Source organism: Lactuca virosa, chromosome 1 (assembly GCF_052849685.1).
Source record: "Lactuca virosa cultivar CGN04683 chromosome 1, Lactuca_virosa_CGN04683_v6, whole genome shotgun sequence".
NCBI lineage: Eukaryota > Viridiplantae > Streptophyta > Magnoliopsida > Asterales > Asteraceae > Lactuca > Lactuca virosa.
The window spans coordinates 103,630,864-103,702,952 of NC_136426.1; the positions used below are offsets into that span (position 1 = coordinate 103,630,864).

A 72,089-nucleotide genomic window follows, 5' to 3' on the forward strand; every position below is an offset into this window, starting at 1 on the left:
GTTTTATAACATCGAGTTACCAATGCGTTTTCGTGCAATCAATGTATAACCAACTCATAGTAACAACTGATATCTCTAGGTTTGAAGAATATAAGATATTATCGTCTCATGATCACTCGTGATAAAATCCATGAAGTGATTCAAATGAGCGCGGGTTGAATCCAATACTCAGAACTTATGAGCACTCATGAGTGTTGTAGCACCACTTTGTCCACCAACTTGGACCTCTACAAACCAACCCATGACAGTCTTGATTCATATCTACTTCCAACATATGGCCGACTGTGGATGGTTTGAATAACTTAATCATTCAGGAAGAGCGACTTAGTTATTCTGGAAGTCAAAACATGCAAAGTGAAACACAAGAATAAATGAATCAAATATGGTATCAAACCCTATGAATATAAATAAACACTTTTATTTATCACCATACTGATTACTCATTATTCATTGTTTCGGTTTTATCAACTTTATACTTGAATTAAAAACACTAGTTGTCCCATGCTCCAAGCATGTACACTATGTTTTTCTTAAACAATAGTTTTGCCATACACCAAGTATGCACTCTATGTTTGTCTATGATCCTTACTTTGTGAAATAAACCAATTGAACATAATTTCAATGATTCTAATTTCACACTCCCAAATCCTTATCGAAAAATGTGAGAATTTCAAATTCCTATCATTTATCGAAATCTGTTTAGATTTTAAACTTATATGCACTGACCCTCCTGTAATGAATATGTACAAAGTCACAAAGACTTGTCAACAGTCATTATAAGGTATTCCAATGGAGATCAACTCCATGGAAACTAAGTCTCATATTCAAAGTACATTGCTTTGGACATGCTTCTTGCATTAAGTTTTCTAATCTTACACAGATAACTTCCACCTATGGAGACAACTCCATATTCTCATTTTGACTATCACTTCTGAATAAGAGATGCCTCTTTTCAGAATATGTCAATATGGTCCTTCCAAAATTAGCACTATACTTCCAACTGTCCCTGAGCAACCAATCTTTGGTAAACCTCAGATTGTCCTCGACAATTGCTTAATCATTTTAGTCATATCCAATTCTAGACCTTTTCCCTTTTTAATGCCTCTGGGCATTTGGAAAAATTTAGAAATGACAAATATTATAGCACATGCAATCGATCCTGTACCCAAAGCAAATGGTACACGATTCATGATGTCTCACATAAAGACATGATTCTAGACCAGTCTTTTGCTACAATATTTTTATTTGCCATGTTTTCAAAATTTGACTATGAAGAGGGATGCCGTAATCATAATCGAATTTTGAGAACGCAATATATAGAATTTCCTTAAGTTGAACCAATCCAACATGAAATTCATATATATATTCTTGACTAAAGATGATTAAGGTCTCAATCTAAGCCTTTAGAACTGAAATGAAGTATATCCTCTCCCTTAATTATAGCAAAACAACTTTTTCAATCCCCGCAGCCTCACGAATTGAAACTTTTGTTTTCTATAATTAACATTGCTAACTTGCAACACTAACAATATTTATCATGCTCCTACTAACATGATGATTATTAGCATAACACTTATGCTCCCACTAGCTTTGACATGTACTCAGAAATCAGCTGGACTACTAGAAATCAATACTTTATTGACTTTCTTACCAAAGTTCAGATTTCTGATACGAGATGCTTTGATAAAACTTTATCAAAATCATACACCTTTCCTTAGATAGCATGCATGTGTGTCTAAACAATTTCAGAACTATGAAAAGGGATGCCGTAATCATAGTCTCAATTGTTTAGACCTTTTGCCATCTGCTTCAAATCTACTTGGTGGAAGTGTTTCCTCACCATCATTTTCATGAATCGGAGAGAAACCTTATGACCCTTAGATTTTATGGTGTATGTGTTCTTATCCATGTGAATCATCAAAACCATAGTCATAAGACAAGGATAATGACAAATCCAAACTCATATGGACTGAACTTATGCAATCTTAACTTCTTGCCACCTGGCAGTACAGGGCCTGCCATTGCTTCCAAGTTGTTATGCAACCAATTGAGAACTTTCAGAACTCCTATGCAAAGCCAACTTTAACTGTAATGGGCACAGAATATGTCAACACGATAGGTTACAAACCTCAAGTCGTGTGCTAGTGAAGAACCTCAGGTTTTATTCTTGATTAGTTCTTGAAATTCTTTTTAGGATCTTTAAGACTCCCACTATCCTCTTGACATATAAGACTATCTTGCCAAATATTCAAGAGATAGTGCGGATTCTTTATCAAGAAAAACACTTCACACAATTGGCCTTAGTTGGTCTTTGTTTTATCCAAAACATCACAACTTACCAATTTCAAATGTACAAGAGTAGGACACTTTTACTCTTACATTTGACAAGTGTTTTAAACCTTTCTTTAAGATATGTCACTCAAGTTACAATCTTGGAGTATGACTCTAAGAATTGTTTTGGAACGAAGTATGACTCATCTTCCTGATCTAACCATTTCAACAATTCATGACTCCTCTTCTTAGTCATAAGAATGCACTAAGATGACCTTTAGAGGACTAATTGTGATATGATTTCTAAATCATTAAGATGATCACAAACATGATACTAAAGTACCCTCCCATCTTTTCAGATTTGAGAAACTTTTATCTTTCTGCCTAATTTGATTCTTCCCATTCGTTCTGCCATACATTGAGACTTTTCCAATGTTTCAGAATTATACTTAAACTTGTAAGTATAACCATATTTACTAAACTTTAGTAAATCAAATAGTCTTAACGAGCTTTGTGGTGGACATGACCAGTGCACAAGAATGTGTACTCGATCCCTTTAGTCCTTCACTTGACTCACACATCCATGTGAACAAGTAATTAGTCTTGTTTTTCCAATGCTTGAAAGTTCTCATTCATCATACTATTCAACTTGCATGATTCCAAGTTTCGGTCCAATTGAAACTTGGGTGATGAGGAACTTTCCTGATTTGGTAAATTTAGACACTACCACAACTGAAAGAATCAAATCCATTTTCCAATATTGCTGTCAGTGGAATCATATAAGCAACAATTTTCCACAAATGTCATTGTAAGGATACTTCAAATAAACAAAATAAAACAATTTTCTTTTATTTTAAAACTTTGCGGAAAAACTTATCCTTACAATCCACATGGAAAATTGTTGTTATCTATTCCTTAGCAATATATCATAACTTCTTAAGCAACTGCTCAAAATTCTGATGCGATCGAAATCCACCTTCGCGATCAGAATCAGCATATACTTCCTTTAAGATTTCTCTCTATTCTTTGATTCTTAAAACATCAACATGTGACCCAGTCACATCATGTAATGAGGATCTCAGAATAGAACTTAACAGAGTTAGATAATGGGCTCTACCTGATGTAGAGTCAAAGTTATTGACTTTAAGATCCTTAGGTAAATTTGGCAGCTTTGCAATCAACGCCCCTTCCTTTGGCAAAATAAACATATGGACCCTTTGGTAATGGGACTATCTCAGACTTAGCCTTTCTCTTTACCATTTGGTCAACCGGGTTGACTATGGCCAATCCCTTTCCATTGGGAAGAGAATGATTTTTCTAGATTTCCAGTGTCACCATTGTCACTGTCCATAAAGTTTTTGGGAAGTTGATCTTCTAATCAAATTTGCTTTACTATCGTTCCAAATCATTGCTGATTCAGCAGCACCAAGCAAATAGATATGATCATTAAGGTTCATGTCATAATCTGTTTCATAGTAATCCCAAAGGAACTCACTATGTGACTTAGAAAGTGATTGAACATCCAACTTTCTCAAGACTTTGACACCCAACTCTCCCGGCTTGTCAATATGTGACTTCATCTCTAAGATGTGATCACACATAGACCTTGTTTGCCATTAGGGCTTGAGTGACCTTGAACTTGTGGGTTAGGGAGAATAATTAGAGGAGGTGGAGGAAGAGAAGTATGACTTCCATGAGCCAAACTCGGGAAGTCATATTCATTAGGAAAGCTTGGTTTGGGAAGATCATTGTTGTCTAAACCAGACATCAACAATGGGAGAAATTCACGTAAAGTTGATTTAAGTCCTTAATATAACACCCAATATGATATATTATGGCTAGGACCCAACAAACTATTTTATAACTTGGAAGAGGGATGCCGTAATCCAAGCTATAAAATATTTGAAGGTATGTGAATGACGATTCACTAATTTCCACCAAGATAAACGAAATGTATTATTAGGTTTTAATTGGTTTTGAAACTCCTAGATTCTTTTGAGATTCATTGAACTTTTCAATGGCATGTTTCAATCTCGAGTGTGCCCTTCAGGTTTTGTAACTGGGATGCCGATGATCACAAAACAAGGTGTGAAGTAACCATGCAAATATACTTAGTACCCTTAATATTTACCCCTCAATCGATGTGCCGGTTAACCACACGAGCTCCACCGATACTATGATAAATATTAAGTTACCCTTTGCCTACTTTGTTAAATCCAGGTTAGTGTCCCGGTTAACCATACACGCTCCACTAACGGTTTAAACAAAGTGCAAAGTGTAATTTCATGGATTAGCACCTTATTCACATTTTCCTAAGTAACTAAGATTGGGAATTAATAAAAGGTTTAGTTACTTAGTATTTATCATTAATACTTTTAATGAAGGGAGAATTATAGTCTTTGTCCTACCTGTTCGGCTAACGACCCTCCACCAGTCAAGGAAGCGGTGGGTGAGAGTGGACACCCATTAAGCTGCCATTTTATAGGCAACAACCTTATACACCCCTTATAGACCGGCTTCGTGAATGAGGCCTACTAATGGTAAGACGACTTGCTCTTATACATATAATATATTAAACTTTTAATATTATAATAGTATAAGGGTGTATTTTAGACATTTAAAATACTTGGTGGTTTAATCTATTAATTAAACTAGACTTTTAATTTAATTAAACTCAAACCATATATTTATGGATTAATAATACTCTTTTAATTAAACGCTTTAATTAACTATTAATAAAGTCCATAAGAGTTAATTTGAACTATTCAACAAAACATCATAATTTCAATTATTAAACTCAAAATTAAAACCATTTAATTAATTGTTTAAGTTATGAAACCAAGAGTTTTAGAATTCAATTCTTTTTTTCATAAAAAACTTTTCTCAAATTCCAAAACTTGAGGGCAAGTTTTGTAATTCTTGAAAACCTTTGGATTCCATAACTTATGGAATTAATGGTGTTTTATGATGAAACTTTCCATGTTCCATAACTTAAGAACAAGTTATGGAATTCTTTAAAACATTAACACCAAATTTTGTCACTCCATAAAAACTTCGAATCAAATTTTTTTTTTTTTAAAAACTTTCATATCCATAACTTATTGAAGTTTCAAAAACCCTTAAGATCACAACTTAAAAAAAAACTTTTGAGCTCCAAAATTTTATGACAAAATATGTAACTCCTTAAAACATTTAGATCAAACTTTTAAAACCAATAAAATAATCATATCATTTTATCTTTTACTAAATTTGACCTAATTCAACTCATATAACAAATGATTCAAATTTTACAAATAATTCGTTTTTCACAAAACAAGTAATTATCTTAAAATTTGACAAACGTCATGTTTTTTTTCCTTTTTTTTCAACTTGAAAATAAAACATTTGCATCAATATAACAGAAAACAACTCATGGCTCTGATACCACTGTTGGGTTTTGAGCATTCTAACACTCCTATGGTGTACATGCAACCCTATAAACCTTGGATCTATGTTTTCTCTATTATACATGCAAATATTAACTATTCCAAGGTTTCATCCTAACTAGCATATTATGAAGCACCTATACTACAAAGTTCTAGTTAGATGACATACCTTTTAATGTAGCTTGATGTCTTCAAGCTTTAAGAGCTTAGCCCCAATAGTGTGGAAGCCTCAAATGGAATCACAAATCACCAAAACACCTTGGAAGAACTTGAGAGAATATGTATGCACACTAAAATCGGCCCACTCTTATTTTCACACACTTGTGCCAATTTTGTGAGCCAAGGACCCCTTTATATATTATGGAGGATTAGGGTTACATCCATGTAAACCCTAATACCCATGACCTTTCATTTACATAGGATCCATGGGTTAAAAGCTCCATGGACCATCCATGAAAGCTTAGCTCAACCTAAATGAACTTCGCCCATTCCATATATATAAGAGTCCATATTTAACTAGTTCTTTTTTATCACTTAATTAATTCTAAATTAATTCTTGATCAATACTAATTAAATAATATGATTCCATATTAATATATTAGAACTTATAATATATTAATATAAATCATAAATATACTATTCTCAAAAGACTATCCATATAAATTATGCCGGTGAAGTGCAACCCAAATGGACCATGCCGGGTCGGGTCAAGTACATACCAAATATAGTTATGGACTTAGACATTAATTCAACAATATCCACCCAGCAAAACTTAGTTCGGACGACACTCGGTTTATAACCATTCTAAAAACTTACTTCTGCCATTTAACAGGACTGCAGCATAGGGATGTAGGTCGAAACATTGAGAACCATATAACAAAACGAAAATTTTATATGTATATATAAATAATTAGAATACATCCAGAGACAACCATCGTTGCTCACGAGCTCGTTTTCTTATCTTGTAACGGAATCATGCCTCCGAAGAAACATAACCAACCCACGGGCAAAACACCAATCCTTCAGATAGATTCAGCTACGTTTCAAACTGCAGTCGCAGCAGTTGTAGCAGCTGTCATGGCTCACCTTAATGCTAACAACGCAAATGTTAGTGGAAATGTTATCGGTAATCCCGATCGAGGTGATAACCAATTTCAACAACGAGTGCCTACTTGTAAAGACACTCCGGACCTCAAATCTAATATCTTGAAACGAAAGTTTGAAAACGAGAAATATAGTTGTTCAAATCAAGGACCTACCGAAGGGCAACAAACTGGGGCAGTCAATATCCCCATCGGTCCTGCTATCCCAACACCTACCACACCGTACCTAGGAAACCTCCCACACTGCAGCAAGTGCAACTACCATCATTATGGAGTCTTCTGAGTGTCGCATTGCATTAGATGCAACATGAAGGGGCACACCGCCCGCTCCCGGAGGATTCCGACTGAGTACCTTACTTCAACCACCAATGTTGGAATCGGTCCAATATGCCACCTATGTGGTGAAATAGGATATTTCAAGAGGGACTGTCCAACAGAGAAGAATAACGGGGGAGCAGGAGGAGTTTGACCCCAGAGTATGGGGAGGCATCAAAGAACCCTGCTATATTTTTGGTACGCTTCCAAACCCCAATAATTAATCATAATTATACTTACTCTCTCGTTCGAACCAAATCACAACACTCATATAAAACTAGGAACCCTAACAGGTAAAGCTATGATGGCTTAGTGTATACATTAGGGTCATTTATAATTAAGATTTGTAGACTTAGAGTGAGTGATTTCGCCTTATTTCCTGTTCCTTGTTTGGTTGTGGATTTAGGGCAGGGTCACTCAGTCAACTGTCTTTCCGATCTTAATTATACATGACTTGTATACACCAAGCGATTATAGAGAGACCTAGTAGGGATCATTTCATGAAAGTTCATTATTTCAAATTATTAGAACCCTCGTATTGTTAGTGCTTGTTAATTTTGGAGCAAAAAGTTCGCGGTAATAATATCAAGGACAAAACGAAAGCACTGAAAACATATGTGCATAAAATAGCACATCGTCCTGATAATCTTTTCTTCCAAATCGAATTAATATTTATTACGTCGAGAAGTTCCGACATCATCATCCTACATGGTTTGGTTTGGTCCTCACCATACCAACTTCTTATGCTGTGTAAAAGAACTTTTCCCTTAATCAACCGTCAAATGAATTTTTTTTTAATCTATAACGGCAAACCTAATACGAACCCTTGTATCAGCTATCGCTTCGAAACTTTAGAAGTACCCATGCAAGGGGTACCATGCCCTCCTAGCCTACTCAGTAGATAGGAAACTTGAAGCGAAAAGCACCAGAGAAGTCTCATAAGTCGGTAACCACCCTAAGTATCCCCAATAGATCTCATAGGGAGATCACTTGTGCCACAAGGCAAGATCAAGAATAGAGATTAAGAACTCATGGGTTAATCCATCGCTGCTAAGTGTATACGCGAGAGTGGTATATAATTTAGACTCAACAAGATTTAGGATGTGTGATTCCGCCCTATTTCCTGTTCCTTGTCTGGTTGTGGACTTGGGGAAGAGCCACCCATCTGAACGTCTTGTCAATCTTAATTATATACAACTTGTATACACGAGGTGATGATGGACGAGCCAAGTATGAGTCTTATCACGAACTTCATAGCAAAAGCTCGCAGGCTTACTACAACAACCGGAGATACCTGAGTGGAAGTGGTAGCGGATTGCAATGGGCTTCATAATCAAGTTACCCAAGGAAACAGGTGGACTTGATACCATTTTGGGTGATCGTCGACAGATTACCCAAGTCCGCGCACTTCCTGCAAATTAAAGAGACATGCAAGATAGAGAAGCTAACTAGGACGTGTGTCCGAGAGGTTAGTTAGACTGCACGGTGTCCCAATGTCTGTTATCTCCGTTCGAGATAGTAGAATAACCTCACGATTTAGGCAGTCACTTCAGAAATCTCTTAGGACTAGGCTAGACATGGAATAACCTACTGTCCACAAACCGACAGACAGAGTGAGAGAACCATTCAAACATTAGAAGTCATGCTGAGAGCATATATGATCGACTTTGGTAAAGCATGGGATACCCATTTGCCAATTAGTCGAGTTCCTTTACCATACTAGCATTTAAAGTTGCTCCATTCGAAATTCTTACTAGATTTGATCCAGTAGCTATAGACCCCGACTACCTCAAAAATTCAATAAAATACACCCTACCTTCCACGTCTTTATCTTGAAAAGTGTTTGTACAATGAGACTTTTGTTTTCCCACTCAATTAGATCGAGGTAAACGAGAGCCTCAACTTTGTGGAAGAATCCGTAAAAATCCTAGACAGTGAAGTCGATAGCACTAATCAAATCCCTATCCCAATAGTGAGGGTCCGCTTAAGTGCATAGTGAGGACCCAAATTCACTTGGGAGCGTGAGGATCATTAGAAACATAAGTATCCACCTCTTTTCCTGTAGTCCATGTGTATACCTAAGACTTAATTTCGGGACAAAATTCCCTTTAACGGGGGGATGATGTGACAACCCGAAAATTTTATTCTTGTAAAAGTCAATAAAAGTCAAACATATCGTGTAAAGGTGAAACTCATTTTCTTATTTTATATGGCTAGATTAATGGGTTTTAAGTGTATAAACCTTGTACCAAAGGTGTTGGATGTTTAAGAAGTGAAACATGTTGAAACCGATAACCCTCGCATCTTTTCCTTCTTTTCTCTTTACCTCGGACCGCACACACTTCGGGCGCAAACGGTTCACGACCGTGAACTCCCTTTGCAGCCGTGAACCCTCGCATGACCGTAAACCCTTCTCGGCCGTGAACCCGAGGATCTTATCTCCTCGAGATGTGTTTACTGCCGAAGACTCTTAAGTATATATACAAATGTGACTGATTTTTTCCCTCATTTCACACACCCCAACCGCAAACACTCTCATTATCTCTCAAGTATCAAGGGCCGAAAACCCTCTTCTCTCCTCAAGATCATAAGAAACACCTTCCTTCTTGTAGTTCATATGGATCTCTCTTGATTTCAACCTTGATTCATCATCATTTTTCAAGAACACCAAGTGTTCTTGGGGCGTGAACACCCAGATAGGCTGTGAACTCAAGAACACCAAGTGTTCTTGGGCCGTGAACACCCAGATGGGTCGTGAACCCATCAAGCTGGCCGTGAACCCCTTTTTACTGATTTAATTGTTGGCTTAGACACCTAATCCAACAGTATCCCACTTGGATAAGTCTAAAACTAAACTACAAGTATAACTTTGAAATCAAACAGCAAAGTGTGCTTTCCAAAGCAACTGTCGAACTCTGATCCGACCAGATATTGGTCCTTAGATAAGTGATCAAATATTCCTCCGTTCTTCAAGATATCATACGGACATGAGACATGGATCATAATTAATCTCATTATCCAAACTTTGTTTCCCTATTTCAGATTTGTGATGACATCATAAGACTTCTAACCGAACACATCAATTTAGTCATGGTTGGGCCCAACACTATAAGTCAACACCAAACCAAGGGACCCAAAGATATCGCTTTTCCCGTCAGGAAAAAGGAACGAATAAAGTTTGACTCATATGTTTGTATCCTTTACTCACCAAATTCTACATGACACTACGTTTTTTAACATCAAGTTACTAATACGTTTTTGCAATACCAATGTACAACCGACTTGTAAATTACAACTCATATATCTCCATTTTAATAATATAAGATATTATCGTCTCAGAATTACTCGTGATATAATCCATGAAGTAATTCTTTGAGCGTGGGTTTATCCAATACTCAAATATCCATTTTCTAAGTATTCATGAACGTTGTAGCAATACAATTGTTATGTCTAAGCTCCTTAGACAATCTACAATCCAATTCATGATAGTCTTCATTCACTAATTACTTCCTGAAGTATGAGCGACTGTGGAGCTTCAAATAATCAAATTATTCAGGAAGTAAAACATGCAAAACGAAACACAAGAATAAATAATTGAAAAATGCAGTAAAAAAACTCATAAATAATCTCTATTATTCAATCACCAAAATCAATTACATTTATTATGTTACAAGTTTCAAACTAATTATCTAACTACTAAAACCAATGTCATCTCCTAAACCAATGCTCCTAGCATGTTGTGTAACATCCCCAAAAGGAGGTATAACTTCTCAGACCTTAACCTTTTATATATATGTTAAGATTGGTCCTTATATTGAAAAAGGTGGCATTCGAGTACGCGGGACGTACGCATGAGTACGCGATTTTCCAGGTCGGTCGAATAGCGAATAGCAGGTACTTAGCGAGTACCCGGGGAGTACTCGAATTGAGTAAATTATAAAGAAATAAATTTTGAGAAAATTATATATAACAAATATCATAAGTTTATTAAATATTATAGCAAAATAGATGAATATCAATAACAATTATAGTTTTTTATTAAAAAAATATAAAAATTCCAATTTTGAATTATTTGACCGAGTTTTTCGAGTTTGAACGTTTTTTTCCGAGTTTTCTGAGTTGGCCGAGTTGGAAAAGGACAGGTGAGGTGGTTGAGAGGCGTGTGTATCCAGGTCGGTCGAATAGCGAATAGCAGGTACTTAGCGAGTACCCGGAGAGTACTCGAATTGAGTAAATTATAAAGAAATAAATTTTGAGAAAATTATATATAACAAATATCATAAGTTTATTAAATATTATAGCAAAATAGATGAATATCAATAACAATTATAGTTTTTTTATTAAAAAAATATAAAAATTCCAATTTTGAATTATTTGACCAAGTTTTTCGAGTTTGACCGATTTTTTCGGAGTTTTCTGAGTTGGCCGAGTTGGAACGAGTTTCTCCGAGTTTGACCAATTTTCTCCGAGTTGGACCCAAATTTGACCGATTCCGGATTTTTTTTCCCCGATTATTAGATAACCGCATCGGCATATACCTGATTCCGAGTTTTTGCCTGATTCTTAGATAAACTAATAATACAAATATATAATACAAAATTTGAAAACAGATAGGGTGTAATTTAAAACTATTTTAGTGCGTGAATGTGTTTATAATAAAAAAAAGGCTGAAAACATATAATTTAAAACTATTTATATAAAATATGGTATAATCGGAGATATTTTTAGAAATTAAGGTGCTAATAAAAGATATTAAAAACGAAAGTTTAAATTGGGTGTCAATTCATTATTATATATATATTAAAGTTGTGAAGAATAGTAACAATAAATATGCATCTTATTTGTCTCTTTTGGTCCCTGTACTTGCATTTGTTAGGGTTGGCAGAATTGATCTATAAGTTTAGATATTTTCATTTTCTACCCTGATCTGTTCCTATGGGTTGAATTTTACCCGACCACAGTTACTGTTTATGGGTTACCACATCAGTTACGATGTCGGTAGTGGACCTTGCGACGTGTCCTCCACCCACGATGGACCGACTCAAACTTCCAATACCATTGCTCCAGCTACCCATCTCCTTCCTTTTACCGTTTCATCCCTATCTTCTACTCTCCACCGCCTTTTCACCTAATATCGATGTCTCCGCCGCTAACTTCCCACATATGGTCATTTTTTTTCGCTTTCCCCTCTTTCATGCTTTCTAGATATTTCTCCTTTCTCATCCTTAATATTGATCTCGACCTCTCTGTATCGTCACCCCTATCATCGGTCGGACCTGCTTAAGTGAGGAAATGGTGGCTTTTTCCCTTTTGTTTCTTCTACATCCTCTACTTTCGATTCTTCACAACTTCTGACGCTATTTGGAATTTGTGTTTTCCCTATTCAATTGAAGTTTCAAACGGGTATGAGGTTGTTTATAGGCGACGTAGCAACATCCTGATAAGCCCTAATTTTTAGCAATCGGTTTACCAAGGTCCTGGTGGAAGTGGAGTGTCGCATGTTGAGGATTCAAGTGAGCTTAAGAACGGATTTGCTCCACTGAATCAGGTTTGTTCGATGTTTACCACCGCTATTTTATGCTTCTCACCGGAAACAGAAGGCGGTGATTATCTCAATTCCTTTCAATTGCTCCCCGATTATATGCTTTGTTGCCGAATATATGGCCTCCACAAACCCTACGCACACTCCATCGTTATGGATTCAACTTCACCCAGTCAAGTATACTTATAGTTGTTGATTTCATATTTCACAGATTTTTTGTTTGTTTCGTTTCGTTGCAGATTTAATGAAGATTTCAACACTTCAAACTTCTGTTTGTAAGTTTTTTTTTTTTGAATATTCTTTTGCGCTTTTTATTTATTATTGTTCTATAGTTGTAAATTTTGTTCTCTAATAGTAAATTACCTTTCAGTAAACCCAGACAACAAAGCTTACTTCAAATCAAGATTTAGAGTGGTATCAGCCACTTGGTCAGGTGTGTGGAATCTGTCGTACAGGAGACTAGAGGAAGGGAAACAATAGCCGGTACTCTGTAGGAGATTATGTGGGTTCGATTTCATTTCCAGGAAGAGGAATGAACAAAAACCCATTCATTAGAATCAAGAAGCACAAGGATTTGGAGGTAATTCCAATTCCAGTATAATTACAATCGTTGTACTTGGTTGAATTTTCGTGTATGTTAGGCTTTTCATAAACTTAGTTTTTTTTGTTAGATTTGTTGGCAACTTTCAGTGCCAGCCTTCTTGCAATCAACACCTTTGATTTATTTGACCATTTGATTTTGTTTACTCTAACATTAACATCTTTTGGCAGCCTCACTATCAGCCTTCTTCCAGTCTTCTGTTACAGGTTTGAAGTGTAGTTCTGGTCAAACAAATGCCTTGGAAAGAAGGGGCAGTTTTGGTAATTTGTTTTATCATGGTGTTTCAGGTTTCTTTGTGCTCTTGATTCAACAGACAATATCTACACATTTTTGCGTGGAATGAATCTTACAAGTGGAGAATTCAGTATCATATGAATTTTTAGCGTTGGAGAAATTGATAGTTGCATGGGCTGTCGGTCTTAGTCTTAAGTTGAACAGGATGGGAAGATGGATGGTGCTGTTGAGACCTGTTGTATAATCTCTTTCAATTTAGCAATGTACATTCTTTTTTTTATTCTTTTTTTATAGCATACTGCAACGCTTTGATATCTTTTCTTATTAACACATTGTCCTGTGGAAATTCTATCCAATTATTGGATTGTATTTTCTTATTATAACATTTACACGTTTGTAAATGGACAAATCTCCTACAATGGCAACGTACTTTATTGTGGCTAACAACTTAGGCAATGTACTTTACTTTGACGCAAAAGCAACACCTTCCGCCTCCCGCAACGCGGGGGGAAACTCTCTAGTTTATTTTAATATAAAATAAAAAGATGTTATTATATATATATAATAAACTAAAGGGGAAAATTGTGAACATATAAGGCCGGAAGGAATGGAAGCGGGAAGCTTCCCTCTCACTGGAACACCATACCGTGGGTGAGGGAAGCAACCCGCGGGAAAGAGGTGGGGGAGGGGGTGCCGCACTTTCTCTCCTCATTCTATTGGCCAGTTTTTTTTTAATCTTTTTTAATATTTATAAAAGTATATACCTACTAAAAAAATATAAAATATATATTAAAATTCATGTTTTTTAATTCCCTACAAAATGAGTATAATATATGTATGAAATATATTTTAAAAAAGGAATAAAAAAATAGTGAGGGGAGCTTCTCACCCATTCCTTGGGTTTTTAAGTGAGGGAAAGGAAAGTGAGGGAAATGGTGGTGTGGCCCACAAAAAGTTAGGGAAAAACTTCTCACCTATACCCTCCGGTCTAACATAATATGCTAATATCCGTAAAATATATTTAAAAATAATATAAAATAGTCAACGTGTCAAATCAATAGGTTAATTATGTAAGTTTTTGCTGCGGATAAAACCCCCAATAAAAACGAGAATTAGTCGATAACAAAAGCCTATCTTCACGATCTGTCACCGAATTTCTCTCCCTCTCTCTGTCCTGTTGTTTCGACACACACACTTTTTCTCTCATTGTTGCTTTTCTCTCTTCTTTGAATAAACCCAAACCCAAAACCTAAACCCAATTTGAATCCCCAAAAAAGGTTAAAGATACAGCAAAAAAAATCCTCGTCTTGAGAAGAAGATCTAGCTTCGACTCACCATGAACGATCTTTTATCTGTTAGTTTCTCTTCAGAAATTCTATCCTTTTTTATTTCTTAGTGATGAGACATTCGAATTATTGAGCAACAAAAGCTGCATTGTTCACATCTTATAAAGATTCTTAGTATCTTCTTCAAGTCTTAGATTAATTTTAGATCTTGTTTCCAGTTTGATATCTATCGGTGACAAATGTTGGTGTTTAAGCTTGTAATCAACTGGAATCTATGAATTCATCTACGCGCTCGAGTCACATCATCTCTGTAATAATTTGTCTGATTGAAAATTTGAACCTATTTCACCTCTGAATCTAAACAAAAAAGAAAAAAAAACTATTTTTCAAACTTCTATCAGCTGATTTTTCGGTACTAATAGGCATAGGAAATACAAATTGATCTTCGAGTTTATTTTCTTCGTTTTCTTTCACCTGCGATCCTCTGACTTTGGATGTCAGACTTGTGTTACCTAATCTTCATTTAGTATATATCAATGTATACTTATAACACCTGTCCTTTCTATTAATGTGTTGAAACATACTTATCGAATAATGTCTTTTAGGAGTCATTTGAGAATCCTCGGGGTCAAGGTTATGGCCATGGAGATCTTGAAATGGGAACACAAAATAACTCGAATTCTGCAGAGTTAGGGTTGGATGGTTTTTTCAAGAAGGTGTGTTGTCTACTTATACCCTTTTGGTCCTACATGTCTAATGTCCTTATGTAAATCATAAAACTTATTGCATACTTCTTTTTTCTAGGTTCAATCCATCGAAAAACAATATGAAAAGCTGAATAAATTACTCAGAAAACTACAAGATGCTCATGAGGAATCCAAGGCTGTAACCAAAGTTGCTGCTATGAAAGGTTGTTCCTATTTGTATATGAATCATGAGTTCATGACCATTCGCTAATGTAAACAAGATATCATTCTTTTCAATTATTGATATGGAATTTAATTTAATTAAATGTTTGTTATTTTGCAGCATGGAGAAAGATGTGGATGAAGTTGGAAAGGTTGCCAGGTTTATTAAATTGAGGAACTTGACAAGGAGGTTAGTTTAATTTTTACAAACAACTTTTTGTTATTATTTATTCGATAAATTCCTACTTTTTGTTAATATAAAGTTCAATAATTCCTACTTTTTGTTATTTACTAGAACTTGGCCAACAGACAGAAGCCTGGATGTGGAAAGGGAACTGGAGTTGACCGGTCAAGAACAACAACTACACTGTAAGTTCTTAGTTCTTACTCTCTACCCCAATTTTAATAAATAAATAAAAAAATTAGATATTTATGTTTACTTTGATCTTTGTTTGCAGTTCTTTAAAGAAAAAGTTTAAAGACAAAATGTCTGAATTTCAGGTATTGCAAAATGCTAATGCATCCATATTCTTTTATATCATTATATGGTTAATGGTTTTACTCAAATAATTTTGGCTAAAATGGATGTTTTTTACTTTTTAGGCTCTAAGGGAAAGTATTCATCAAGAACATCGTGAGGTGGTTGAGAGGCGTGTGTATACAGGTTCTACACTTAACTTAAAAATCATATACTTGGAAACTTAATGTGTTAATTTATGATTTATCCATCTAATTTTCTCTTTTTTATGAATATTTTCAGTAACGGGAACCAGGGCCGATGAAGAGGTGACGTTTTTTTTATAAAATTTTCAAGCCAATATTTTTTTTTATAACTTTTATAAGCACATGTTCATTTTATATGTAAGGGTGCAAAGTCACTCTTGGATGTCATGAGGGCTTACTCCTTTGTGTGTGAATAATGAGTTGTCTTTCCTTTATAAGGAAGTGAGTGACACTCATTTTATCTAATGAACATTTTGAGAGATTAGTTTAGAGAGAGAAAATTGCAAACCCATTTTGTAGTCTTTCTATAAAACTAATGAGAGCTTAAAAGAATTATTTAGATCTTGTGTTCATGTTCTTGATTTTACTTGATGATTCACTAAATCATTCTTAATTCCGCACATGCCATCATAATCAACACCACTACAATTGGTATCAGAGCGGGTGTTCTTGATTGGATCAAAAATTGATCTTTGATGGCTATCTTGATTTGGTGATTCTTCATGTTCTTATTGCTCTTCGTGATTAAAGAGTGTTGTGTGTTCTAGAAGTTGAATTTTTCTTTGATTTGATCCATAATTCGACTTTCTCTCTCTAGAATACTTGTTTGTACCACTTTATCTCACTAGAATTTGGTTCATATTCACTTTCTCTCTCTAGAAATCTTCAAGTTTTTGTGATCATGGTGAATTTGCCGTATAATTCTTGGATTGTGATCGTTGAAGATGTCAAATACAAAGTCAATAAAGATCAATATTATGGGTTGGTGTTAAACAAGTGGATATATTGGGGAACTATGGTTTCTTATGGAGGATTGAAGGATGATCATGAAAGCTTGATATTTCAACCACTTTGTGAGATCAAATGGTTGGCTGATATTACATGGTCCATATCAACACGTAGTAGTGATAAGAATGGAGAAGAAAAATATTTGTTCAAAAAGAAATATGTTTCTCTTATTGAAGACCCAAATGATCTTCGTGCTCTTAAGTTTGTTGAAGTTCAAGACAATGGAGTTCAATGTGATGTTCTTGATGTTCTTGAAGTTCATGATAAGAAGATTCAAGTTGATTCTGATAATGAAAAAGTTTTTTGCTCGATTGGAGTTCAAACTGATGATATTTTGTGTTCTTGTGATTCGTTTGAAGGAATGATTCCTTATCGGAAACCGGTGATGCAAGAAATTCACAAGTATCAAAGTCCAAAATAGTTGATTCAAACTCAAGAAGTTGTGGAAAGTGGGTTTGTTCATGGAGTCAAGTCTTCAAGATGCAAAAAAATGAGAAAGAAAAAGAAGAAGAAGATTAAAAGGAAGAACAAGCGGGTTTATTCACAAAAATCGTCAAATGTTGTTGTGAAATCGAAATCCGTGAAGCAAATTTGGGTTCCAAAGCAACAATCTCTAAATGTTGCATTGAATTTGAAGTCAAAACCCAAATGTGTTGGTGGTTCTTTTGAAGATGTTCTTGGATCGTTGAAGAACACGAAGAACACGAAGAACGAGTTGTACATCACGCATAGTGGATGGTACAATGTTCAAATTGGAGATTTTCTCGTTCCGACAAAAAACCAAGATCTTCTAAATTTGAATCGTTCATTGCAAATGGATCTCGATTCGTCAAAAAGGTATCTCAAATTCTCAAATGGATTCCAAAACATCCATGATTTCGATTCGTACTTTGCATTTTTCATTTTTGATCGGTTTGTTTCGTTGGATCTAATCCGCATTTACCCCACAATGATCCAACAAAAAAAAATTTAGATCAAGCCCAAACAATTTATGATTTGTTTGATCCAAAATTCGAGCCCAAAGTTTTTTTTTATTACTGTTCACAGATCCAGGTCTTTAGCCCAAATCATTTGAATATTGTTACTGTTCATCTTTAATTCAATCAGCCCAATCCACAATCCATTTGTAAATATCGGTGTTTGATACATCAATTTCATTCCAAATCAAAGAAGTCGAATGTATGTTTCATGAATCAAACAATTTGACAAAATCAACTTGTAGTTGACTTTTTGGAGTCAACATTAGTTTGATTGATCTCGTTCTTTCATATCTGGTATGAATTTAGACTTGATTTCAACGGGTTGATGATCATTATGAGAAATCGATTTCGACAGTATGTTGATCGATGGTTTGGTATCGATATTGAGGGTTGTTTGTTTTTGGATCGATGTCGATGGTCACCTGTTGGATTTTGGGTTTAATGTCGATGACTATTTGGTGTGTTCGAAGATCTGGAATTAAGCTTAGGAGTCGATTTCAAATGGGAAAGTTGTACGATCGAAGACTTTGTGAATAGAAGGATATGTAAAAGTTTTCATGTCGATCTCGACTGTAATTGGGTTTGATAGTCAAAGGAATTTGGAAAAGTCAAAATCAGTTTGAAGTTCCGACTGGTGTTCGAATTCTTTGAGTCCGATGGTTCGTTGTTTGCATCTGATATCAAAGTCGATCGCTTGATAACGAGGTGAAAAATCGAAGATTTAAGGTTGTTGCTTGTAATCTGATTTCGAAGGCCACAGATTTAGACTCGCATATCGGAATTTGAAGCAATTTTGAGTTTGATGAAGAAATCGGTTCTAAGGTCTGTTAAAGTCACAATCGGAATCGATTTTGGGGTTAGATTTCGAAGGTATTTGATTTGGATTTGAAGTCGATTGATCAAATGGCGAGTATTGAAATGTAATCGACTGGGAAAAGCGAAAATGTGAACTCAAGTGAAGGATGTCGATTGGTGATCGATGTTGAAATCGTGAATGGATTTTGATGTTGATGATTCCAAGTTTGATTTCGAAGATCATCGACATGATGAATTTGATTTCAATGTGCGAAGGGTCTAGTAATATGGAACGGGATGTCAAGAATCGATGGTTGATTGATTTTTATTTCGAAGAATTGTTAATGTCGATGAATTTGGATATGATATTTCGAAGGGTTAAATGATCGATTTGGGTTTACTGGATGTAATTTCGAAGGGATGAATGATTTTAGGTGTCGATTTTGGTTGCTATCAGTTAAATGGTCTATGGTAATTGTTTTGGTATGAACTCTAAAAACGAAGCCCTGCTGGTCGCTATGTAAAGGGGGTGTTTGACGTTGATATGCTAAGCATGAGTTTTAAAGGATTCGTTATTGATGTGTCAAATTAAAAGTTTGTTTTGATGTCCAGTAACGAATCGTTGGTGTCAAGGATTAGATGGGTTTGTTAAAGAAGCCTTGATTTTGAGGATTTGATTTGGAGTTGTTAATGAGGTTGTTAACTGAAATCGAAGACTGTACTTGGTGATTGGATGAAACTAACGAAAATAGGGAAGAAAATTAACGAAGGGTGTTACTAACGAAATTAACGAAGGGTGTTATAGATTTCTAACGAAGGGGAGAAAGAAAATGGACATATGATTTTGTTTGTACGAAGGGGTAATGAATATTAACGAAGGGTTGGAAGTCGATTTTGACTTTTATTAGTCAATCTCATCCTTCGTCCCTGTATAACGAAAATTGGGGAAGAAAACAAATATTTTCAGTTTGCACCCCTGCCCTTTTCACGAAATGACACAAATGGTCCAACTTCGACATTGGAGTAAAAAATTTGTGAAGAATGGCAGAATTTCTCATTTAGCCCCTGCAGTTTCGAAAAGTTGGCAGCAGATACCCAACTTCGAAATTGGGCTAATTTTCTGAGAAAATGAAGATTTTACAGTTCTGGTCCCTGCAGTTTGTGCGAATTTACGCTTTATGCCCAGTTTCGCAAATGGGGTAGAGTTTCGCATATTTGGCTGGTTTTGGCGCAATGGGTCCCTGCAAGATTCAGAAAGTGACAATTTCTACCCAGTTTTTGAAAAATCTTGCAACTTTCACCAAAAAAGTCAAAAATTTCATAAATTGGAAATTTTTTGTGGCTTTTTCGTGATTGTTTTTTCGTGCAAGATTTTTGGAGTTTCATTTTTGGCACATATCAAGGGGGAGTTTTGTAAAGTTCATTCCTCGAGCGCTTCTCACCCTTAATGGGTTTTATAATCATTTTTTGATTATAAAAGGGGGAGAATGATGGGTATTCGAAGCGGATCTTTCATTTGCGAATTTGAAGACCGGTGTTTACTTCGAGGGGGAGTTTGGTCTTGATCGTGCGTGCTCGTTGGAGATTGAAGCCGGACATCCAATCCTAACTTTGAGGGGGAGAATGTAAGGGTGCAAAGTCACTCTTGGATGTCATGAGGGCGTACTCCTTTGTGTGTGCATAATGAGTTGTCTTTCCTTTATAAGGAAGTGAGTGACACTCATTTTATCTAATGAACATTTTGAGATATTAGTTTAGAGAGAGAAAATTGCAAACCCATTTTGTACTCTTTCTATGAAACTAATAAGAGCTTAAAAGAATTATTTAGATCTTGTGTTCATGTTCTTGATTTTACTTGATGATTCACTAAATCATTCTTAGTTCCGCACATGCCATCATAATCAACACCACTACATTATCCCTTATTTTCTACAGACAATCGATCAACTCATAGAGACAGGAGATAGTGAACAGATTTTTCAGAAAGCAATTCGGGAAAAAGGGCGAGGACAGGTTAGAAATAATAAATTAATAATATAAAAAATAATAATAATAAAGTTTTTGTGTATTTGATGGATTATGTGTTATTTGTATTTTGTAGATACTTGACACCCTTGCAGAGATCCAAGAACGCCATCATGCAGTAAGAGAAGTAGAAAAGAAGCTTCTTGACTTGCAACAGGTGCAGATTTATATTTTATATTATATATATATATATATATATATATATATATATATATAAAACTAGATTGTTAATTAAATATTTTATTTAATAACCATGAGGCAATTGATAAGAAGTTAAAAGTTGTGAAGGTCCATGATTTTGTAATCATTGTACAACTGGTGACATGTTGAACTGTTCCATGATTTTACAATCATTCTACAGCTGTCTAAGAAGCACAAATGACCTCACTACCCCCAACAACTGACATGCTTAAACTTATGATAATAACAATAACTTTTCTAGAGAATATAATTCTAATCTAGATAAAAAAAATTGCCAACTTTTTTAAAAATATTTGACCTTAAAACTTACATAAACAAATGTTGACTTTGATGCAAATATTTATGGATATGGCTATATTGGTGGATGCTCAAGGGGAAATGCTAGACAATATAGAGACACAGGTAATTGACTATTTTGCCCTTCTAGCTCTTCGACCAAACAATTAAACAAATATCCATTGACATATGATGTTATATTACACATCAAAAGTCACACACCCTTGGTTGTTACTTTTATTGTTGTTCAAGTTGAATGGTGGTATATAAGTTTGGGGTGGGGGTGAAAAGACTGTTTTGACCTTTTGTAATTTTGATGGTGAATAGGTGTCAGGTGCAGTAGACCATGTGCAAGATGGGAACAAAGCTCTTTACAAAGCCAAGAGTCTACAAAAGAATTCAAGGAAGTGGATGTGCATTGCTATTTTGATTTTACTCATTATTGTTGCAGTAGTTGTAGTTGTTGTTGGTGTGCTCAAGCCATGGAAAACTAACAATGGTGCTTAGTTACATACACCCATTTAAGAGTTTGAGTGTGAGGTCTTATTATTATTATTATTATTTGAGTGTGAGGTCTTATTATTATTATTATTATTATTATTATTATTATTATTATTATATTATATTTTACCCTATTCTTGTGTAAATTGAGAGCATTTTTATTTTTTATTTTTCAAAATATTGACTTGGTGTTGTCTTTAAATGTGTTTGACTGTACTTGTTCATTTGGAATTCACATTTTCTTTAATTCATTCATTTATTCATTTTGTTTGTTTCGTGAAAGTTGTTTATATGGTGAGAGGTAATGAAAAATATGATTATGTATCCAGTTTAATAAAATTACAATTATATTAATATGTAAATTATATAGTTAACGTTTACATTGAATACAGGGACGGTTCTATTTGGGTGCCCGCAGTGGCACCGGCAACCCCTGCTTTTTCTGTATGCAATGTAAATTTTTTGATATTTTTCGATTTTTTTTCTTTTTTCTATTTACCGGCAACACCTACTACCAAATCTTGCGTCCGTCCCTGATCGGAAGGAAAGTATATTGATAAAATTATAAATAATTTTTATGTGTATTTATTAAGGGAAAATATGAAAATACAGTCACTTTTTTTGTGTTTTCGTGCAAGAGTTGCATCTTTTATTCTTCAAATGAATTTTTCTGAAATCTTTTTTCAACTTATCGTTATGATTGATTATAAAATATTAATTAGAAGTTAGTTCATCAATTCCATTGTCGTCCAGCGGTTAGGATATCTGGCTTTCACCCAGGAGACCCGGGTTCGATTCCCGGCAATGGAACTTTTTTTTTTCTGCTTCGTTTTGGAAGCTATAGCGGGTCGATCAATTTGGATCCGCATCCAGATCCAAAGATATCCACTCTTAAAGGTCAAACTCGCTCAATATCTGATGAAGTTATTCAGCAACAACTCAACACTTTGGAATCTTTAATCCATGTTTTTTGCACATCGATTCGAATTCATTCAACTAAGCTTCACTTTCATCACGAAAACGATCTTGCTCAATTGTTTGGTTCCTCATAACAGGTAAAACTTATGGTGTTTTGGTAGTTGTAAGTTCTTAATCCGACTCTTCTTTTCTATTTCTAGTTGTTACTACCTCAGTTTTGGATCCCTGCTTTCCTTCATTCTGCAGCTCTGTTCACGGTTTTGCTGAGTTTAGGTTATGTTGGTGTGTGTTCTATGATTCGATTTACTTTCGTATTCCTTTTTCTCGTTTCACTTCTTCTTCCAGTAACCTAGGGCACATCAAATTCTCGCCTGTATCCATTAGATCATGTCCTGAAGAATTTCTTGATATATACATGTTTATTTGAATAAACTAAACATGTATAACAATACTATTAGTTTCTGTTTGTTTATACTTATTAAAGGCTCTGTATCTACTCGACATGCAGGCAGGCATAGGCATTCTATCATGGGTTCATCACAGATAGAGAAGGAGGGTAAAAAAGAAATCCAACAAACACAAATCGAAATTGAAGATGAATCTTTTGAGATTAAGGTACTGTTCTTTGCTCGAGCTAGAGATCTAACTGGAATGACTGATATGAAAATGGAAGTGACATCTGGTACTAGTGCTGGTGATTGCTTAGATAAACTTATTGCAAAATTTCCTGGCTTGAAAGAGCTTCGTGGATGCATGGTTCTGGCTTTGAATGAGGAATACACAACTGAATCCGCACTTGTCAAGAATAAAGATGAGTTAGCCATTATACCTCCTATAAGTGGAGGCTAGATAATAGAAATTCCATTTGTATATCCACAAATAAATTTTGATTTGCTTTTGTTTGATCATGTTTAATACAATGCTATATATTAATGATAATCTGTATTATTTACTATAACTGCTCACTTATCCTTGTAAGCAAAACTCTAAGAATTAAGGTTTCACACAAGAACTTTCCAAAAGTTGAAAACAGAAATCAAGAAATTGACTATGAATTATTTTTTTAGATAGATAATTGCAATAAATAGTAATGTACTTTCGATTATTTGTTTATTATTGCATCCTACTTTTATTCTTTGTATTAGAGCATTGTATTTTGAAAAGTCTACCAAATTATAGTAATGTCATCCGAATACAAAGTAATATCCACTATTATAATAAGAAAAACAAAGTACAATGTTGTAATAGAGAGAAATGAAAGTGGCATGCTATAATAAACATATGTATGAAATCACATTGTTATTTTTTTGCAGTTTGGGCATGTGTCTTGGTATCCAATTGTAAAATACTCCAACATATCAGTATGTTTTTGATGAGTGGAAAAGTTTAATTGGTACTCACTCGATCCAGCTAATTTTATTTTTCAATTTGAAACGCATAAGATTGCTTACTTCAAGTTCTAGCCAGCTACATTCTTTTAGAGGATCGTTATTGGAGAAAAAATGAATCCATAAATTGAGGCCAAAAGGATACCCAAATATATGTGCATCTATCTTGAAATGTGGAAGTGGATGTGGTGATCATAGAGTTGAAGGGTTACTCATATACAATGATTTTAAATAGGTTTCTGGGTGTCTTTCACGCTTATGTAGTATCTCCATTTCTGTTGTCTTTGTATGCTTGATCATCAATGGACTCCATCCTAAATGACCACACTTGAGACTAATTTAAAAAACTTAAACGATTAATTTCAATAACTCACGAGTGTGTTCTTCATTACATGACATCTGGTAACTATACTGTCGTGAGTGTGTTTAAAAACCTGCAAATGTGTTTCATTATTTGTGGATGAATATTTTCTAAACACTACTTCATTTTAAGTTAAGACACATTGTCAACCTAGACTTATGGTACAAAAAAAAAAAAAAAAAACACAATATCATTGTAAAACAACCTAAATACACAAAACATATTCGAAATTATATTCTTGAACCATTGCTGATTGTTAAATGTTCTCGAATAAGAAGGATTAATGATCATTGGCTAATTACTAACATCAATGTCATTTACTCATCTTCGGCAAAACAACTACAATAATCATACAACACTCGAACAGATTGAGAAAACATGTGTATCACAACAAAATGTTACTAATATCTTGCAAGACAACACAAAGTATATATGCAAAACTTTATTTTTTGATCACAAACAAGATATTTAACCTTCTAACAAAACATCTAGAAAATGAAGATGTTACTACTCCTCATGCTCCCATCCTCCTAATCTCAACCCAGGATCATAGTTTGTGAAGAGTCGGAATTCATTCCCAAGCTTGCTGGAATGCTGTGGCCTAAATCCACATGGTTGCAATCCCAGGAGTTCACCTGCTCTTTCATGCTGCACTGCACCTGTACACATATGACAATCATCTTGTCAACAACAAGATTACAAGAATAAGCAATCAAATAATCAAGATATGGTCTGGACCTGTGAGTAAAAGCAAGAATGATTCTCCAGGCTGCTTAAGAAATCCTATCGTTTCAGAAACCTTTTCCAAGCACTCCTTGCTCTGTTTATCACAATTCACATTAAACATCACCAAAAAATTGAGATGTGTAAATGCCTAAATTGCATGTAGTAATCTGATATAAGTGAAATATTACTAGGTAAGGAGGATCTGCAATGATGATGCGGAATGAATGTTTCATTGTTGATGGGAGCTCTAACGGTTGATTGTAGTCATAGAAGGTGAATTCGTTTCCGTATTGCTTAAATCGGTTGTCATATTCAAGAAGTTGCACGGGTAAATCATGGTGCAGTTTCTAAAAACCAGATGACAAGAAGAATGATTAAGATCTTTCGTACAGAAACAGTAATTTTGGGAATTCGCTATGCATCATGACTCTAAATCAATCATATTGAAAGTCTGAATCCTCATGAATCAAAAAAATGTTCTTACACTGTTAGACATGGTATGATAAATATAAACACGATATAGGCGTACTGTTTGAATATGTTAAGGTACCTTGAGATAAACGTAGAGAGTGGGGCAAGCAATGCAAGCAATGGAAGGGGGAGAATCCATGGACGTATACAGCGCGTTAACTTCTCTCGCAACCGTCTCAGCAGTTTCCCGGTCGTACCAAAACTGGCTTAGTCTCCAATCCTCCGTGACTAACGCCACCTCTTTCTCGTCTTCCGCCACCGTCGCTCCATCGTTGTTTGCGACAAGTAAGCCGTTCTGTTCAGATAGAAACTCCTTGAGAGCTGCTAGAGTATGAGAACTTAGCATCGGAGTGTCATCGTCGCCGGCGTCGGCGACGGCGCCGGTGTTTTGGTCTATCACAGCATCCATTTTCTAGGGTTTGATGACTTTCGAGTCGTTCAGTGTTTAAACACACTACTGTTGATGGCGGTTGAGTGAATTTTCAAAAACAGCCCCTATGGATTGATGAATAACATTTACAACCTGGTGATTGGTGAGTTAAACCTTTAATCATTTTCAATGGGAGTTTTTTTTAACGGTTATTGCTGTTAACTTATTTATACTGAGCACTTATTATCATTAAAGCACCTAGTTTTTGTTCTTATTTTTATTGACCACTCAAAGTGGTCAATATAATTTAATCCTTTATACATTCAACCCCTCATTTTCTACTCATATTTTATTTTATCCCTTAAGTATATTTTAGTTTTTAATTTATTTATTTATTACAAGTTAATTAATTCTATCAAATATTTAATGATATTTTATTTATGAAATATAAATTTATAATGATAATCTTTATTAAAATAGTTTGTATTAAAATATAAATGTGGTTAAAAATGACTAACTAAATGGAGGGTATTATGTAGAACATTTTAAATAGATAAGGATAGATTAATTAAATTTAAAGAAAAAGTTATTAGGAGAGTTTAACCATTGGAGATGTCATTTAATTAAAGGTTAAAAGTAATAGGACGATGAGGTGTCAATGATATTAAGTCATAGTATAGGTAAACATTGGAGATACTCTTAGGGAAATATGCATAAAAGTCCATATATATTTTGACTTTATTGACAAAAAAAGTCATTTTTTTTTGCAATTTAACCATTAGAACCGGCTATTACTCGCAATTTGACTCAATTTTAAGATAACCGCAAACAATAACAGGTTTTGATTGTTAAGACTTGAGGTTAAAAATTATTATGCGTTGAAAAAAAAATACATATATTTTTTCCTATCGATAAAAAAACCACTATTGATATTTTGTTTACAATTTAATCATCAAAAATTGTTATGTGTTTGAGGTAAAGTGAAAATTGAGCCAAATTGCAAGTAAAAGTCGGTTCTAGTTGTTAAATTGAAAAAAAAAATAATAGCCAATTCTAGTGGTTGGGATGTATAAAAAAACAAAAAAAACAAAAAACAAAAACAAAAACAAAAATAAAAAAAAAACAAACAAACACGATGACTTTTTTGTCAATAAAGCAAAAAAAAGGACTTTTATGCATATTTTCCTTATTATTATAAATATTAGACAAAATTGCAAAAATGGTCCTTGTGGTATGTAGTTTTTTGGGTTTTAGTCCAAACCTCGATTTTTTTGGATTGATGGTCCTTTTGAGCTGGTTTACATGCAGTTTTGGTCCCTGTCCAAACTAAAAAGACTATTATACTCTTAATGAATTTATTTTTCATTTTTCTTTCACTTTTTAAAAATATTATTATTATTGTATATAAAATCGGACCCACCTCTCTCTCTCTCTCTCTCTAGAAACTGGTGTGCCATAGTATTTTCCCTTTCGTCATTTCTTCTTTTAACACACAACACACATACCCACCCACCACCGTTAGCCACCACTATCCGCCACCACCACCATCAATTATTTTATCTCTATCACTCTCACTCTCACTATCCCCTCTCTATCACTCTCTCACTCTATCTCTCTCTTATCCCTCATACACGCATCAAAGAAAGTAAAACTCAAGATCATCTTCTGTAACGCCCGTAGATCCGGGCTAGTCAATTTAGAGATAATAGGGGTCGAAAACGACTTTTCGACAAAAGATTATTTAGAATAAATAATCTTAACCAAGTTGTAGAATATGTCTCAAGGTTTCCGTACATATAAAGAACGCCGAAATCCGAGTTATAACGAAGAAGTTATGACTCGTCGAAGTTTTACGGCAGAACCGGCACGGCACCGGGAGACGTAAATAGTGAATTTATGATAGAGCAACTTTTAGCCTTAGAGATCTAAACGAAAGTCGTAGAAAACGTTAAACCGAGAACATACAAAAAAAAAGTACGCCCAAATCTGACTTCGTATGAGGAAGTTATGAATTTTCTAAGATTTGGCATAGCAGTGCACGACCCGAAACTCGAATTTTAGATCGAGCGGTTTTTGGCCTACGCGACCTAAAGGATAATTGAAGATCCCATTAATAGGAACTCAACGGTAAAAAGACAGACGAAAACGGAGTCCGTATGTAGAAGTTATGAATTTTACGCGGACATTTAACAGTATAATCTCCTCGTACTGTTAAATTTAAGATCGGTCGAGAATTAGCCGACGGAGTCAAAATGAAAGTTGTAGATATTATTTTTACCTACGCGTGGATATAAAGAATGTCAAAAACGGAGGTCGTATGTGAAAGTTACGGATTTTAGAAGTCGGAAGTGTGCTGTGCGAAAATGGGTGATGTGGCACAATCTTGGCCATTGCTTTCTCCCCAAGTCTTGCCACTAGATGGTGACATGTGGCACCAAGTTCAGCCATTTTTCACCCTATAAATTGAACCTCTCCCACCCTCATTTTCTTCACACATTTCCCATTCTTTCTTCTCTTTAGTCTCTCTCTAGAACCTCTCTCTAGCCCCGAAACCCCCCGAAAAGCCTAGGGAACCTCCCTAGCACGAGGCGGAAGCCCCGGAGTGCTCGACGGCTCCGAGAAGAAGAGCTTTTCGGCTCGGGAACGCTGCTCCAAGCAAAGCCCGGTTTTCTATAAAATTCGCTGTAAGTGAGCTACGCCTACGTTATTTTTAATATATCGTTTATTTAATTATAGTAGCGTTATTAGGAACTTATAATAAGTACTTGGGCTATTATTATGGGTTATATAAGTATTGTTTAACGCTTATATAATAGTAATAATAGCTAGACTATTAATTAGTCTCGGCGAATAATAGACTAAACTCTAGTGGTAATAATACTAGGTTTCGTCGAAGGAAATTATTTTTAAAAAGCGAAGCGCTGTCTGAGTTCGGATTCACCACCTTTTCAAGTGAGTGCATAGTTACTTTCATCTTACACATAGATATGAAGTATTTTAAATAAATTACGTGCTATGTGTGCATATTATCTGTATACTTGCTATCTATGCTGGATGAACGATTTTATACATGTTTTAAATGATTTAAACTGTATATATATATATATATATATATATATATATATATATATATATATATATATATATATCTACGAGAATATGTTGGGTAAAACATGGATAGATGTAATAGATGGAATATGAGTTGGATGATGAGTTGAGAGGTGTTATAGACCACGAGGTAAGTGTGAGAGGTGGACGATGTGAGAAGCCTTTCCCAAATGATGGCCCCGTCATCTAGCAGAGTATGGATGACAACCACGGACTATTCTAGACAGTCCAGTGGAACACTGGCAGGCTCGCAACCTGTAGGTGTTGTGAACGATGTGTTCACCGGTGTACTCTAAAAACCCATTGACATGTATTGCGAGTGGACTCTTGAAAACGATATTGTCAATAAACGAGATAACCCTAGCAGCTGTGCTCGAAGGACAATACTGGTAGTTGCGCCTCACATAGAATGTCACAATTCTGGCAGCTGCGCCTAAGTGATAGAACTAGCAGCTGTGCTTGATAGCTGTGTCATTGACAACGATGGACTTTGTGTCGATTCCTTAGGATGATCCTTAGGAATGAATGAACGAGGAATAATTGATTCTTAGGGTAGATCCTTAAGAGTAAAGAAGATAATGGGGATGGGTAATTGGGTTGATTGTTTGATGTTTAAACATAATAATTATATTATTATGGGTTGAAAACCCTATGTACTCACCAAGTTTCCCAACCTGACCCACTCAGTTTATTTGTATCACAGGTGTCGATATGAAGTTACATTACACTGAGAGATTTAAAAGAGATGTAGATCACTAGTGTAAATGAATGTAAGTTCTGTTTATGCTTATGTTTCTGTATTAACGATGACATCTCAAATGTTTTAAAATGAATAAAAATACATTTCTTCGGAAATTCTTTGATAACGTATTTATCATGTTTTTCTGGGAACAAATTCCGCAAGATTTTTATTAAAAGAAGTACTCTGATTTTTATAAAGCATAAACAAAATCGGTCTTTTCTGGCCGTGAAAATGGGGATGTCACATCTTCATTCGGTGTTGACCGAAGATCTGACGATAATTTGGCGGCAGAAGGAAAAGAGACCGAGTGACAAACCGATCGATCGATACAAAGGGAAAGAAATCATGGGTCAAGGAAAAGGAAGTGGCTGCAAAAATTTGGCACGGACTTTAGATCTAGATGCAACTTTCTTGCGACGGTGAAGCAAACCACACCCCCCAATTCATCTTCTCCAACCAAACCCCTTGGTTGCAGCCCCAAATAGGTCTAATTTCTTCCAATTTTTTGTGGCCATGCTCCAATGTATCTAAATCCTTGCGTTAATTTGTGGTCTCGCTCATTCTTTCCTTGCTCCGGTGGTGTTGTTTGGCTCTGATGAACTTCTTCTTACCCTCCAAATCCAACACGAACCTATGGTTTCTCTGTTTCAATTTGGATTGCAGATGATGGAGATGGTGATGTGGTGCAGAAGTGTTTAGCGATGTAAGGGTGGAGATTTATCAAACACAAATTATAACATGCTTGTAAAATCAATCGACAACTAAGGTTCTTGAGGCCCACCTCACCGTCTCCTTCTTTCTTTCCCCTTCATTTGCTCCCTTTTTCCTTTCAGTCCATCGTCTTGAAGCAATGAATTGGATGGAGAATCTGATCTGGGCATTTATCATTTTCAGTTTATGAACATATTTAATGTTTTAGGGTTGCAATTGGGTGAATTGGATGGAGAATATGAACTTTGATGCAGAGAGAGAGAGAGAGAGAAAGAAAGAGAGAGATGGAGATGTGGGCCCAAATTACTTATTTATTTTCTTTTTCCTTTAAATTAAATAGAAAAAATATAAAAAATATATCAGAAAGGGCATTTTAGTCTTTTCAATTTTCCGAGGGACCAAAATCACAAGCAAACATGGTCAAAATGACCACGAAGCCAAAAAAGTCGGGGTTTGGACTAAAACCCCAAAAAAATGCATACCACAGGGACCATTTTTGCAATTTTGTCTAAATATTATTAGAGTAAACTACATGACAGGTCTTTGTGGTTTTGGGTGTTTGTTTGATTTTTTTTCTTACATATATAGTCTCTATAGTATTATTTCGTTATAATTTTCCTCGCGTGACTAGCATAAAATTACACTTCTTTTTCTAATTTCTTTTTAATTTTTTTATTATTAGTTTTACCTTTTATGATAAAGGAAATTGAAACGGTCCCACCCCACACCACCTTTAATTACCCAACTCATTATTACTGAAAACATGTTAGAATTTGGAGATTTCGAATAACAATGAGTTGAATAATTTATTGGATCGTAATTACGATACTTTCCGAAATTTGTAATCCAACTCCTATTCATGGGGTTACACAAATGTAGACTTATGGGATAATCCAATAAAACGAACCAATTACAGGTTTAATCTAATTCAAAAACACATAATACTTTGATTGTGTTATTGTGTTCTTAGAGACAAAACCGCAAGTAATGATGCAATTTTTCGTGATCAATCTGTTTGTCTGCAACAACAATCTTCCTTAAATGCATGGAAGATGGCGGTTGATGGCAGTTACAATGGAAAATTGGCGCCAATTATAATGACCCAATATATGAGTTTTTGCGGGAAGATACTTACCTGGGACCATTTCCTATATAGAAATTCGTTTTTTGTTTCGGACGCTACCCATTGACCCTGTCTGCCAACCCCCGCCAAGGGGTACTTCCCCTTGTAACCATGTCCCCCCAGGAGAGCTGCCCCTAGACCCCTGTATTCCCGAGTCAAAATTTATCAATCTGAGTGTGCATCCCTCACCTCTAAACTCGAAAAGTAAAATGAGCTCAACCTGTCTTGATAGTAATACTAATTATACTAAAATATGTTGATAACACTAAAATCGCCAACAAAACGTAATCTCTCTGTCTCACTCTCTCCCTCTTTTTCTCTTTCCTATCTCTCATTTTTTTAACAATCACGAGATCATGTCACCTCCTTTAGCTTCCGACTGGAATCATTGGATCGTCGTCGCTCCATCTCTCGTCTTCATTTAGCCTCATTCTTCGAAAATTCTTAACCCTTGATCTGAACTGTTAAAGTCCATCAGATGAGAAGATGAAATGATAATCAGATGATGGTTTGACCCGAAGTCTTAATGATATAGGGTTTGATCAGAAAGCACTTTATGACATGGTTTTGGCCACTCCATCTTCATTGCTCACCTTCTTCGATCTGCATTGAAAAGGAAATATGAAGACATGATGAGCTAATTTTAGATGGTGACTGAAACTCAATTTTGACAATCTCGTGGTTTTTGCTAAAATCGATATCGGATGGTGACCATATTTGGTGAGTTTTGATTATCTTGTTGAGTTTTGCAAAAGAGTGATTAAATCTTTATTCTTTGTTTTCCGCTCTATTTGGTGGTTATATATATATATATATATATATATATATATATATACGCACACACACACACATATACATATCATCTATGTTTTGGTACCTACCACGACATGGTGAGTGGTAGGTCATGACGCGGTGACGGGTTTCGGTCGCGAATGTTTTGTTATTTGGTAGTTGGTGGTTGTCGAGGCCAACAAAATTAATACCCTAAATATTACACACTAAAATAGTGTATAGTGGTAAAGGGATCGTATCCACGGAGATTGGTCCAATTTAAATCTCTATGCAAATCACTTGTTCAAGTACTTGCAAAACAAAAGTAAAAGTAAAATGGGGGGGGGGAGGTTTAATTCTTTTTGCTTGTTTGACAAAATTAAAACCAGCTAGAATGTAAATATGACAAGTAAACAAGTAAAAGATTTGATTAAAATCAATGAAGTGGAATTGGTTGATTTTGGGATACACCACATGGATGACATAGTTGACTTATCATTAGACTAAAAGGAACAACACTTGTGAATTGGTTTAACTTGGCTATAGCAATTCATAAGCACAAATTACCTCAACTCTTCTTAGATATTAAAATGGTTGGAGGAGCTCTAACACATTTCCTTAATTAAAGTCACAAAATCAATGAAGCATATAATCTTGTGAAAATCAATTAGCTTTGAGTTCTAAGAGTTACCAAGTCCATAAGATAATCAAATGCTTACATTATCATTATGGAGGAAACATTCCCATGGTTTAAATGAAATGAAAACAAACATAGAAACCATTTGTTGCTTACCAATCTCAAAGTCCATTACTTAACCAAGAAATTGATCAACAAAAATATATGTTTATTCTTCTAAGCTCATGATCAAAGATAAACAAACATAAAAAGATGTTTAACTAGAGAACATTTCCATAAACTTCAAACACAAGGTAATAATAGTCTTCAAAACAACCAATCATCCATGGGATTAAACCCTAATCAACCAAATGAGAATTTAGCCAAACATGGCCAAGATAAAAGAAATACAAGGTAGTTTAGAAATACCAAACATTGTTCTAAGTGCAAGATGAAAAGAAATAACACTAGTCTTCAAAATCTTCAAATCTTCCAAAACCTTCTTGAGAGCAAAAGAGTAGTTTTTTCCAAGTGATTATCTTCCTTCTTGCTTCAAAACTTCAGTAAAAGTGGTCAAAAATTGGATCCAAAAGTTGCCCAAAAGTATTCCACCAACTTTCCCCAAATAGAGGCAAAAAGGCTAAAATCCGGATTCTTCACAGTGCGATCCACGCGGACCATTTGTAAATCCACGCGGACCGCGTGGATTCTGCTGAATGGGCTTTTTTGGCCCATTTGATTAGCACACCAACCCAATCTTCTCATTAATGTTTCAGCCCATATGCACAAACTCTTGAGAGCCCAATCATGCCTTCCAAAGTCTTCAAAGATGCTCCAATGCTCCTTTAATATTCCATAGCTCGAGTCCTCGTCGCCTCATCATCATTCTCGCCCAAAAATTAAGTCTAACTCGATTTCTTATTTATGCTCACACCAAGCTCAATCGCACCACTTCAAGTCCACAAGCAAACCACAAGCCTCCAAAAGTCCCGCACTCCTTCCATATCTCCAATGACAAATAGTCTTCGGTAAATCCTGCAATAAGCTCAAAAGACTGGAAAGCACCCGATAAAGGAGAAAAATAACAAAAAGAGAAAATATGCATGAAGATTAACTAAAATGATATGGTTTTAACTAAAAATAAACTATGAAAAGAAGTAAATAAAATGAAACTATCAATAGTCATGACGCAACCATTGGGTTGGCCACGATGCGATGATCTGAAAGTTAAATTTCATTCACTATTGACTTTTTGACCAATTTGATTTCTGGTCAAACTAAGGATTTTGAGTAATAGACTAAGGATTGACCTCTGACATGTTAGGTGGTTTATATAGCTGATTGGCGAGTTGTTGAGTGTTGATCTTTGAGCTTGTGTTTCAGGTGAGTATTATCACTATATTGTAGGACACTAGGCGTCTTTATGTGCTTGTTGTCTCTGTTATTCTTCCTGGTTGCTTGTATGCTTACATGCTTCGTTCGGTTGAAACAGACTTGTTGGGTTGAAACATACCCGTTCGGTTGAAACAGACCCCTTCGATTGAAACAAAACCCTTTGGTTGAAACATACATGTTAGGTTGAAATAAACTCGTTCGATTGCAACAAACATGTTGGGTTGAAACAGACCCGTTCGGTTTAAATAGACTTGTTTGGGTTGAAACATACATGTTGGGTTGCAAAAAACATGGTGGGTTTTAACAGATCCGTTATTGTCATGTATGGATTTTGTGATGTATATGGTATTTTGGGGAACTCAATAAGCTTTAGCTTACAGATGTGGTTTAAATGTTTCGGGTACTTTAGGTAATCGTGAGAAGGCGAAGGCGGGACTGTACACACACACACACATCAACATATTTATGATTTGAGATTTCACATTGCTTTTCTTTATAACTCTAATTTTGAATTATGGTTTATGAACAAATGGTTTTGCTTCGAATATATCTTTATAAAAATGAGTGTTTATTCTATTTTGAAAATGAAAATTTTATTCTGAAAAATCGGGACGTTACATGAAATCTTTCATTTGAGATTAGATGAACTTATTGATGATTTGAAGGTCAGGACAATGATTATAATGCTTTATGTTCATCCATTTTGAAAATAACTATTGTAGTTGTCCATTTGCTGATATATAAGAATGTGATGATTGAAATAGGGTATAACCATAGAGTATTATTATTGTTGAACTGTGATTTGTATTATGTACTAATATGTATGTTAAAAAAACATTTGAACACCTTAGATAGACCATAAATCATTGAAGGTCATTCCATATGAGTTAGAACTGAATTTGATAAGTTAAGCGGCGACGACCAGGGGGATTTGGGAAGTCTTCCTTACAATTGAATAGTCGTGTGGATCTTTAAGCACAAATATACACAGACGTGTTAAATGATGATCCATTCTAGGATTTTGCAACTTTGTCTCAAACTCTCAGTTGGGTGTTATCATTGGGATCTTAAGACTTATATAAGAGTAACAAGGGGTTCTTTGGACCTTAACAAGATATCTTATCTTACTCATTTTAAGGCAAGTTAATAATGATATCCCTAAATGTTAATTGTATGCGTTTTATAGCTTTCCGGGTAATTCAAGGTGATTTAATAATGAGATTCCTAAACAATTTATTTGGTTTCTGTTTATGTCAAAGTCTAATTATTCAAGAAGGACCGAGGATAGCTAAACATCAAGTTATTGTCCTACAATTGACTTACATAAGTAAAAAAAATATTTGTAGTAATGAATTGTTGTTCGATTTTAGTATGTTTAAATTTATGTTTACAATTAATACACCGAAAATGATACATATACCATTAATACACCAAAAATGATACATGTATCATTAATATTATGTAATTATAAATTTAATAGTTTATAAACTTAAGGAATGATGCAAGTTTAGGGCACGTTAAAAACGTATAAGTGTTTTCCTATATTGCACCATACCGACATCATAGTAATAATCAAACAACTGGATGACGCTTTGAATTAAGTCGGAGACATGTCGGTTAGTGTAATTCGCACCTCTAATGTTAGAGTTGGAAAACGATCAACTTCAATCTTGTCTATTGAATACATGAACCCTCTCATGTCGTCAGACATGGTAATCAAGATATGTGACATACACCTAACCATTGACTGCCTCAAGCCCTCAACCTCAAATGTCAGAAATGATATCTCTAGGGTATGCATAGATGCTTCATAAATGCTTAAAGCGGGAAATGAAGTCCAAAGTAATGATATGAAACAAATTGCATTGTCTGGCCTCTAAGCTTTCCACTCCATATTGTAAAGACGGTAGATGTGACAGTGTCAATTCTAATATTGATTCCATGTCGTTTAAAATAACCATTAATGAACAAAACAGTCTCGAAAATGGTTCGATCGTGTAACTAAGTATGGCTTATTGTTTTCAATGACATTGTTTTGTCTGATCACCATGGGTGGTACATTTGCTTGTACTTTTGCTTCTTGAGAATGCTAAGTCGTAGAGTCTCCTAAAATGTAGTCGTCTTGATTCGATGTCATTCTCTTTAATAATCTTAGAACATGAATATCCTCATTTATTCTTATGGTTTGCCCAAACTAAGACTACCATGACTATCAATTGAAACTTAATTAGACATAAAGTTGGCACTCGCGAATAGTTTGGAATATCGCGAGTCTTTGGCGACCTCCCTTAAAACTCGATTTCTATATCCATTGCATGAGAAAGATGGTAGATTAAATTCTTTTGAATAGTTAGTTATAGTCTACAACCTAATCTAAGTCTTTAGCGGAAATAAATAACCTCGCGATTTCTATGTATACCTGTCGGTTTAATTTTTTTAGAAGAAACAAATTCACGAGGTATAAGAGCTTTTTTTCATGATGTTTATGGCTATTTTATTAATTTTAGAAAAATTGGTCACGAGTTTAACTAAATACTTAGGATCAGCTAAAAACTTAAGATCCTAATCGGATTCTTAAAATCCTAATATAGATTTTCTTTTAGATACATATTAATATGATCGGAATTATTTTTTGTTTGAAAATCATAAGATGTTAATATTAAAACTCTTTCATTTATGTTTATCGATCTAAATGGCCCGTGTAATTAATAAAGCCCAAATATTTTGTTCTCCAAGGTTCGTTTGGATTATCGCACTGGAATCAAAAGGAGACGAACGTCGAGAAAAGTCGGTGAGTGGAAATCAATAATTAACGTTCAAAACACACTGCCGATTCTCGAAGCAATTTGCAGCGAACGATGAGATCAAACATTGTTACGGAGGTAAGACATCGAACACCTTGTACTCGTCATTTTTGCTGCTTCAGTTAATATTAAGTAGACGGATTTCGATTTTACTCTATTGGCTTGTATGTGTTGGTGAATCGTTCTTCTCCAGCAGAAATTGCAAGGGCAATTAGTTGTTGCGAACTGGTTTATTATTAATCGGATGCTAATTTCAAAATTAGGAACTTCTAGTAGGTTTTTGAAGTGTTCAGAAGACAAGTTTCAAACGCGAAGATAATGTGTTGGGAAATGAAGTTGCCAATTTTCTAGTTTCTCGTCTGTTCGTTAAACTGATTAGTAGGTTTAATCTGGTTAGCGAGAAAATTTTAACTTCGTCAGATTGTGCGATTCTTGTTTGTTCTTATGATTTCCCGTTAATTGATGTAAAATTCTCTAACTATATAGTAAGGAGATAGGTGAAAGTCTGATCTTATCTGTGAAACCAAGCATAAGCGGAATCATTTCTTAATTAAATCTAAGTTTGATTCAGTGTTCTCTTTGGTACTGAATTAAGTTCTGGTCTCGACAGGTAGGATTGCCTACAAGATTTAAGCAATGGTGGGAAGGAATACCATTCCTTACTTCTATGGTGGTTGCAGTTTGTGGTGTGATTTACTTGGTTTGCCTTTTGGTTGGATATGACTCTTTCTCAGAAGTGTGCTTCTGGCCCTCTGCTGTTCTTTCAAAGGCCCAAGGTATGTATTAATCTCTATATTTAATGGTTACCACTTCCTATGTTTCTAATTTCTATGCATGTTCTACTAAAATTGGAAATTGTTTAAACTCTTTTTCTCTTTGTTTTCTACTTTTTTGCAGTTTACAGGGTTTTCACATCTATATTCTTTCATGGTTCAATACTTCATCTTGTATTCAATATGTTGGCCCTGGTTCCTTTAGGCTCAGAGTTGGAAAGAGTTATGGGATCAATCCGTTTGTTGTACATGATTGTTTTGTTGGCTACAAGCAGTGCTATTTTTCATCTTCTAATTACATTAATAGCTGCCTACAACCCCATTGTCTCCTACTACCATTTCATGGACGAATGTGCGATTGGCTTCTCTGGTGTTCTATTCTCTATGATCGTTATAGAAACAAGCCTAAGTGGAGTCCAATTTAGAAAGTCAGTTTCTTCATAATCAACTCTCAATTATCATGTTTTCGAACTTGATGGAAAGATTAATTATTTCTCCTCTCTTGCAGTGTGTTTGGACTTTTTAACGTACCTGCTAAGTTGTAAGTACTTATCTTTTGTATCATTCAAACTCTTCATTTGTTCTCACTTGTTGCATAATTTAACACTTTGCAACATGTTTCAGGTATCCATGGTTATTACTGGTGGTGTTCCAGCTTCTTATGACAAACATCTCATTGCTTGGACACTTATGCGGGATTTTATCTGGATTTGCATGTAGGATTCCTTTTCCTTTCCTTCCTTTTTTTCACACGTTTTTTTCAATCTTTACTCACTCTTACAGCAAAGCACATTTCTTAATTTCAGACACTTATGGTTTATTTAACTTTCTAATACCGGGAAGCTCTTTCTATTCGGGCATAGAATCCTCTCATTGGCTTGTATGTTTTTAGTATTTACCTTCACTAGTTCATAATAAAATGAAAACTTGTAAAATCCCATATTTGAATTATATATTTTTTTTTGCAGTCAACTTGTGTTCGTAGACCAAAATATATAATGTGCACAGGTGGCGATCCTTCTGGATACATTCCTACACATACTACACGTAACACATCATCCAGGTATTTTGTCCTCTATCTTTTTGCCCCCTTATTTTCTATATTTTCAGTTCTCTATCTGATTTCTGATTTCTGATATTTATATATTTATAAAATTTGCAGCGAAACACTTTCTGGGAATATGTGGGCAAACTTGTCTTCATGGATGCCAAGGAGAGAGGTGGCTCCCCAGGTAAGCAGTCAAATCTGAGTGTTGTAGCCATGCTGCATTTTTTTATCTCCTTGTTTTTTTTTTTTTTTTTTTTTTTTTTATTTAAAAAAACACAAATTTATGCAGTCAGCAGAAGAAAATAGTAGGTTTCCTGGACTTGGAAGGACAGTTGGTGGAACCCAAACAGAAACAGTCTCCAGCAATGCTTCTCCTGACTCAAGTCTACAAACAAGACTGTTGGAAAGTGGCAATAGCCCTGTTCATCCTTCAACTCAGGAAGCAATTGCAAGAAATGATAGAAGGTATTATTAGTTATTATAATGTGGATGTAAAAAATTGATATTGCTATTTATTAACGTGTAAAGACATTGCTATTATGGGTAAGAAGTTTGGTATTATGGGAAAAGAAATGGAAGGAAGTTGGTATTATGAGTAAATGAAAAACTAAGGCACATTGGCATATTGGTAATAAGAGTAAAGTTGGTTGGTATTTTAAAAGTTAGTTTGTATTTTAGGCAGGCAGGGATAAATACAGATACCACAGCAGCAGTAAGTGTTGTATCGGATGAAGAGATCCAAAAGCTTGTGGCAATGGGTTTTGATAAGGTAAAAGTAAAAACAATGATCCTCCTTTTTGTTATGTAAAACAGTAAAAGTAAAATCTTCTTCTTCTTCTTCTTCTTCCTCAAAGTGTTTGTTGAAATATGTGTGTTTGCATACAGACACAGGTGGAAGTGGCTATAGCAGCTGCAGATGGGGATTTGAATGTAGCAGTTGAAATTCTCATGACCCAACAGGGATAGGGATGAGTTAGTTGTAAAGTGGGTTGGTTGTTGATGAATATGAATATGATGATTACGTAAGTGTGAGTGCAATACTAATACTGTCTAACCAGCTCATAACTGTATCTTCCTTTCTTATATCTTTAGATTCTGTTTTATCTTAACTACGTAAGTGTACACGTGTGTCTAATATTCATAAATACGGAGTAAATAGTTTTAGACATCATTTAAAAGGAAGAAAAAAACAGATAAACACAACATTCAATTAGAAAAAACAAGAAACAAAGCTTTAATTGTAATTATATTGCCATGAACAAAGGTAATATTCAACTTCGTGATTGTATCTGATGATGATTAACTCGAAATTGTAAACATAAAAGATGAAAATTTTACATTAATTAACATAATTATAATCCAATGTTTCAGTCACCAACTCGTTCATAGGATACATAACCGGACAACAACAAGGTCACAAACACAAACACATTTACCACCACATCACTATACGTGGTTTACAATATAAACTTATATATAGCACAGTAAACAATAAACAACAAACTTGTTGCTTAAAGACCAAATATTACATATATATATATATGCTCTTACAACAACTTACTTATAGTCTTATAAACGACACTTGACGAACAACAATTTAGTTTTGCGAGGCCTTATCCTTTTGAGGACGAACAATCAGTACGGGACACTTGGCATGATGTGCACAGTAATCGCTGATGCTTCCGAGTACAGCCCTGTAAAATATATCAATTACCACTTGTTATCACATTTTTTATTTGTTTTTTTTTTATTAAAAGATATATCTTAGATCGATTTATATAAACTAAAATACCTCTTGATTTGGCCAAGGCCTCTGCTACCAACAACAAGAAGATCAACGTCCATTTGTTCTACAGCTTCAACAAGTATTTCCTTTGGTTTTCCCTTTAACACCAAATACGCTGCTTTTATCTGTTAATTTTATAAAACAACTTTCTATATAAGAAAATATGCATATCTTAAAAGTTATTGTGGTGTAAAAAAAACATTATAAAAACACGAGTAACCTTATGTTTGTCGCACAATTCCGAAGCACGAGCAAGAACTTTAGCGGCACTTTCTTCCTCTGCTTTCATCACCGATTCCTTCATCCCAGATGTTGCAAACAAAACTGTTGTCAAGTAAAAAAGAAGATTATTATTTTATAAATATTTTATAATAATTTACTAATTCCCATGCACTTAATTAGAACTACAGTCTACTTACTAGGACCAACAGGGAGGGCGGTGTAAGTCGGTTGAAAGGGAGGTTGGACGTGAACCACCGTGACTGTGAAAGACGAAAGTTTGTCGGCGTCTGTGGCATCGTAGTCGTGGTGGAGGAAGAGATGTTGAAGAGCCCATTCGAGAGCATAGAAACTCCCGGCGCTTTCATCAACGGCTATCCAGATCTTCATTGTTGCCGTCTCCTCCCCTGTTTTCATCTCTTTCTCCACCGCTGTCTCCTCCGTTCCATTTGTCGTCTCCATCATTACTCTCGCCCTCTCTCTTTTGAAATCTAAAACAAACTCATTCGTTTCAATGTTAGAAATTTGGAAGGGGTACTACGTCTATATATATATAGTTTGCTACATATAACTTTATATAATTATTTTTTATTTTTTAATTATTAATAAACATATATATTCTTGTAACAAGAGGACCAATAGTCTTGAAATATGATAACTTGTAACATGTAAATTGTTCATGTAAATTCGTCTCAGGCCTACGTGGAAGGTCAATTACGGACTGCATGCAATTTTTTTGGATTTATGTAAGTATGGTAGGTCTACATTATTATGTGAGTGTGAGTGGGATTCATTTAAGATAACACATGCATATTGATTTTAAAAATTTTAGGTTAAGTTTTTGTTGATGTTCATGTTGTTGTTATGATGATGTGTGTCTTCACTCTCATTTGCAACTCGATTAAAGTTAAAAGACAAAAAGTTTTACTTTTATCAATAATTTATAAGAAAAAGTGGGAGCAGCAAAAGTTTTGGGGCCAGAGTAATCTTGTATTATTGTATTATTACATGATATCGAAAATGGTTTTTGGATCATATGTTCCTTTTTGGAAATTCACTAACTTATGTTAAATTCTAAACGATTTGGATGTGGAAATTTCAGTTAAATTAGTTAAAGATGAATTGGTTAGGTTATATTTTAATCAAATCATCAACGTAACGTGGGACAATCCCACTTGGTAGAGGTTCGACTCTTAGATTGCATGTCGCGTGTTCTAATCCGAGCATATATGAATTTCACTAACTTAGGGATAGTAATTTCTAACCACTGATCAGCCGTTCAAAAAAATATTTTAATCAAATCAATAAATTTATAAATCTATGAAAAAACTGGTTGAAGTTGGAGTATCCAAATACATATAATTTTATAGAATATTTGGTTGAAAAGATATTATATTGTACTATTAATTTTGTTAACCTTACTTAACACATTAATTATTAAAATTTAGAAAAACAGTCAAAAAAACCTTTGGTAATCACTCCATAATGCATGAACATATTAAAACCTTAGCGGAGTCGGTATGTACAAGTGGAAATACGACAAAAAAACTCAAGTTCAATTAAACATAACATTGGATATCTAGGAGTTAAGTGGAAATACAAAGCTCTCAACGGGTGGGGTCCGAAAGGAGGTTGCCCCACCTGTCAAAGCCAATTCGGGTGCTTGAATCTAGTAGTTGAAAATTGAAATATTTCCTGTTTTAACTACGAAAGAGGTAGATTCCAAGATTTCCAAAACTCATATGATTAATTAGGTAATTACTTTTAGTAAAATTTCAATTTCAAAATTTTAATGGTTTGACAATGCATGCCAAATTTGGATACACTCTATAAGCCACCGAACCTGGAAGTCATCCTGGATTAGTAAAAAGAATTTATTTGTTACCATTCACAACAATTTTGTGTTGTTTACTTCCCATCTACGTTTACCCCAAGCCACCGAACTTGCACTAAAAACTCATCGGTTACTCAACCCGTTTACTATGTCTACTTTGGGTTTATGGTATATGATTGTGTTCAAATGAAAGATGATGTTGTCAGATTAGAAACCAATTACCAATAATAACTCCTTTAAATATTGATTTAAAAACCATTCTCCTTCAAATAAGAATCAACTCAAATTATTACCTTTTATGTTAGGTTTGATAATTTTTTATACAAACAATAGGTGTCAATTTTCATGAGATGTACGTGGAGTCGTGGATATAAACATAGCCTTGAATCAAAAGCTTAGATATAAAGGGGCTGCCTTTTAATCAACACAACACGAATTGGACCAAAGCTATCTTTTTAATCTTTAATACGCACTATAGTTCTTGATATCGTATAATTTTTTTAGGATTTCATATATGAATTAGAAATTTGGTTTGTCAACAATGAAATTGTCTCCTATAAAAAAACTCAAGTTCAATAAAAGCATAATACTTCCTTCGTCTTATAACTTGGAACTAAGTTTCAAAGTAATTAAGATCACATCTTATGTTAAAAGATCCATCCTTTGAAGTTTGATCATATGATCTTGAGAAAGTTGACAAAGGGAATACCTAATTTGCTATATTGGTATTTGTTAGGTAGCCGTATATTCAATTATTTATAGTAAATGTACAAGAAAGCTTTAGTTAAAACGATACTATAAGACCATACGGTATACAAGCCACGAACCGGTCCGTGGTTGAGATGGCAACAGACAACGACTGTGGGCACCAGCCCGACCGGTTATGGTTGCTCCGTTTCACAATCAAACACTTGTTTTGCTTGATAATTCAAAATCAATGGCTCCTAAAAGGATGAATAAAATAAAGAATAAAACTTAACAATAGCATGAGTGGCAGCTTTAGAAGACCTAAATGCTATACTGCCTTTTAATTTTTGGGTAAAAGTTGGAAACGTTTTTCCATGATTTAATGAGTTGCCGATGTCGTAGTCTTGATGAAATATGTTCGAAGTTTCGCGATATGATGGATAAATGCATTAAGTTCGATGAATCTATAACTTTGTTATAAACAACGTACACGAATGCGAGTCGTTTGCTGTGGTCATGCACCAATATGAAGACATGAAACACACTGTTTAAACACATCAAAGCTTGACTAAAATTGAGGGAGTGCCCAAAATTCAGTCATTAAAAATAATAAGGTTTAAAAATTAGTTTAAGTTGTTTGTGGTTGCATTTTTATGTTTTTTTAATTCTATATTGTGTGTTTTAAATTAATGTGATGTTTGTTTAAAAAAATATATGTTTTATTATGTTTTTTTAATGTAATGTGGTATTTTAATTTAATGAAAAACTGGTATTTAAAAAAATATAATTTTAATGTATTTTTGAATTAAATTTAATTAAAAAAATGAGATGACGTAATGTGTTTAGTGGTAGGTATCCCATGGTTAGTGGTAGTGAGTGTGGTGATAATGTAACACTCACCACTATAGTGGTTAGTGGTGGACATAACGGATGACCTAATATATAGTTAACACCAAGGTTATTCAGTGTCCACTCTTAAGTGAGTGCAACATAGATGACCGTTGATGATGCAAAGTTTTTAGGGTATATATATATATATATATATATATATATATATATATATAGAGAGAGAGAGAGAGAGAGTCAAGATCAAATAAGAAGGAAATTTTTGGTAGGAAGGTAAGAAGTTTTTTTTCTACATATTTTTTTCGCGAACAAACAAAATGAATCATTAGATGATTCATTTGTAAGATGATTCACAACAAAAAATTCTCAAAAAAACATCTCGATGATTCATTTATACAATGATTTGTTGTTATTCACTAAAATTGTCATAAAAGTGAATTTTTTCTTAATTTACTTCAAAATGAATCATAAAGATGTTTTTTTGGAGAATTTTTTCTTGTGAATCATCTTACAAATGAATCATCTAGTGATTCATTTATTTCGTTCGTCAAAAAAATATATAGAAAAAAAACTGCTTACCTTCCTACCAAAAATTTCATTCTTACCGGATATATATATATATATATATATATATATATATATATATATATATATATATATATATATATATATATATATAATGTTTATTGGTTATAAATTGAAATAAAAACCATAAAAATACACATCCAAATATCAAAGTTTTTATTCAGGATTTAAAATGAAAAGAGAAACTCATAAAAATAAACAAAACATATAAAAATTTATTGGTTAAAATGTTGTGTTAAATTTTCAAACTACTTTTTTTCTACTTTTTTGTCATGACAATGGGTTGAATACAGATTTAAATGAATTGTTTTTTAAATTATAATTGTTGCAAATGACTTTAATCCTAATACTTAATAAGATGATTTATGTAGTTAAAATTATAGGGTTTTTAAAATTCAGGTTCTGAACGTTTTCATTGTATATAGACTTTTATTAATCAATTCTCTCACTTTTATATCTATAGAGATAATGTGACAACCCGTAATTTCCGTTCTTGTAGAAAGTCAATCATGGTCAAACTAAAGTCAACTAAAATTTTATCTATCTTTTATTAGTTAAAGTAATGTATTTTATGGGTTTAATCATTGTATTCAAAGTGTTGTTGTGTTAAGAAGGGTATGGCTTGAAATCCGAGAAGTCTCGCATGCCTTTTCTTCTTTTCCTTCGAACTGTACACCAACCTCGGACCGGGAACACTTCGGCCGCAAACGGCTTCGGGTCGTATACCCTTCGGACCGCAAACGAGGTTCATGATCGTGAACCCTTCGGACCGTGAACCCCTCTCCATATATATAGATTTAGTTCATTTTTCCTTCATTTCTCACATCTTCCAGCCAAGAACTCTCAGACTCTCTCAAGTATCATCAAGGGAAACCTTCCTTTCTCTTCAAAAACGTAAGTGATTCATCCCGATTTACTAGTTAATCTTCTTATTCAATTGAAACCCTTTGATTTCATTCATGAATTCAACACTTTTCGTTTAGATCTTCAAATCACCATCTTTTTCACCAAGAACACACACTTGTTATTGGGCCGTGAACCACCCAATCTTCAAGTTTTGGGCCGTGAACTATCAAATCTTCATAGGATCAAGGTGGCCGTGAACACCCCTTAGGGCCGTGAACCCTTCTTTGTTGGTCGTGATCTTCCTTTAGCCTTCTAGTTTTGATTCTAACACTTCTTGGTAAGTGTTTCCTACATCCTAAGGCTATTACTTATACACTTTAAGTGTTAATCCACTAATTGTATACATATATATATATATATGTTGTTATATATGCTAAATAGGATCCATTTGTACTCGGGACTTCACTCGTGTGACTTTTCATCCTATATCGAACTTTCAGATTTACTCACTATCAGGTGAGTTCATACCCCTAAATTTACCTTTTAATGGTTTAAATGCTTTTATGGGGGGGGGGGGATACAAGTAGAAAACAATATAGTTGTATAATCAATCACATGTGATTTATAACTACCAAACCAAGAGATTCCTTATACTTCAAAACTGTGTTACCAAACAAACTGTTTCAAATCGTTTTATAAACTGACATCAAGTCATCAATAATCATTCAAATGGTTAAAACTCTTTTTATATTGTAACGACGAGAATTTCCAAAACAATTTTTCATTTTTAAAAACATAATTTCATTCATAAGAAATAATAAAATCCAATGTAACCCATGTCATCCAAATGAAACAATCCCAAGATCCCAAATACATAAGGACTCCATCAGTGTGTACAGATCATGCCGGCGCCTTCCCGCGATCCTCGCTGATACCTGAAACACATATCACATAACACGGTAAGCATAAATGCTTAGTGAGTTCCCCAAATACCACATACAACACATACGCCACTCAAGGCCATAGCTCTATGGGACCTTCCGGTCCATGTGTCTCAGGGGACTTCCGTCCCAACCCTGGTATACCTTCCGGTTCTACCCGTAATGACCTTCCGGTCCTCATCATCTTGACCTTCCGGTTCATACACTGTTGACATTCCGGTCCATACCATACTACTCATAACATAACATAGCACATACATATCACATATTCTGAATATCATATAAGACCTTCCGGTCACACATAATTACCACTCTAGGTAAAGCATAGTGAGAAGACTCACCTCGCATGAAGTCGGATAAACTCCCATGCTCGAATATCCCGAACTAGCCTCCTCCTATCAACAGGATAACATCTCTAATCAAAATCCTCCCCTGTTCTCATCTCTAATAATGGGTAGAACACCATTCTACCCCTCCCTAACCTCTCTTGAATCAGCTTGGCCAAAACCCCAAGGTCAACGGAAGTCAACTCTAGTCAACGGTCAAACTTTGACCATACTCGTCGAGTACACATGGGTGACTCGGCGAATCCAAGCGTGTCTTCTGAATCCTTATAAGGTCTCACTCGACTCGTCGAGTAACCCCGACTCGACTCGTCGAGTTCCCTTATGGACTCGGCGAGTTCCTTCCATGGCAACACTCAAATGACCTTCTGAGGTCAGATCTGTTTCTCTAACCTATAGATCTGACCCTACCATACTCAAAAATCATGTAAAGGTCCGACCTTTACACTTAAACAATGTCCATAATGCTTCTTTTGGTGAAATAGCCTCTAAAATGGCAACCTAGGTTCATATCTCTAATGGAATAGCATAAAGCAGGATATATAGGACTCTCTGGACCTCTTAAGGTCCAGATCTAAGAAGAACTCCACCTTGGGACCTCATATACTTCGAATCCAAGCTAAGGAAGGCATAAGAAAACCCTAGATTCAAGTAGATCACCAAATACACAAGATTGAGCACAGATTTACACCTCTAGCAGCCTCTTCTGATCAATTGGTGGTAGATATGAGCTCCTCAATCTTCCTTGCTTGCCCTCCTTCCTTCTTTCTTGCAAAATCACACTTAGAATGATGAAAACGGCTTCCTCTCTCTCTCACAGCACTCTCAGGTGCTCTGGTGCTCTCAAGGGTGAAGGTGGCCGCAAATGAGGGCCATAAGGTCCCTTAAATAGGTCCCAAACCCGGACAATTAGGGTTTTCCTTAACAGCGCTGACTCGGCGAGTCAGATACCCGAATCGTCGAGTCCCTTTATTAAACTGGTCACCGAGTCACGATTCTACTCGACGAGTTGAGGCATCAACTCGTCGAGTCACTCCTCATAACTGAAGAAGAAATACTGAAATTGTCATGCCTGGAAATCCGGATGTTACAATTCTCCCCCACTTGAAATAGATTCGCCCTCGAAATCGCTCCTCAAACCATATAGATAGAAACCAAACACTCGAAAAGCACCACAGAGAGGTTCTTACACCAAAACGATATCTTCCTCCATGAATACCTGGATCCGACCAGGAACTTCAAATTTGGAACAAAACCGGCCCATCTGTAGCTAAAATACCCCTTTCTGACATTCCCAGAACCGAGAAACTCTAGTGGCCTGGCCCGCCGCCAGACCGCCCACTCACGCTATTACCATGATATTCGTTCCTTGAACATCAAACCCTGATAACTCACTGCTCCTCTGATTCTCACAAGACAAAATCCGACAATCGGCTACCGATCACTCATACTAACGTACCAAAACAGTCCGAATCACGCCCCAAGGAACGAAAGGGTTCACATCCCACCAGGGCTCATCCACTAAACTACTATCAGAATCCATCCGAACAATAAACTTTCAACATCCTGTTTTCCGACACAAGAAAATCATGCTCGCTCAGAAGTCCTCAGACATCTAAAATCATAAGCCTCAGCTGCATCCCTCGTATCCCTTTTTAACACTGAGTACCAGGTCTGATCTCGACCCAACAGTTGAACCTCCAGGGTCATCCGTTGCATTATCCCAACCGTCTCCATGGTTTCCTTCTTACTATAACCACATCGGCCCAATGTGACACACAAGTAACGAAGTTCGCTTAACCCTAAGCGAATGTTACCTTCCCAACTGAAGATCGACTCAACCCCGACCTCTGTCACCTGTTACTCATCGTTCCATGCAACTTGCGGTACCTCCCGTACCCGAGTACTGACCCACACAGGTCTAAGACATCAGATGACAAACAATACTCCTCAACATGGAACCCACCTCAGAATCCAGAATCTCATCTCGCCTCTCCAACGCACCACCAGAACCAAACTCAAACTCGAGAGTTTGGTCCGACCCAGAGTTGGAACCACTCGTCCCAACGAAGCACTCAACTCAAAACTCATTTCCCGCAACCCATGCGTACCTCACTTATCCCATTCTTTTGGATTGCGATGACCACACCTTACTCAGAACATAATGACTCCCTATCATTGAGGAGACTCCGGTCTCGCCCCTGGTCCGACCACCAGGTTCCCAAAACTCATAAATTAGGGCCACCCCATGCCTAAAACTCTTCTGCGCCCTTCTCTGATCAAGGAGTACTTTACCATAACAACTTTTCGCTGACTAGTGTGTGCTATGTCTTCCCGTAGCATCACATCAACCTCTCACTGACTAGTGAGTACTACGGCTTCCCGCAGTATCACCACATCCTCTCACTGACTGGTGAGTACTACGACTTCCCGCAATATCACCACACCTCTGACTAGTGAGTACTACGGCTTCCCGTAGCATCACAACAATCCTCTGACTAGTGAGTACTACGGCTTCCCGTAGCATCACAACAACCTCTGACTAGTGAGTACTACGGCTTCCCGTAGCATCACAACAACCTCTGACTAGTGAGTACTACGGCTTCCCGTAGCATCACAACAATCCTCTGACTAGTGAGTACTACGGCTTCCCGTAGCATCACAACAACCTCTGACCAGTGAGTACTACGGCTTCCCGTAGCATCACAACAACCTCTGACCATTGAGTACTACGACTTCCCGTAGCATCACAACAGCCTCTGACCAGTGAGTACTACGGCTGTTGGATTAATGTCTAAGTCCATAACTATATTTGGTATGTACTTGACCCGACCCGGCATGGTCCATTTGGGTTGCACTTCACCGGCACAATTTATATGGATAGTCTTTTGAGAATAGTATATTTATGATTTATATTAATATATTATAAGTTCTAATATATTAATATGGAATCATATTATTTAATTAGTATTGATCAAGAATTAATTTAGAATTAATTAAGTGATCAAAAAGAACTAATTAAATATGGACTCTTATATATATGGAATGGGCCAAGTTCATTTAGGTTGGGCTAAGTCTTCATGGATAGTCCATGGAGCTTTAACCCATGGATCCTAGGAAATGAAAGGTCATGGGTATTAGGGTTTAACCCTAATCCTCCACACTATATAAAGGGTCTTATGGTTCATGAAATTATGCTAGTGGCTAGTGTGGATACACTAAAGAGGGCAATAACCGATTTCATAGTGTGAGCCAAGTATCCATATTCTCTAAAGGTTTTCCAAGGTGTTTTGGTGATTTGTGATTCCACTTGAGGCTTCCACACTATTGGGGCTAAGCTCTTAAAGCTTGAAGACATCAAGCTACATCAAAAGGTATGTCATCTAACTAGAACTTTGTAGTATAGGTGCTTCATAATATGCTAGTTAGGATGAAACCTTGGAATATTTAATATTTGCATGTATAATAGAGAAAACATAGATCCAAGGTTTATAGGGTTGCATGTACACCACAGGAGTGTTAGAATGCTCAAAACCCAACAGTGGTATCAGAGCCATGGGTTGTTTTCTGTTATATTGATGCAAATATTTTATTTTCAAGTTGAAAAAAAAGGAAAAAAAAAACATGACGTTTGTCAAATTTTAAGATAATTACTTGTTTTTTTGAAAAACTAATTATTTGTAAAATTTGAATCATTTGCTATATGAGTTGAATTAGGTCAAATTTAGTAAAAGATAAAATGATATGATTATTTTATTAGTTTTAAAAGTTTGATCTAAAGAGTTTTTTGAAACCTCCATAAGTTATGGATATGAAAACGTTTTAAAAAAAATGATTCAAAGTTTTTTATGGAGTTACAAAACTTGGTCTTAATGTTTTAAAGAATTCCATAACTTGTTCTTAAGTTATGGAACATGAAAAGTTTCATCATAAAACAAGTATTTAACTCCATAAGTTATGGAATCCAAAAGTTTTCAAGAGTTACAAAACTTGCCCTCAAGTTTTGGAATTTGGAAAAAGTTTTTTATGATAAAAAAAAGAATTGAATTCTAAAACTCTTTGGTTCATAACTTAAACAATTAATTAAATGGTTTTAATTTTGAATTTAATAATTGGAATTATGATGTTTTTATTGAATAATTCAATTAACTCTTATGGACTTTATTAATAGATAATTAAAGTGTTTAATTAAAAGAGAATTAATAATTCCATAATGACATTGTTTAAATTTAATTAAATTAAGAGTATAGTTTAATTAATAGATTAAACCACCAAGTATTTTAAATGTCTAAAATACACCCTTATACTATTATAATATTAAAAGTTTAATATATTATATGTATAAGAGCAAGTCGTCTTACCATTAGTAGGCCTCATTCACGAAGCCGGTTTATAAGGGGGTATAAGGTTACTGCCTATAAAATGGCAGTTTAATGGGTGTCCACTCTCACCCACCGCTTCCTTGACTGGTGGAGGGTCGTTAACCGAACAGGTAGGACAAGGACTATAATTCTCCCTTCATTATAAGTATAATGATAAATACTAAGTAACTAAACACTTATAAATTCCCAATCTTAGTTACTTAGGAAAATGTGAATAAGGTGCTAATCCATGAAATTACACTTTGCACTTTGTTTAAGCTGTTAGTGGAGCGTGTGTGGTTAACCGGCACACTAACCTGGACTTAACAAGGTAGGCAAAGGGTAACTTAATTTTTATCATAGTATCGTTCGAGCGTGTGTGGTTAACTGGCACATCGATTGAGGGGTAAATATTAAGGGTACCAAGTATATTTGCATGGTTACTTCACACCTTGTTTTGTGATCCTCGGCATCCCAGTCACAAAACCTGAAGGGCACACTCGATATTGAAACATGCCATTGAAAAGTTCAGTGAATCTCAAAAGAATCCAGGAGTTTCAAAACCAATTAAAACCTAATAATACATTTCGTTTATCTTGGTGGAAATTGGTGAATCGTCATTCACCTACCTTCAAATATTTTATAACTTGGATTACGGCATCCCTCTTCCAAGTTATAAAATAGTTTGTTGGGTCCTAGCCTTAATATATCATATTGGGTGTTATATTAAGGACTTAAATCAACTTTACGTGAATTTCTCCCATTGTTGATGTCTGGTTTAGACAACAATGATCTTCCCAAACCAAGCTTTCCTAATGAATATGACTTCCCGAGTTTGGATCATGGAAGTCATACTTCTCTTCCTCCACCTCCTCCAGTTATTCTCCCTAACCCACAAGTTCAAGGTCACTCAAGCCCTAATGGCAAGCAAGGTCTATGTGTGATCAAATCTTAGAGATGAAGTCACATATTGACAAGCCGGGAGAGTTGGGTGTCAAAGTCTTGAGAAAGTTGGATGTTCAATCACTTTCTAAGTCACATAGTGAGTTCCTTTGGGACTACTATGAAACAGACTATGACATGAACCTTAATGATCATATCTATTTGCTTGGTGCTGCTGAATCAGCAATGATTTGGAACGATAGTAAAGCAAATTTGATTAGAAGATCAACTTCCCAAAAACTTTATGGACAGTGACAATGGTGACACTGGAAATCCAGAAAAAGCATTCTCTTCCCAATGGAAAGGGATTGGCCATAGTCAACCCGGTTGACCAAATGGTAAAGAGAAAGGCTAAGTCTGAGATAGTCCCATTACCAAAGGGTCCATATGTTTATTTTGCCAAAGGAAGGGGCATTGATTGCAAAGCTGCCAAATTTACCTAAGGATGTTAAAGTCAATAAGTTTGACTCTACATCAGGTAGAGCCCATTATCTAACTCTGTTAAGTTCTATTCTGAGATCCTCATTACATGATGTGACTGGGTCACATGTTGATGTTTTAAGAATCAAAGAATAGAGAGAAATCTTAAAGGAAGTATATGTTGATTCTGATCGCGAAGGTGGATTTCGATCGCATCAGAATTTTGAGCAGTTGCTTAAGAAGTTATGATATATTGCTAAGGAATAGATAACAACAATTTTCCATGTGGATTTTGAGGATAAATTTTTCCACAAAGTTTTAAAATAAAAGAAAATTGTTTAATTTTATTTATTTGAAGTATCCTTACAATGGTATTTGTGGAAATTTGTTGCTTATATGATTCCACTTACAGCAATATTGGAAAATGGATTTGATTCTTTCATTTGTGATAGTGTCTAAATTTACCAAATCAGGAAAGTTCCTCATCGCCCAAGTTTCAATTGGACCGAAACTTGGAATCATGCAAGTTGAATAGTATGATGAATGAGAACTTTCAAGCATTGGAAAAACAAGACTAATTACTTGTTCACATGGATGTGTGAGTCAAGTGAAGGACTAAAGGGATCGAGTACACATTCTTGTGCACTGGTCATGTCCACCACAAAGCTCGTTAAGACTATTTGATTTACTAAAGTTTAGTAAATATGGTTATACTTACAAGTTTAAGTATAATTCTGAAACATTGGAAAAGTCTCAATGTATGGCAGAACGAATGGGAAGAATCAAATTAGGCAGAAAGATAAAAGTTTCTCAAATCTGAAAAGATGGGAGAGTACTTTAGTATCATGTTTGTGATCATCTTAATGATTTAGAAATCATATCACAATTAGTCCTCTAAAGGTCATCTTAGTGCATTCTTATGACTAAGAAGAGGAGTCATGAATTGTTGAAATGGTTAGATCAAGAAGATGAGTCATACTTCGTTCCAAAACAATTCTTAGAGTCATACTCCAAGATTGTAACTTGAGTGACATATCTTAAAGAAAGGTTTAAAACACTTGTCAAATGTAAGAGTAAAAGTGTCCTACTCTTGTACATTTGAAATTGGTAAGTTGTGATGTTTTGGATAAAACAAAGACCAACTAAGGCCAATTGTGTGAAGTGTTTGTCTTGATAAAGAATCCGCACTATCTCTTGAATATTTGGCAAGATAGTCTTATATGTCAAGAGGATAGTGGGAGTCTTAAAGATCCTAAAAAGAATTTCAAGAACTAATCAAGAATAAAACCTGAGGTTCTTCACTAGCACACGACTTGAGGTTTATAACCTATCGTGTTGACATATTCTGTGCCCATTCCAGTTAAAGTTGGCTTTGCATAGGAGTTCTGAAAGTTCTCAATTGGTTGCATAACAACTTGGAAGCAATGGCAGGCCCTGTATTGCCAGGTGGCAAGAAGTTAAGATTGCATAAGTTCAGTCCATATGAGTTTGGATTTGTCATTATCCTTGTCTTGTGACTATGGTTTTGACGATTCACATGGATAAGAACACATTCACCATAAAATCTAATGGTCATAAGGTTTCTCTCCGATTCATGAAAATGATGGTGAGGAAACACTTCCACCAAGTAGATTTGAAGCAGATGGCAAAAGGTCTAAACAATTGAGACTATGATTACGACATCCCTTTTCATAGTTCTGAAATTGTTTAGACACACATGCATGCTATCTAAGGAAAGGTGTATGATTTTGATAAAGTTTTATCAAAACATCTCGTATCAGAAATCTGAACTTTGGTAAGAAAGTCAATAAAGTATTGATTTCTAGAAGTCCAGCTGATTTCTGAGTACATGTCAAAGCTAGTGGGATCATAAGTGTTATGCTAATAATCATCATGTTAGTGGGAGCATGATAATTATTGTTAGTGTTGCAAGTTAGCAATGTTAATTATAGAAAACAAAAGTTTCAATTCGTGAGGCTGCAGGGATTGAAAAAGTTGTTTTGCTATAATTAAGGGAGAGGATATACTTCATTTCAGTTCTAAAGGCTTAGATTGAGACCTTAATCATCTTTAGTCAAGAATATATATATGAATTTCATGTTGGATTGGTTCAACTTAAGGAAATTCTATATATTGCGTTCTCAAAATTCGATTATGATTACGGCATCCCTCTTCATAGTCAAATTTTGAAAACATGGCAAATAAAAATATTGTAGCAAAAGACTGGTCTAGAATCATGTCTTTATGTGAGACATCATGAATCGTGTACCATTTGCTTTGGGTACAGGATCGATTGCATGTGCTATAATATTTGTCATTTCTAAATTTTTCCAAATCCCCAGAGGCATTAAAAAGGGAAAAGGTCTAGAATTGGATATGACTAAAATGATTAAGCAATTGTCGAGGACAATCTGAGGTTTACCAAAGATTGGTTGCTCAGGGACAGTTGGAAGTATAGTGCTAATTTTGGAAGGACCATATTGACATATTCTGAAAAGAGGCATCTCTTATTCAGAAGTGATAGTCAAAATGAGAATATGGAGTTGTCTCCATAGGTGGAAGTTATCTGTGTAAGATTAGAAAACTTAATGCAAGAAGCATGTCCAAAGCAATGTACTTTGAATATGAGACTTAGTTTCCATGGAGTTGATCTCCATTGGAATACCTTATAATGACTGTTGACAAGTCTTTGTGACTTTGTACATATTCATTACAGGAGGGTCAGTGCATATAAGTTTAAAATCTAAACAGATTTCGATAAATGATAGGAATTTGAAATTCTCACATTTTTCGATAAGGATTTGGGAGTGTGAAATTAGAATCATTGAAATTATGTTCAATTGGTTTATTTCACAAAGTAAGGATCATAGACAAACATAGAGTGCATACTTGGTGTATGGCAAAGCTAGTATTTAAGAAAAACATAGTGTACATGCTTGGAGCATGGGACAACTAGTGTTTTTAATTCAAGTATAAAGTTGATAAAACCGAAACAATGAATAATGAGTAATCAGTATGGTGATAAATAAAAGTGTTTATTTATATTCATAGGGTTTGATACCATATTTGATTCATTTATTCTTGTGTTTCACTTTGCATGTTTTGACTTTCAGAATAACTAAGTCGCTCTTCCTGAATGATTAAGTTATTCAAACCAACCACAGTCGGTCATATGTTGGAAGTAGATATGAATCAAGACTGTCATGGGTTGGTTTGTAGAGGTCCAATTTGGTGGACAAAGTGGTGCTACAACACTCATGAGTGCTCATAAGTTCTGAGTATTGGATTCAACCCGCGCTCATTTGAATCACTTCATGGATTTTATCACGAGTGATCATGAGACGATAATATCTTATATTCTTCAAACCTAGAGATATGAGTTGTTACTATGAGTTGGTTATACATTGATTGCACGAAAACGCATTTGGTAACTCGATGTTATAAAACGGGCCTTTGTGTATGATTCAAAAAGTAGTAGAACAGGCCATATGAGTCGAAGTTTATCCATTCCTTTTACCTTCGGGATAAAAGCGATATATGTGGGCCCCTCGATGATTTAGCGATGACACATGTGAGTGCTTGGCCAAGCCAGGACTGATTTGATTTGTTCAATCAGTCAGTCATCATAAATCGAAAATCGGGAAACAACAAATGGACAGAGAGAATGATTATAATCCATGTCTCAGTCCATATGATATCTAGAATGGAGGAATATATGATCCCTTATCTAATGGACAAGTCATTGACAAGGTCAGAGTTCGACAGCGGCTTTAAGAGCTACGATTGCCAGTTAGGTTTTGAAGTCATACTCAATAATAGTTTTAGACTTATCCAAGTGGGAGACTGTTGGATTAATGTCTAAGTCCATAACTATATTTGGTATTTACTTGACCCGACCCGACATGGTCCATTTGGGTTGCACTTCACCGACACAATTTATATGGATAGTCTTTTGAGAATAGTATATTTATGATTTATATTAATATATTATAAGTTCTAATATATTAATATGGAATCATATTATTTAATTAGTATTGATCAAGAATTAATTTAGAATTAATTAAGTGATCAAAAAGAACTAATTAAATATGGACTCTTATATATATGGAATGGGCCAAGTTCATTTAGGTTGGGCTAAGTCTTCATGGATAGTCCATGGAGCTTTAACCCATGGATCCTAGGAAATGAAAGGTCATGGGTATTAGGGTTTAACCCTAATCCTCCACACTATATAAAGGGTCTTATGGTTCATGAAATTATGCTAGTGGCTAGTGTGGATACACTAAAGAGGGCAATAACCGATTTCATAGTGTGAGCCAAGTATCCATATTCTCTAAAGGTTTTCCAAGGTGTTTTGGTGATTTGTGATTCCACTTGAGGCTTCCACACTATTGGGGCTAAGCTCTTAAAGCTTGAAGACATCAAGCTACATCAAAAGGTATGTCATCTAACTAGAACTTTGTAGTATAGGTGCTTCATAATATGCTAGTTAGGATGAAACCTTGGAATATTTAATATTTGCATGTATAATAGAGAAAACATAGATCCAAGGTTTATAGGGTTGCATGTACACCATAGGAGTGTTAGAATGCTCAAAACCCAACAACGGCTTCCCGTAGCATCACAACAACCTCTAACTAGTGAGTACTATGGCTTCCCGTAGCATCACAACAACCTCTGACCAGTGAGTACTACGCCTTTCCGTAGCATCACAACAACCTCTGACCAGTGAGTACTACGGCGTCCCGTAGCATCACAACAACCTCTGACCAGTGAGTACTACGGCTTCCCGTAGCATCACAACAACCTCTGACCAGTGAGTACTACGGCTTCCCGTAGCATCACAACAACCTCTGACCAGTGAGTACTACGGCTTCCCGTAGCATCACAACAACCTCTGACCAGTGAGTACTACGGCTTCTCGTAGCATCACAACAACCTCTGACCAGTGAGTACTACGGTTTCCCGTAGCATCACAACAACCTCTGACCAGTGAGTACTACGGCTTCCCGTAGCATCACAACAACCTCTGACCAGTGAGTATTACGGCTTCCCGTAGCATCACAACAACCTCTGACCAGTGAGTACTACGGCTTCCCGTAGCATCACAACAACCTCTAACTAGTGAGTACTATGGCTTCCCGTAGCATCACAACAACCTCTGACCAGTGAGTACTACGCCTTTCCGTAGCATCACAACAACCTCTGACCAGTGAGTACTACGGCTTCCCGTAGCATCACAACAACCTCTGACTAGTGAGTGCTACGGCTTCCCGTAGCATCACAACAACCTCTGACCAGTGAGTACTACGGCTTCCCGTAGCATCACAACAACCTCTGACTAGCTCACAATCCACGGAACAATCATAGATATGTGCATGCACTTACCCAATTTATGCATTCCTATATCTGGCAGTAATCGTCATAACAAAACACCCTTCCCTGCTACGATCCATATTCTTGGACAATCTCACTTGCTGTCATTAACCGAAAGGGCTCCCACTGGAATCATCGATGCTTGACCCACCACTTGCCGTCTCCACTCAAGACTCAAAATTATCCGAAATCCAATGCATTAAATTCGGATACCTCGATACACCACATAGGACCTCACGACGTCTCGTCTCATCCACTGATCTTCCTGTTCCACGACCTGAAATTGGTTGTCTAATCAACTTCTGCCCTTTCCAAGCTGAATAACAGCCCCGTTATTGAACCATAATTTCTCATCCGCCGAACTCACCCTACAAGCCAACCATCTCGAATTCACCATTACGACCTTGAAGAATTCCCGTTCACCCCAAGGTCTCCGATCAACGGCCACTTGCCGTGGAGGCACTCATCCTTTTCAAACATAACACCTGCATTATCTCGCTCTGCACCTCGTCTCAATCACCAACAACCTTGGGCTTAATGAATTCGCACCGCCGGTCTCTATATCCAGATCTCTAACCATTCTCGATCGAATCTCTAATCCCCTCAATACAATACCCGGTTCTCCCCCATTTAGGGTTCGAACCATCCCCAATCGGCGCACCAGCAATCTATCACACAGATTGTTTCCACCAGTAATCATCGTACCTACTATTGGAAGGTGCTATACAACGCTCGATGATCTCTCGACAGAGATCGATCAACTCCAAATGCCCTGAAACTCAGATGAAATCCTCAGAACTTCCCACCATGACTGCCTCTAGTCATTCAGGATCTCACACTATTCCATCACGTCACTTATCATAAGAGCAGAAACCATATTTCCACTCTTATTACCCATCAAAGTCAATAAGGGCCACCGCCCTGATATACTCCTCTTGATCGTCCGACGCTGCAGCTAACACATGCCCTACTATACTCAATTAGGGTGTATCCTGGTCCTTGACCATCTCAGTCCCCACTGACGACCTGTTCACACTATATCTTTACCTCGCGGCAGACCTACTGCCATATACTCTGGTTGAAGATCACCATCCGTGCAATCCCACAGGGCTCACCCCCAAACTCAAAAACCGAAATCTTTACACCTCTTATGTCTCCCACAGGAAACGGAAATAGCACCACTCGGGTCACAGAAAGTGACCTCTCCCCTATCGGCCGGTCGCCCAGCCCAAAACGTATTCTCCCATAACGCACCATCCCTACTCATCCCTGAGTCTTGCGACTCCAACTGGCATATCACCCACAATCCCTCGGAGCTCACTCGATTCCCCTTTTCAAGGGATGCTCCACTAAAACTTGTTCATCATGGCCTTCTGGCCCCATACTCATTCACCTCTGATCTCAGTCTAGACAATCCCCACGGAATAACCAGTAAAAACCAGAAACACTAACCGCCACATGTCAGGATACTCAAACCGTGTGGCCACCTCTCGATCTGCTATAGATCATGGTACCTGAACCATGTTATCTCCTCTTAATCTTCTACGAATCATGGTACTCGAACCATGTTCCCTCTTCTCAATCCACCTCACATCATGGCACTCGAACCATGACATCACCTCTCGACCTGCTACAACTCATGGTACTCGAACCATGACGTCACTTCTCAATCCGCTACTTATCACGGTACTCGAACCATGACATCACTTCTCAATCTGCTACTTATCATGGTACTCGAACCATGACATCACTTCTCAATCTGCTTCTTATCATGGTACTCGTACCATGATATCGCCTCTTGCGGCTATCGGATCCTGTCCCATCAATACCTGGTGACTTCGTGTTGCTGAGCTCCCGGTACAACAACGAGTCACCCCCTCGTGGCCTAGCAGTTGCGACAGCTTCGGTGGCTGCAGCAGCAGCAGCTTCCGAAACAGCAGTGTATCGCTCATCGAACGTCTCAATCAACGTGGTCTCGATAGACCCAAGCATCTCGTGTATGACCTCACGTATGGTCGCGACCACCTCATCACGAATCATCCTGCGAATCTCGTCATTGCTAACTCCGCTGCTCTCTGGTGTGTGACGTGTACCGACCATGATGTTTCCGAAACACAACACAAAGATACCAGAGACTTGATCGAGTATACTCGCACTCGATCACCCAACCCTACTTGTTCCTTGGTACCCTAAGGATTCTTACTTGGACTGCTCACTGATCCGGTGTTTCCAGTAATACGGGCCCTATACTACCTTTCACACCGCATTAGTATTCATCCCAAGTCCTCCTCCTAGGATCTCAGATCACAAGTACTCTACACCTCGCTAAGCATAGGCTACCCTTCGATAGACCTCTCATAAGCTCCTCACTGCTACCTACTCACTCTCGAAGCATCACATAGCAGCAGTGATCCCTTAGGCTAAGGCATCACAAATCAGGCCACTCTACTCCTAATATGAATACCTGGCCTACCCTAGCATGAATAACATATCATATCATATCTCATAACACATAATGTAAGGGTATTTTGGGAAATCACCGTTCGGGCGCTGGCTGATCGTACACACTGCTTCTTTCCGCTTTCCTCAATTTCCTTTACTTTTTAGAAAAATTGTTCCTTTTATGAAAAAACTTTCTCAAATCCTCAGTTTGAGTTCAAATACACCCGAAGGTGCATCCGAATCCCTCAAACCAAGGCTCTGATACCAACTTGTAACGACGAGAATTTCCAAAACAATTTTTCATTTTTAAAAACATAATTTCATTCATAAGAAATAATAAAATCCAATGTAACCCATGTCATCCAAATGAAACAATCCCAAGATCCCAAATACATAAGGACTCCATCAGTGTGTACAGATCATGCCGGCGCCTTCCCGCGATCCTCGCTGGTACCTGAAACACATATCACATAACACGGTAAGCATAAATGCTTAGTGAGTTCCCCAAATACCACATACAACACATACGCCACTCAAGGCCATAGCTCTATGGGACCTTCCGGTCCATGTGTCTCAGGGGACTTCCGTCCCAACCCTGGTAGACCTTCCGGTTCTACCCGTAATAACCTTCCGGTCCTCATCATCATGACCTTCCGGTCCATACACTGTTGACCTTCCGGTCCATATGATAATGACCTTCCGGTCCATACCATACTACTCATAACATAACATAGCACATACATATCACATATATCACATATTCTGCATATCATATAAGACCTTCCGGTCACACATAATTACCACTCTAGGTAAAGCATATAAGAAGACTCACCTCGCATGAAGTCGGATAAACTCCCGTGCTCGAATATCCCGACCTAACCTCTCTTGAATCAGCTTGGCCAAAACCCCAAGGTCAACGGAAGTCAACTCTAGTCAACGGTCAAACTTTGACCATACTCATCGAGTGCACATGGGTGACTCGGCGAGTCCATGCGTGTATTCTGAATCCTTCTAACCAGAGTCTTCTGGAGGGAGAGCGGGCATTGTGTGTATAGATCTATACGGGACTGACAATCCTACATCCCAACTGTTAGCTACAGTCCGGCAGACAAGCCAAGGGGTGACAAATGTCACATAGTTTCGACGCCAGCAGGTTGTCGTGTTAAATACTAGTCAATCAGCATGGTTATAACCACATCACATTTTAACCTTAATTAACAAATTGGTTTTAAGGTAGTTAGTGCTTCAGTAGTTACTTTATACAACATTACTATACACTTTCATTTTCCCATTACATTCATATAGTGATATTCTCACATAAAGTAATGCAAACTATTTTATAGTAAAGATAGTCATAAACTTGGGAAAACATACATTTTTACAAAAGAACAAACATACAAAACAGTCGGGTCTTGGTAGAAGACTACTTTCCATTTTAGTAGAAAATATAGGATTTTCTAGGAAGTATACAAACATTTACATCAAAACACTTACACACATTTACATCAAAACACTTACAAACATTTACATCAAAACACTTACAAACTTTTACATCAAAACACATACAAACATTTTCATCAAGCTAATGAAATCTTTTGACACAAAAATACTTATGAACTCACCAGCTTTAATGTTGATCTACTCTTTCAAAATAACGTGTATTCTCAGGTCACCAGTAGACAGGTACACTGGACCAGGTTTTGATAAGACGGAGCATGTTCAAGACTCGTCTTTTATTTTAATATATGTATTTTTGGTGTCTTACAAATACATTTAGAACACACTTGTATTAACTATATTATTAATGCAATGGATGATGTTGTTGCTTCTTTTACTATTGTAACATCCCATTTTTCAAGTCCAAAAATTTCGATTTTTGGTATACAACATATAAAACATTCATAAGAAAATATCATGAAGTCATATCATTTCGTAAAAACCATAATCTCATGTCTGAAAATCATATCATAAAAGTAGTGACGATGTCAGAGTACAATCCCAAGAAATCTCATAATGAGGAATCCAATGTGTGTATGATGTGCAGCTACCGCGTCGGCTCCTTCCCCTTCGCTGAAGAGGTACCTGAAACAAAACTGAAAACTGTAAGCACGAAGCTTAGTGAGTTCCCCCATCATACTACATACCATACAAACACATGACATACATACTGCCAGGCATATCTGGGTGCCCGACCTTCCCCTTCGGTCCTCTCGACCGGTGACCTTGCCTAGCATTTCTGGGTGCCGGCCTAGCCCTTCGGTCCTCTCGACCGGTGACCTTGCCTAGCATTTCTAGGTGCTGGTCTACCCTTTCGGTCCTCTCGACCGGTCTATCACATACAGTCACGTAATCATAATCTAACATAGCTGGGTACTAAGCTACCCCTTCGGCCCTATCGGTCGGTAACTTGGGGACTATTTTCCCCTACTACTACCATCATCACGTAACATCATATCATGCTAGCACATAAAACATAACAGGTAGTAGCAAACCTAGATGAATATCATAAAGATATTCATCCAACATACAACTCCTACTGGTGGGCCGGCATTGTGGCCGTAGACCCACCACTACTGGAAGGTAACCCACCTCGATGTCGTGTAGTGTCTGAACTGTCCTCGGCGCGAAGGTCGGCCCTCCTCGACTCCTCAATCCCTACACGACAACCTTCAAGTCATCAAACCGAACATACAACCCAACCAGGGTCAATACCAAAACCAGGCAAGTCAACATTGGTCAAAGTCAACACCCAGTTGACCTGACTCGCCGAGTTGGTCTACCAAATCGTCGAGTCCATGCTCCAATAACCCGATACAACCTCGTCACCAATCGCCGAGCCTTGTGAGAACTCGTCACCACTCGCCGAGTTGGTCTACCAACTGTGTAGACTCAATGTCTGCAATCCATCGTCTGGCAGCAATGGGGTCCTTCGCCCCATGGAAATCCGGCGCACCACTGCCCCTGAAGTCCTTGAAGGACAGCGTGCGTGATCCTGACTGGCTGGCCGCCATGTCACTCTTGAACGTCCTGAGTCGATCCTCCATCAACTCAATGATATCTTCCTTGATCGACCCGAAAATCACCGGGGTCGACTTAAGGATACCTCTCGTGATCTCAGAAGCAATGAACTCACGTAGTCCCTCATCAACTGGCTCGGTACCTGCTCCCGTACCTGATCCTGAATCGGATCCTGATCCTGAACCTCCTCCTCCATGACGTGTGATCATCACCATTCTGAAACATAACACATAATTGTCAGAATCATATATAAACCTCGGGAGACAAGTTTTTTGGTTCTATCTCGGCCCTCCTTGACTCGAGTACGAATCCTCTGCTTTCAGTAGTACGGGCCCATACTACCTTCCATTCTAATACTGTTGCACTCTTTTCCAATATCTTCCTAGGCTTACCCTAGGGTAACTCTCCGACCTACTCTCCGCCATCAGCTGCATAAGGAACCCCGACTACCTTTACCTAACTAGCTTGCGAATACTATTACATATTACTAAGACCAGATAATTCTTCGAATGAAAGGTCCTACCCCACAACGGTTGGACTCAAACAAGAGTTGCACAGTAGAGCCAGACCTAACCTTCTGAAATTATTTCGTCCTTGCAATATGTAACTTAACGTATTCGTTTACTAGTTAGCTAAAAATAACTAGAACTCCCGAAGCACAAAGCAACATCATTCGGGCATTGAGTAACCCATTCCAATCATCCTCTATCCAAGCTATCACATAACTGACTAATCAGTAACATGTTGCAGCTCAAAAATACATATAGCAGGCATATCATGCATCTTCCTAGATCCTTAGCCCTAATTTAGCATGCAATTCTCGTTCATATACAGTAGGCATACAAGGAATCCTTCCTAGATCCTCTAGCCCTAATCTAGCATGCAGTTCTCATAATCATATCCTGTCATAACACGTATGGGTATCTTGGGGAAAACTTACTTGAGCTCGGCCGGTCGCGCACATCACACATCTTGTTCTCTTTCGAAGTTCTTTTCTCTTTTCAAACTTCTTTTATAAAAATGATTTTCCTTTTTCTGAAAAAATTTATACCACCTCAGTTTGAGTCCAGACACACTCAAGAGTGTGCCCGAATCCCTCAAACCAAGGCTCTGATACCAACTTGTAACATCCCATTTTTCAAGTCCAAAAATTTCGATTTTTGGTATACAACATAGAAAACATTCATAAGAAAATATCATGAAGTCATATCATTTCGTAAAAACCATAATCTCATGTCTGAAAATCATATCATAAAAGTAGTGACGATGTCAGAGTACAATCCCAAGAAATCTCATAATGCGGAATCCAATGTGTGTATGATGTGCAACTACCGCGCCGGCTCCTTCCCCTTCGCTGAAGAGGTACCTGAAACAAAACTGAAAACTGTAAGCACGAAGCTTAGTGAGTTCCCCCATCATACCACATACCATACAAACACATGACATACATACTTCTAGGCATATCTGGGTGCCCGACCTACCCCTTCGGTCCTCTCGACCGGTGACCTTGCCTAGCATTTATGGGTGCTGGCCTACCCCTTCGGTCCTCTCGACCGGTGACCCTGCCTAGCATTTCTGGGTGCTGGTCTACCCTTTCGGTCCTCTCGACCGGTCTATCACATACAATCACGTAATCATAATCTAACATAGCTGGGTACTAAGCTACCCCTTCGGCCCTATCGGTCGGTAACTTGGGGACTATTTTCCCCCTACTACCACCATCATCACGTAACATCATATCATGCTAGCACATAAACATAACAGGTAGTAACAAACCTAGATGAATATCACAAAGATATTCATCCAACATACAACTCCTACTGGTGGGCCGACATTGTGGCCGTAGACCCACCGCTACTGGAAGGTAACTCACCTCGATGTCGTGTAGTGTCTGAACTGTCCTCGGCGCGAAGGTCGGCCCTCCTCGACTCCTTAATCCCTACACAACAACCTTCAAGTCATCAAACCGAACATACAACCCAACCAGGGTCAATACCAAAACCAGGCAAGTCAACATTGGTCAAAGTCAACGCCCAGTTGACCTGACTCGCCGAGTTGGTCTACCAACTCGTCGAGTCCATGCTCCAATAACCCGATACAACCTCGTCACCACTCGCCGAGCCTTGTGAGAACTCGTCGAGTTCTCCTTCATTCAAACCATCAGGACCATCTTCATCCGACTCGCCGAGCTGTATGAACAACTCGTTGAGTCCATCTTCAAAGGTTGGGAGATTGCCTTGGACTCGCTGAGTCTGTTTATACACTCGTCGAGTCCCATAATTCCCAGGTCCCTTTACGAGTCTAAACATTTACGGGACTTCCTTCCCGAACCACTAGTCCAACCACAGAAGGGATTTAGTGGTCACTACACACCGACTCGTCGAGTTCCAAGAACAACTCGTCGAGTCCCTTCTTGACCCTTACTATACAGTCGATTTAAATGGGTCTTAACATGTCAAAACCATAGATCTGGCCTCCTAATGTCCATTTTATACGTAAAGTTCCAAACTTGGTGCACATGCATGGGGTCTTTGGCTCAAAAATCCATAAAAGGTGCTCTACAATGTGCATGGGGCTCTCATGGCCATATAGTTGGCACCTTTATGCCATGAGACCCCTCTAATGACCCAGATCTAAAAGTACAACCCCATGAATCACCTCACAAATCTGAAAATGGCTTAGAAAGCCCTAAATGCACCCAAAATCTAAGCTCTAAAGATGAACAACCAAATGGAAGACCAAAACAGGGGGAATTTACCTTGATTGAGCTGAAGATGGAATAAGATCTCTGGATCTACAAGCCCAAACTCGAATTCCCAAGCTTATTCCTTCCTTTCAAGCTTCACAAACCACCCAAAAGCACCAAAAATGGCCTTAGATCACTCAAAGCGGCTAGGATTTCAATATGAGGTGTTCTGGGAGCATAAGGGACGATGGAGGCTGCAATAAAACGTTTAAATAGGGTGCAAACCCTCAAATTTAGGGTTTCACCCAAACAACACCTACTCGCCGAGTCAGTACCCGACTCGTCGAGTAGGTCACTTAAACTTCCCGCGGATTCCGTCTCTACTCGACGAGTTGGGCCATCAACTCGTCGAGTCCCAGAGAAAATACATAAAATTCATAAATAAAATACATACCAGCCATCCGGTGTTACAAATCTCCCCCACTTATTTTAGACTTCGTCCTCGAAGTCTGCTGCTGAACCTGGAAAAAGCTCGGGGTAGTGCTCCCTCATCTCTTCCTCCAGCTCCCAAGTCCATCCCGATCCCTTGCGGTGCTGCCATTGCACCTTCACCAGCTCCACCCTCTTGTTCCTCAGGTCCTTCAACTTCCTGTCGAGGATCGCCACTGGCCGCTCGATGTAATTCAGGCTGTCATCCACCTGAATGTCCTCCAAGGGTACCACCGTCGAGTCGTCCACCAGGCACTTTCGTAACTGGGAGACATGAAACGTGATGTGGATCTGACTGAGTTCCGCTGGCAGATCCAGCCTATACGCCACCTTGCCCACCCGGGCTATAACCCTGAAGGGTCCAATATACCCGGGGCCCAGCTTGCCTCGCTTCCTGAATCGGATGACGCCCTTCCATGGCGACACCTTCAGGAGGACCATATCCCCGACCTGGAACTCCAGGTCCGAGCAGCGCTTGTCGGCATAACTTTTCTGCCGACTCTGAGCAGTCTGAAGCCTGCTCCTGACCTGCTGAATCCTCTCTGTCGTCTTGAGCACCACTTCGGTGCTCCCCATGACCCTCTGACCCACCTCACCCCAACATATCGGGGTCCTGCACTTTCTTCCGTATAACATCTCAAAGGGAGGACGATCGATACTCGCGTGATAGCTGTTGTTGTAAGAGAACTCAACTAATGGAAGATAGGTATCCCAGCTACCACCAAAGTCTAGAACGCATGCCCGCAACATATCCTCCAAAGTTTGGATGGTCCGCTCACTCGGACCGTCCGTCTGCGGGTGGAACGCTGTGCTGAAGTGCAGACGAGTACCCAACTCATCGTGAAACTTCTTCCAGAACCTGGAAGTAAACCGCACGTCTCGGTCTGAAATCACCGAAACTGGCACTCCTTGCCGAGCTACTACCTCTTGGATATAGATGTCGGCCAACTTCTCGGCCGAAATGCTCTCCTGGATCGGTATGAAATGGGCACTCTTGGTCAACCGATCCACGATCACCCAAATCGAATACACTCCCCGTGCAGTCCTGGGAAGCTTGATGATGAAGTCCATAGTAATATCTTCCCATTTCCACATGGGAATGTCTAACGGTTGCATCTTGTCGTGTGGCCTCTGGTGCTCGGCCTTGACCTTCCTGCAGGTCAAGCACCGCTCTACGTACCAAGCTACGTCCCGCTTCATGCAGGGCCACCAATAATCGGGTCGAAGATCTTTGTACATCTTTGTTGCGCCGGGATGAATTGAGAATCGGGATTTGTGCACCTCCTCCATCAGAACCTGGCGCACACCCCCATGGTAGGGAACCCATACCCTACGATGTAGAGTCAATAGTCCTCGACTATCGTAGTCGAAGGAGGAAACCTGTACCACAATACGCTCGCTCTTCCGATGTTCCTCCTTCATAGCCTCCTGCTGGGCCTCTTGGATCTGCTCCAACAGTGGAGTCACTACTGTCATCTGCATGCAGATGTCCCTGATCGGCGTTGCCTTACGACTAAGCGCATCGGCCACTACATTGGCCTTCCTCGGGTGGTAAAGGATTTCACAATCATAATCCTTCACCACATCTAACCACCGACACTGCCTCATGTTCAGATTCGGATGATCCATGAGGTATCTCAGACTCTTATGGTCTGTGTAAATGGTACATCGAACCCCATAGAGATAGTGTCGCCAAATCTTGAGGGCGAAGACGACCGCCCCAACTCCAAATCGTGCGTCGGGTAGTTCGCCTCGTGGGGCTTCAACTGCCTCGAGGCGTAGGTGATGACATGCCCTGTCTGCATCAGTACTACGCCCAAGCCCGAAATAGACGCGTCGCAGTATACTACAAAATCCTTCACGCCCTCTGGCAGGGCTAAGATCGGCGCCTCGCACAATCTCTGTCTCAGTGTCTCGAACGCTGCCTGCTGCTCAGGCCCCCAACGAAAGACTACGACCTTCTTCGTTAGCCGAGTCAAAGGTACGGCTATCTTGGAGAAATCCTGGATGAATCTCCGATAATAGCCGGTTAATCCCAGGAAACTCCGAATCTCAGATGGAGACTTCGGAATCTCCCATCTCATCATGACCTCCACCTTGGCCGGGTTGACCAGAATATTGTTATGGTTGACAAGGTGCCCAAGAAACTGCACCTCGCGCAACCAGAACTTACACTTGGAGAACTTGGCGTACAAGCTCTCCCTCCTCAGAGTATCCAAAACCTCTCGCAGATGCTCCTCATGTTGCTCCTGCGTCTTGGAGTATACCAGGATATCATCAATAAAAACTATCACAGACCGATCCAGCATCGGTCTGCACACGCGGTTCATGAGGTCCATGAACGCGGCATGAGCATTGGTGAGCCCGAAGGGCATCACCACGAACTCGTAGTGGCCATAGCGAGTCCGAAAAGCAGTCTTCTGTACATCCCCATCCCTGACTCGCATCTGATGGTATCCTGATCGCAAGTCTATCTTGGAAAACCAAGATGCTCCCTGAAGCTGGCCGAATAAATCATCTATCATCGGGAGTGGGTAATGATTCTTCACCGTTACCTTGTTCAGTTCCCGGTAATCTATACACATGCGATGCGACCCGTCCTTGATCTTGACAAACAGAATCGAGGCTCCCAAAGGCGAGCTACTCGGCCTGATGAATCCCTTGTCTAGCAGCTCATGCAGCTGCGTAGACAACTCCTGCATCTCGGGAGGAGCCAACCAATATGGTGCCCTGGCTATCGGAGCCGCACCAGGGACTAGGTCGATCCTGAACTCCACCTGTCACTCCGGAGGTATCCCAGGAAGCTCCTCTGGGAACACATCCGCGTAGTCTCGCACCACCGGAAGATCACTCACCGTCACCTTACCCGCCTCCCAGGTATCCATAACATATGCGACATACCCAACGCAACCCTGTTGTAGGTAGCGCCTAGCCCTCGCTGCTGAACATAATGTGAGTCCACGTTGTGGCCTCTCGTCGTGGATCACCAACTCTCCCCCACTTGGGGTACTGACTCGCACTAACTACTGTGCGTAGTCTATCACCGCCCCATTGGGGCTCAACCAATCCATGCCTATAATCACCTTGTTCCCATGCAACGGAATGGGAACCAATTCTACCATGTAGCACTCCTCGAATAGCCTCAGAACACAATCCCTGTAAACTGTTGATGCTCGCACCAATCGGTCATCGGCAATCTCAACCTCTAAAGGGCAATCCAACATGTCTGTTGCAAGCTTCACAAACCACCCAAAAGCACCAAAAATGGCCTTAGATCACTCAAAGCGGCTAGGATTTCAATATGAGGTGTTCTGGGAGCATAAGGGACGATGGAGGCTGCAATAAGACGTTTAAATAGGGTGCAAACCCTCAAATTTAGGGTTTCAACCAAACAACACCTACTCGCCGAGTCAGTCCCCGACTCGTCAAGTAAGTCACTTAAACTTCCCGCGGATTCCGTCTCTACTCGACGAGTTGGGCCATCAACTCGTCGAGTCCCAGAGAAAATACATAAAATTCATAAATAAAATACATACCAGCAATCCGGTGTTACAATGACGTCCTCCGCCTCCGAACTTTTCCGTTGTTCTGGTTTGGGGGTGTGACAGATAAGTTTTCAAAGTTAAAGTCCCTCAAAAATTACTAGAGGACATCAATGTCTCAAGAAATGTTGAATGATTTGACCGTTTTACCTACTGATGATGACATATTGCATTATATTGATTATGATACCATTATTAATAATTTTGCATCTCGAAAAAAAAATCCAAAAAGTATTATCTTCCTATATTAGTGACATTTATATTGTTTATATAGGAGTAATTGTTTTGGAGTATAAATGATTTTTGACATTTATAATGGCATTTCGTTCATTTGTTTTTAGTATAAACGAAAAAATTGAAGTATTTGAAAGGCTTTTTTTTGTTTGTCTTATGCATAATATATGTTTGGGTCGATCATGAGATTAATTACGTTGTCCATGAAGTTGATATCAACTAGAATGATCAATATGTAATGTAATGAGAGTAGAGGTGCACAGAAAACGAGTTAATGATCTTAAATGAGTTTAAAAACCAGTCCGATCCGATTTATGAGTTTGTTTGTTTGAAACCGATTCAGTTTGAAGAGTCAGTTTATACTAGTTTGAGGATTTTTACTATCGGTGCCGATTTCCATATAGTAAAAAATGTTGTATTCATCCATTGTTTTACAATTTGTTGTCAATACAAAGTTTTAGAGATTTCTCAAGACCGGTTTCACCCCTTATACAATCGTGGCCGGATACCTAAAAAACATTTTTTCTAAAAATTAAAAGTTTGAATGAACATTCTAAGCCCCTAAACGGTTCTAAATGCCCAAAAATGTCGTTTTACTGGTTTCTCTTATACTATCAAGTTTTGCTTTTTGGGCCGTTTCTGATCAACCATGGAAATTTCAACATCGAAAGCAAGTTCGATAAAATACTGAAAACTAACAATAACATAGGTTTTTTCAAGTCAATTTTGAAACCATACTAAGTGGTTCCTATAGTTCGGATATTTGTGCTGGGAAACCGCTTTGGATCCGATCCGCTTTGAACTTGATTCGGTTTAGACTTTGTTGATCAGAACCCATCTAGTTTTATGCACCTCTAAGGGTCTGTTTGGCAGGATCTGAATTTTTAAGATCTGAATTTTTAAGAGATCTGAATTTCTAAGAGGGTCTGAAATTTTAAGAACTGAATGTTTAACATGCTGTTTGGTTGGCACCTCTGAATTGATGTGCTGAATTATTAAAATGACCATTTTACCCTTCTGATTTATTTTTTATTGAATTCAACTATTTGTTTAGAAAATAACCTAATAAATTGTTTAAATATGTATTAAAAAAAATATAAACACCATATAAAATCCAAATTTAGCATAAAGCAAAACTAAACACAAATCCTAATCAAACATAAATATTTTTAAATCCACAAAATCATACTA

At 37.2% G+C, this 72,089-nt stretch overlaps 4 protein-coding genes, 1 long non-coding RNA gene, 1 other non-coding gene and 1 pseudogene across 6 annotated transcripts; 5 read left to right on the top strand and 2 right to left on the bottom strand.

Annotated features, from left to right (window-relative positions):
* Nucleotides 1-12,901: 12,901 nt before the first annotated feature.
* On the top strand, nucleotides 12,902-13,525 carry LOC145105990 (uncharacterized). The gene is made up of 3 exons (XR_013707451.1): nucleotides 12,902-12,931; nucleotides 13,027-13,236; nucleotides 13,428-13,525. It is a non-coding gene; the product is annotated as an uncharacterized LOC145105990 (long non-coding RNA).
* Nucleotides 13,526-14,827: 1,302 nt separating this feature from the next.
* LOC145105994 (syntaxin-132-like) lies at nucleotides 14,828-21,981 on the top strand (annotated as a pseudogene).
* A 732-nt stretch (nucleotides 21,982-22,713) lies between these two features.
* Nucleotides 22,714-22,785, top strand: TRNAE-UUC (transfer RNA glutamic acid (anticodon UUC)). The gene has a single exon. It is a non-coding gene; the product is annotated as a tRNA-Glu (tRNA).
* Nucleotides 22,786-22,901: 116 nt separating this feature from the next.
* CNX7 (co-factor for nitrate, reductase and xanthine dehydrogenase 7) lies at nucleotides 22,902-23,851 on the top strand. Its single transcript, XM_079043054.1, has 2 exons — nucleotides 22,902-23,030; nucleotides 23,402-23,851. The coding sequence occupies exon 2, from the start codon at nucleotides 23,422-23,424 to the stop codon at nucleotides 23,740-23,742; it is 321 nt and encodes a 106-aa protein (XP_078899180.1). The 5' UTR covers nucleotides 22,902-23,030; nucleotides 23,402-23,421; the 3' UTR covers nucleotides 23,743-23,851.
* Nucleotides 23,852-24,937: 1,086 nt separating this feature from the next.
* On the bottom strand, nucleotides 24,938-26,269 carry LOC145154637 (nucleic acid binding / methyltransferase). The gene is made up of 4 exons (XM_079075555.1): nucleotides 25,919-26,269; nucleotides 25,557-25,715; nucleotides 25,381-25,462; nucleotides 24,938-25,301 (listed from the first exon to the last, which is right to left on the bottom strand). Exons 1-4 carry the CDS (start codon nucleotides 26,246-26,248, stop codon nucleotides 25,150-25,152), a joined length of 723 nt encoding a protein of 240 aa, XP_078931681.1. The 5' UTR covers nucleotides 26,249-26,269; the 3' UTR covers nucleotides 24,938-25,149.
* An 11,117-nt stretch (nucleotides 26,270-37,386) lies between these two features.
* Nucleotides 37,387-40,409, top strand: RBL15 (RHOMBOID-like protein 15). Its single transcript, XM_079075556.1, has 11 exons — nucleotides 37,387-37,557; nucleotides 38,090-38,255; nucleotides 38,377-38,680; nucleotides 38,761-38,793; nucleotides 38,877-38,968; nucleotides 39,059-39,132; nucleotides 39,221-39,315; nucleotides 39,415-39,484; nucleotides 39,590-39,765; nucleotides 39,979-40,069; nucleotides 40,186-40,409. The coding sequence occupies exons 1-11, from the start codon at nucleotides 37,534-37,536 to the stop codon at nucleotides 40,264-40,266; spliced, it is 1,206 nt and encodes a 401-aa protein (XP_078931682.1). The 5' UTR covers nucleotides 37,387-37,533; the 3' UTR covers nucleotides 40,267-40,409.
* Nucleotides 40,410-40,610: 201 nt separating this feature from the next.
* LOC145154669 (uncharacterized) lies at nucleotides 40,611-41,845 on the bottom strand. The gene is made up of 4 exons (XM_079075557.1): nucleotides 41,506-41,845; nucleotides 41,307-41,410; nucleotides 41,093-41,211; nucleotides 40,611-40,994 (listed from the first exon to the last, which is right to left on the bottom strand). The coding sequence occupies exons 1-4, from the start codon at nucleotides 41,768-41,770 to the stop codon at nucleotides 40,898-40,900; spliced, it is 585 nt and encodes a 194-aa protein (XP_078931683.1). The 5' UTR covers nucleotides 41,771-41,845; the 3' UTR covers nucleotides 40,611-40,897.
* Between the last annotated feature and the right edge of the window lie 30,244 nt (nucleotides 41,846-72,089).

Excerpts from the sequence above, each read along its gene's own strand:
- LOC145154669 (XM_079075557.1), bottom strand. The coding sequence starts at position 41,770 with ATGATGGAGACGACAAATGGAACGGAGGAGACAGCGGTGGAGAAAGAG. Across the intron at positions 41,411-41,505 it reads CGCCCTCCCTGTTGGTCCTA|TTTTGTTTGCAACATCTGGG; the intron begins GTAAGTAGACTG and ends ACTTGACAACAG. Across the intron at positions 41,212-41,306 it reads AATTGTGCGACAAACATAAG|ATAAAAGCAGCGTATTTGGT; the intron begins GTTACTCGTGTT and ends TAAAATTAACAG.
- RBL15 (XM_079075556.1), top strand. The coding sequence starts at position 37,534 with ATGAGATCAAACATTGTTACGGAG. Across the intron at positions 39,133-39,220 it reads TAGAATCCTCTCATTGGCTT|TCAACTTGTGTTCGTAGACC; the intron begins GTATGTTTTTAG and ends TTTTTTTTGCAG. Across the intron at positions 39,766-39,978 it reads ATTGCAAGAAATGATAGAAG|GCAGGCAGGGATAAATACAG; the intron begins GTATTATTAGTT and ends TTTGTATTTTAG.
- CNX7 (XM_079043054.1), top strand. The coding sequence starts at position 23,422 with ATGGGTTCATCACAGATAGAGAAGGAGGGTAAAAAAGAAATCCAACAA.
- LOC145154637 (XM_079075555.1), bottom strand. The coding sequence starts at position 26,248 with ATGGATGCTGTGATAGACCAAAACACCGGCGCCGTCGCCGACGCCGGC. Across the intron at positions 25,463-25,556 it reads TTGCAGATCCTCCTTACCTA|AGCAAGGAGTGCTTGGAAAA; the intron begins GTAATATTTCAC and ends TGTGATAAACAG. Across the intron at positions 25,302-25,380 it reads ATTCTTGCTTTTACTCACAG|GTGCAGTGCAGCATGAAAGA; the intron begins GTCCAGACCATA and ends ATATGTGTACAG.